Source organism: Arachis ipaensis, chromosome B5, assembly GCF_059453495.1.
Source record: "Arachis ipaensis isolate K30076 ecotype BB chromosome B5, ASM5945349v1, whole genome shotgun sequence".
Lineage (NCBI taxonomy): Eukaryota > Viridiplantae > Streptophyta > Magnoliopsida > Fabales > Fabaceae > Arachis > Arachis ipaensis.
In genome coordinates, this window is record NC_142440.1 from 68,410,340 (window position 1) to 68,482,428 (window position 72,089).

Consider the following 72,089-nt stretch of genomic DNA (forward strand, 5'->3'; position numbering starts at 1 on the left):
TTTAGAGTTGGCATTTTCACAAACACCTTGTATGCATAAAACTAAAGCATGGGAAATTGTAAAGGAAAATAGAAAAATATAACCAATTATCAGCAAACCCAAATGTAAACAAGCAACCAAACATAAATGAAGCATGAAACATAAAATTCATCAATCAAAACTTCAAGAAACACAAAATTGTAAATATGAACAACTAACTTGAACCAAAAACAAATGAAAGTAAATGTGCTATAATTAAAGAGGAAATTGAGAGTACTTACAATAAAGATTAGCAAAATCAAAGATCAAAGCTTCTATAAAATGCTACAATGGAGATGGAAATTAAATGAAACCCTAAGAGAGCAAAGCTACACTACTCCTACTCCTACTCCTAATACATTTTCTACCTAATCTACCCTAATGAAAGCTTGTTCCTTCATAAGTGTTGAATTCCCTGTTATAGCACTCCCATTCAGCAATTTAGCCCTCCAACAATGAGCCCAAGGCCTCCAAATTTGCATAGCACGTGTTTCATTAATGAAACCACGTGCAGGGACCTGTGCGGACGCACAGGTAGTCGCGCGCACGCACGCATGGAAATTTCCTCTTGTGCGTACGCACGCTGGCTTCTGCGCACGCACACTTGGCTGATGCGGTCTTGTGCGTACGCACGCTGGCTTGTGCACACGCAAACCTTGCTGTATGTGCTTTTCCTTGTTTTTCTTCATGTTTTCTCGCTTGATGAATCCATATTTGATGGTATATTTTGACTTGATTTGGATGGAATCTAGCACATGAACTCACACTTAAGCACCAAAATAGCATACTTTTGTGTTTGATCCCTAATTTGATCCTAAATGTGAAAACATGCAATTTTGTGCTTGAAATGAGAAATTTAATTTCACCTTTATTCCATTCGATGCCGTGATCTGGTTTGTGAGTGATTTCAGGTTTTGAAAGCAAGAATGGATGGGTAAAAGTGGAGGAAAGCATGTACAAGGGAGAAAACATGAAGAAAACAAGGAAAAGCACACACAGCGAAGTGTGCGTGTGCACAAAGCGAGAATTTCCATGTGTACATACGCACGAAAACCTGTGCATAGCCGCGTGTGCGGACGCACATGTCTGTGTGTCCGTATGGGTCCCAACACGTGATTTCATTAATGATGCACGTGCTTCGCGATTCCTGAGGCCTCTTGGCCCATTTTGGAAGGCTTAGATGCTGATTTTGATGTGCTATATAAAGGGGGGGGGGCATTAGGGTGTAGGGAGAGTTTTTTTTTGTAAGTAATTAGGAGTAGGAGTAGTGTAGAGTAGTTTTGCTCTCTTAGGGTTTTAATTTTCATTTCCATTGTAGCATTTTATAGCAAGCTTTGATCTTTCATTTTGCTTCCTTAATTGTAAGTACTCTCAATTTCCTCTTTAATTAGATTGTCTTTACTTTCATTTCCTTTTGGTTCAAGTTACTTTGTTCATATTGCAATTTTGTGTTTCTTTAAGTTTGATCAATGAATTTTACATTTCATGCTTTCTTTATGGTTGATTGCTTGTTTATGTTTGGTTTTGTTGACAGTTGGTTATAGCTTTCCATTTTACTTTGCAATTTCCCATGTTTTATTCTTATGCACACAAGGTGTTTGTGAAAATGCCAACTCTAGATTTTGAGTAGATTTTCTCACCTTGGCTTGTGGATTGAGTTCCTAGGATACTAGAGTCATAATGTCCGACATTTAATGGTAATTCTTGGGTAGTTAGTTGACTCTTGTTTCCATTGACGCTAGCCTTTTATCAACTAGTTTGGTAAGTTGGTTAGGACTTAGGGATTAAGGTCAATTATTCTTGCTTGACTTACTCCTCGATGGTTGGGGTTGACTAGGCGAGATTGACTCATCATAATTACCATAGTTGTGGTTACGGTGATGATAGGATTCCTTGGATACTCATTCCCAAGTCAAGGTTCTTTTATGCATTTATAGCATTTTCACTAGTTTTGATCTCAATTTCCTCTTTACTTGCATTAAGTTCCAATTTTGATCATTGCTTAGTTCTTTTATTTCATAAGTTCTTTTAATCTTTCATTTCTTACACAAAACCCCCTTTTCCTCACAACCGAAAGAGAAAACATTTCATTTGCATTCCTAGGGAGAACGACCCGAGGTTTAACTACTCTTGGTTTATATTTTGTATTGAATTTATTATTTGATTTGAGAATTCATTGTTGATTTGGACTATGCTACCAACGAATTGATTATTGTTTTGATCGATCCCGAACCATACAAGAATGCACATCATCAAATTTGAAGTCGTTGCCGGGGAATGCAAACGGTGTTATCTCTTTTGGTTGTTGTGTATATGTTAATAGTGTAAATAGCACTTTTTGGTTGTTTGTTTGCTTTTGTTAATAGATTTTTGTTCATATTTTCTTTATGACATTTTCACACCATCACCACAATGCACCCCCAATGGAACCCAAATACTTACTTTTATAGTCACAAATCTTACACACCATCACCTCACTACATACAAAACTCTTACCCTCATGAGTTTGATTGTCCACCTTCATCTTCACATATAGATCAAGAAACACAAGAAGTACTTTTCATGCTCATTCAGGAACAACAAGAGTTCTGGAAGAAGCAAGAGCAAGTCATGTCTACCTTAGCAAAAGCTTTGGATCATCTAGCTTGATTGCGTTCATGCCACAAGCGAGAAATTCTAGTGGATGAATATGTGGAACCAAGTTAAAAGTGTGGAGTGAGCAAAGAATTGCCAAATCAAGAAGAAGACGTCAAGTCACAACATGAAATGCAAGGGGAGATAAATGAAGAATTGGTAGGAATTGATCAAGAGGATTCCATCATTCAAGATTTTTTGTCTGGCTTGGGTAATTCCTTCTATGACCTTCATGAATCTCCATTATTAGATTTGGAAGGAGATGTTGATGTGGACTTCACACAACCTCCAATCATTGACTTGAATGATGATGAAGAAGATTCTAAGGAGGTTGAGGGAGATTTTAGTTGCCAAGAGGTAAAAGCAATTGAGCAAGAACAAATTGAGCGGGTGAGAACTTCTCTAACAAGCTTCTTAGGCCCACATCAATATGCCATCTTGGAAACAGATTGTCAACTTCAAACCTTCCTTGAAGTAGTGAATGGTGAAGCGAAGAATGTTAATTGGCAAGGAAACAGAATGTTCATCCAAGGAGACAAATCAACATTTGGAACTCAAATTTGGTGCAAGAGTCAATTTAGTGGATTCCGGGGAGTGCACAAGCTTGTAAATGGTGATAGAAGAACTCAAGTATGGGATCCGGGAATCAATTTCAAGAATCAATACTTAAGGATCCTAGTTGTTAGCTTGACATCTCTTAAGAGTTTGATGCAATCTAATTGGGACCTTGGAGGTCGAATCAATAGCAAACTTGGTTGGAGATTCAAAGAGGAGTGGAAGCATAAGCAGCCCTAACAAGGATCTCCTCACAAAGTCCAACTTAGGACTAGAAACCAAAGTGCTAGGTGGGAGACTGATAAACCCCATATTTAGGGTTTATCTTGTGTTAGATTTAGAGTGTTTTGCTAACCTTTTCTCACATTTAGCCAATGAATTAGCATGATTTTGTGATCTCTCCCCTATTTGTGCTTAAGTGTAAAAACATGCTTTCTAAGCCTTTAATTTGATAATTTTAATCCCTCCTTGATTCCATAAGATGCCTTGATGTATTTGCTAGTGATCTCAGGTTGAAAAAGGCTAGAAATGGATCCAAGGAGTGAGGAAGGAAGCATGCAAGTGGAGAGAAGCATGAAAAGCCAAAGAATTGATCTCGGCCAAGGACGCGCGCGCGCACCAGGCGCTTGCGCACACCTCGCGAAATAGGCCAGGGACGCGTACGCATGCTGTGCACGTACACGTCGTAGTCCGTACGTGATTCCTTTAGTGCAACTCGTGCCTGGCGATTTTGGAGGGTTTCTGGACCCATTTGGAGCTGGATTTTTGGCAGGAGAACACTCAAAAGGACCAAGGATTGAAGGAGAGGGGGATCGACTCATTCAGAGGCATTAGGATTAGTTTAGTTTAGTTTTAGAGAGAGAAGCTCTCACTTCTCTCTAGAATTAGGATTACGATTAGGTTTAATTCTTAGATCTAGGTTTCAATTCATGCTTTCTTCTACTTCTTCTTAATTCCTTGTTGTTACATTTATCATTCTTCCATTGTTGTTATTACTTTCTTCTACTTTGTTTGTAGATCTACTCTTGTTCATTTTATTTTATTTTAATGCAATTTGAGGTAATTCATAATAATTGTGTTTCCTTTGATTGTTGTTATTAATTCCTTACAATAAGTAGTTGTTAGATTTCATTGTTGTCATCAATTTACTTCGCTTTCCTTTTATGCCTTCCAAGTGTTTGATAAAATGCTTGGTTGGACTTTAGTGTAGATTTTGTTCCTCTTGGCTTTGGTAGAGTAATTAGTGACGCTTGAGCTATGTAATTCCCTTGTTGATCAATAATTAGAAGTTGCTAATTGATTTGGATACCACTAACGCTAGTCTTTTCCTTGGGAGTTGGCTAGGACTTGTGGAATCAAGTTGATTCACCCACTTGACTTTCCTCTACTATAGAGGTTAACTAAGTGGTAGCAATGAATAATTTGTGATCACAATTGAGGAGGATAACTAGGATAGGACTTCTAATTCTCACAACCTTGCCAAGATCTTTCATAGTTATTAGTTTATTTTCTTTGCCATTTATGTTTCTTGTCTAAAATCTCAAAACCCCAAACATCACTCATAACCAATAACAAGACACTTTATTGTAATTCCTAGGGAGAAGACCCGAGGCTCAATACTTCGGTTTATAGATTTTAGGGGTTTGTTACTTGTGACAAATAAATTTTTGTATGAAAGGACTATTGTTGGTCTAGAAACTATATTGCAACCGTTCCTAGCTCCAGTTTTACTTTAGCTACGAACTCATAACTACTAGCTCTCTTAAGACATAAACTCATTCATAAGGATTATTATTTAGAATGGTCTTCATTTGTGAATTCTAAACCGTCAAAAGTCCAATCATCAGAGACACCCCACCTTGGTAATATCCTTCTAACCTTCTCTATTTTAGCTTTTTGTTCATGAATAATTGGTTATTTTGCTTGGTTGGTGGTTTTATTTTGATGTTTGTTAGTAAGTTTTAGTAAAATAAGGTGTTTATGCAGTTTATGACGTTTTGGGACCTGAAAACCTGTTTTGGATATCCAATTTGGTGCCTTAGAGCCAAAATTCTTGTTGCAGGAGCAGAGACCTATGCGTCCGCACGGCCTTGTGTGTGCGCTCAGCTCCCCTGTTTGCTCATCTCTGTGCGTTGGTAGCACGAAATTGTGATCCATGTTCTTTGTACTTGTGTGAGATTAACAATATATAATTGTATTGAATCCTCATTATGGCTCTATGTGTGGACACAACTCGTACAACTAACCAGCAAGTGCACTGGGTCGTCCAAGTAATACCTTACGTGAGTAAGGGTCGAATCCCACGGAGATTGTTGGTATGAAGCAAGCTATGGTCACCTTGTAAATCTCAGTCAGGCAGATATAAAGTGATAAGGGTGTTTTCGAATAATAAATAAAAGAAGGGATATAAATACTTATGTAATTCATTGATAGAAATTTCAGATAAGCGAATGGAGATGCTTTTCGTTCCTCTAAACCTCTGCTTTCCTGCCATCTTCATCCAATCAGTCTCACTCCTTTCCATGGCTGGCTTTATGTGATACATCACCACTGTCAATGGCTACTTTCGGTCATCTCTCGGGAAAATGATCCAATGCCTTGTCACGGCACGGCTAATCGTCTGGAGGCATCACCCTTGTCAATGGCTTCATCTTATCCTCTTAGTGAATAATATGCTCACGCACCCTGTCACGGCACGGCTATTCATCTGTCGGTTCTCGATCATGCTGGAATAGGATTTACTATCCTTTTGCGTCTGTCACTAACGCCCTGCAATCGCGAGTTAGGAGCTCGTCACAGTCATTCATTCATCGAATCCTACTCGGAATACCACAGACAAGGTTTAGACCTTCCGGATTCTCTTGAATGCCGCCATCATTCTAGCTTACGCCACGAAGATTCTGGTTAGGAGATCTAAGAGATACTCATTCTAGCTTTAATTCATGTAGAACAGAAGTGTTTGTCAGGCACGCGTTCATAAGGGAGAAGGATGATGAGCGTCACACATAATCATCACCTTCATCACGTTCTTGGGTGCGAATGGATATCTTAGAAGCGAAATAAGAAGAATTGAATAGAAAACAGTAGTACTTTGCATTAATCTTTGAGGAACAGCAGAGCTCCACACCTTAATCTATGGAGTGCCGTTAAAAATACATAAGTGAAAGGTCCAGGCATGGCCGAGAGGCCAGCCCCTCTGATCTAAGAACCAGGCGTCCAAAGATGTTTTACACTGATCAAAGATGCCTAATACAATAGTAAAAGGTCCTATTTATAATAAACTAGCTACTAGGGTTTACATGAGTAAGTAATTGATGTACAAATCCACTTCCGGGGCCCACTTGGTGTGTGCTTGGGCTTGGGCTTGAGTGTTACACATGCAGAGGCCATTTGTGGAGTTGAACGCCAGTTTCTGTGCCAGTTTGGGCGTTCAACTCTGGTTTTGGATCCTTTTCTGGCGCTGGACGCTAGATTTGGGCAGAAGGCTGGCGTTGAACGCCAGTTTACGTCGTCAATTCTTGGCCAAAGTATGGACTATTATATATTTCTGGAAAGCCCTGGATGTCTAATTTCCAACGCAATTGGAAGCGCGCCATTTAGAGTTCTGTAGCTCCAGAAAATCCACTTTGAGTGAAGGGAGGTCAGAATCCAACAGCATCAGCAGTCCTTTTTCAACCTCTGAATCTGATTTCTGCTCAAGTCCCTCAATTTCAGCCAGAAAATACCTGAAATCACAGAAAAACACACAAACTCATAGTAAAGTCCAGAAATGTGAATTTAACACAAAATCTATTAAAAACATCCCTAAAAGTAACTAGATCCTACTAAAAATATACTAAAAACAATGTCAAAAAGCGTATAAATTATCCGCTCATCACAACACCAAACTTAAATTGTTGCTTGTCCCCAAGCAACTGAAAATCAAAATAGGATAAAAAGAATAGAATATACTATAAATTCCAAACTATCAATGAAACAGAGCTTCAATCATATGAGCGGGACTTATAGCTTTTTGCCTCTTGAATAGTTTTGGCATCTCACTTTATCCATTGAGGTTCAGAATGATTGGCATCTATAGGAACTCAGAGTTCAGATAGTGTTATTGATTCTCCTAGTTCAGTATGATGATTCTTGAACACAGCTATTTTATGAGTCTTGGCCGTGGCCCTAAGCACTTTGTTTTCCAGTATTACCACCGGATACATAAATGCCACAGACACATAATTGGGTGAACCTTTTCAGATTGTGACTCAGCTTTGCTAAAGTCCCCAATTAGAGGTGTCCAGGGTTCTTAAGCACACTCTTCTTTTGCTTTGGACCTTGACTTTAACCGCTCAGTCTCAAGTTTTCACTTGACACCTACACGCCACAAGCACATGGTTAGGGACAGCTTGGTTTAGCCACTTAGACTAGAATTTTATTCCTTTAGGCCCTCCTATCCACTGATGCTCAAAGCCTTGGGATCCTTTTTAATTGCCCTTGCCTTTTGGTTTTAAGGGTTATTGGCTTTTTCTGCTTGCTTTTTCTTTTTCTTTCTATTTATTTATTTTTTTTTTCGCCTATTTTTTTTTTCTGCAAGCTTTGTTCTTTGCTGCTTTTTCTTGCTTCAAGAATCATTTTTATGATTTTTCAGATTATCAAATAACATGTCTCCTAGTCATCATTCTTTCAAGAGCCAACATATTTAACATTCTTAAACAACAACTTCAAAAGACATATGCACTGTTCAAGCATACATTCAGCAAACAGGAAGCATTGTCACCACATCAATATAATTAAACTAAGTTCAAGGATAAATTTGAAACTCATGTACTTCTTGTTCTTTTGAATTAAAACATTTTTCTTTTAAGAGAGGTGATGGATTCATAGGACATTCATATCTTTAAGACAAAGTTACTAACTACTAATGATCATGTAATAAAGGCACAAACATTGATAAGCACATAATATAGAAAACGAAAAATAGAGAAAACAAGAACAAGGAATGAGTCCACCTTAATGATGTCCTTGAGCTCTTCTATGTCTCTTCCTTGTCTTTGCTGCTCCTCCTTCATTGCTTTTAGATCTTCTCTGATTTCATGAAGGATGATGGAGTGCTCTTGATGTTCCACCCTTTAGTTGCTTCCAATATTTGTGTGGAAGAAAATGTATCCCCTGAGGTATCTCAGGGATCTCTTGATTTGCAGTCAAATGTTCTACCACTGAGCTATAGACCCTTGATGGAAGCTTTTGTCTTCCCTTTCCTCTTTCTAGAGGCTTCTCTGGCCTTAGGTGCCATCAATGGTTATGGAAAAAAAACAAAAAAGCTATGCTTTTTACCACACCAAACTTAGAATGTTGCTCGCCCTCGAGCAAAAGAAGAAAGAATAGAAGAATAAGAAGAAGATATGGAGGAGATGGATGAGAGTGTGTATTCGGCCATATGGGTGGGATTGGGTGGGAGAGAGATGTTGAATTTTGAAGGTAGTGGGTGTATGGATGTGAGTGGTAAATGGAAAACAGAAGGGATGATCATGAATGAAAAGAGAGATGATGAGGTAGGTGGGGATCCTGTGGGGTCCACAGATCCTGGGATGATCCTGTGGGGTCCACAGATCCTGAGGTGTCAAGGCATTTACATCCCTGCACCAATTTAGGCATGTAAAATGCCCTTGCACACAACTCTGGGCGTTCAGCGCCAGGTTGGTGCCCATTTTGGGCGTTCAACGCCCCTTTGCTGCCATTTCTGGCGTTGAACACCAGAACCATGCTTGTTCTGGGCGTTCAGCGCCAGGATGCTCCCATTCTGGGCATTCAACGCCAGAACTATGCTCTGTTCTGGCGTTTGAACGCCAGACAGATGCTCCTCCAGGGTGTGATTTTTCTTCTGCTGTTTTTGATTCCGTTTTCAATTTTTATATTTATTTTGTGACTCCACATGATCATGAACCTAAGAAAACATGAAAAATAAGAATTAGATAAACATTGGGTTGCCTCCCAACAAGCGCTTCTTTAATGTCAATAGCTTGACAGTGGGCTCTCATGGAGCCTCACAGATGTGCAGAGCTTTGTTGAGACTCTCCAACACCAAACTTAGAGTTTGGATATGGGAGTTCAACACCAAACTTAGAGTTTGGTTGTGGCCTCCCAACACCAAACTTAGAGTTTGACTGTGGGGGCTCTGGTTGACTCTGCTTGGAGAGAAGCTTTTCCTGCTTCCTCCTCATGGTTGCAGAGGGAGATCCTTGAGTTTTGAATACAAGGGAGTTCTCATTCCATTGAAGGACTATTTCACCTCTGTCAACATCAATCACAGCTCTTGCTGTGGCCAGGAAAGGTCTTCCTAGGATGATGGATTCATCCTCTTCCTTTCCAGTATCCAGGACTATGAAATCAGTAGGTATGTAAAGGCCCTCAACCTTTACTAATACATCTTCTACTTGTCCATAAGCCTATTTTCTTGAGCTGTCTGCCATCTCTAGTGAGATTTTAGCAGCTTGCACCCCATAGATTCCCAGTTTCTCTATTACATAGAGGGGCATGAGGTTTATTCCTGAACCAAGGTCACACAGAGCCTTAAAGATCATGGTGCCTATGGTACAAGGGATTATGAACTTTCCAGGATCCTGTCTCTTCTGAGGCAATGTCAGTTGATCCAGATCACTTAGTTCATTGATGAACAAGGGAGGTTCAACTTCCCAAGCATCAATGCCAAACAATTTGGCATTCAGCTTCATGATTGCACCAAGAAACTTGGCAGTTTGCTCTTCAGTGACATCCTCATTCTCTTCAGAAGAGGAATACTCATCAGAGCTCATGAAGGGCATAAGGAGGTTCAATGGAATCTCTATGGTCTCTAGATGAGCCTCAGAGTCCTTTGGTTCCTCAGAGGGAAGCTCCTTATTGGTCACTGAACGTCCCAGGAGGTCTTCCTCCTTGGGATTCACGTCCTCTCCTCTCCTCACAGGTTCGGCCAGGGCACTTATGTCAATGGCCTTGCACTCTCCTTTTGGATTCTCTTCTGTATTGCTTTGGAGAGTACTAGGAGGGATTTCAGTGATCCTTTTACTCAGCTGGCCCACTTGTGCTTCCAGATTTCTAATGGAAGACCTTGTTTCATTCATGAAACTTATAGTGGCCTTAGATAGATCAGAGACTAGATTTGCTAAATTAGAAGCATTTTGTTCAGAGTTCTCTGTCTGTTGCTGAGTTGATGATGGAAAAGGCTTGCTATTGCTAAACCTGTTTCTTCCACCATTATTAAAGCCTTGTTGGGGCTTTTGATCCTTCCATGAGAAATTTGGATGATTTCTCCATGTTGAGTTATAGGTGTTTCCATAAGGTTCACCTAAGTAATTTACCTCTGCTATTGCAGGGTTCTCAGGATCATAGGCTTCTTCTTCAGAAGATGCCTCTTGAGTACTGTTGGATGCAGCTTGCATTCCATGCAGACTCTGAGAGATCATATTGACTTGCTGAGTCAATATTTTATTCTGAGCCAATATGGCATTCAGAGTATCAACCTCAAGAACTCCCTTCTTCATAGGCGTCCCATTATTCACAGGATTCCTTTCAGAAGTGTACATGAACTGGTTATTAGCAACCATGTCAATGAGTTCTTGAGCTTCTGCAGGCGTTTTCTTTAGGTGAATGGATCCACCTGCAGAAGTGTCCAGTGACATCTTTGATAACTCAGACAGACCATCATAGAATATATCCAGGATGGTCCATTCTGAAAGCATGTCAGAAGGACACTTTTTGGTCAACTGTTTGTATCTTTCCCAAGCTTCATAGAGAGATTCACCTTCTTTTTGTTTGAAGGTTTGTACATCCGCTCTAAGCTTGCTCAGCTTTTGAGGAGGAAAGTACTTGGCTAAGAAAGCCGTGACCAGCTTATCCCAAGAGTTCAGGCTGTCTTTAGGTTGAGAATCCAACCATAATCTAGCTCTGTCTCTTACAGCAAAAGGGAAAAGCATGAGCCTGTAGACTTCAGGATCTACTCCATTAGTCTTAACAGTATCACATATCTGCAAGAATTCAGTTAAGAACTGAAAAGGATCTTCAGATGGAAGTCCATGAAACTTGCAGTTCTGCTGCATTAGAGAAACTAATTGAGGTTTAAGCTCAAAATTGTTTGCTCCAATGGCAGGAATGGAGATGCTTCTTCCATGTAAATTGGAATTAGGTGCAGTAAAGTCACCAAGCATTCTCCTTGCATTGTTGTTGGGTTCGGCTGCCATCTCCTTTACTTGTTCGAAATTTTCAATCAAGTTGTCTCTGGATTGTTGTAATTTAGCTTCTCTTAATTTTCTCTTCAGAGTCCTTTCAGGTTCTGGATCAGCTTCAACAAGAATGCCTTTTTCTCTGTCCCTGCTCATAAGAAAGAGGAGAACAAAAGAAAAGAAGAGGAATCCTCTATGTCACAGTAAAGAGGATCCTTATTGTTAGTAGAAGAAAAGAAGAAGAAATTCGAACACAGATAGAGTAGGGGGTTCGAATTTGGTGATGATGTGAGGAAGTAATGTTAGTTAATGAATGAATAAATAGAATAGGATGAGAGAGAGGGGGGGGAATTTTCAAAAATTATTTTTGAAAAGGAGTTAGTGATTTTTGAAAATTGGTTTTTGAAAGTTGTTAGTAATATTTTTTTTTTCGAAATTTTTGAAATTAAAAATAAAAAACAAAAATAATTAGTTAATTAAAAAGAAATTTTTGAAAAAGGGGAAGATATTTTCGAAAATTAGAGAGAAAGAGTTAGTTAGGTGGTTTTGAAAAAGTTAAGAAACAAACAAAAAGTTAGTTAGTTAGTTGAAACAAATTTTGAAAAGATAGGAAGTTAGGAAGTTAGAAAAGATATTTTGAAAAGATATTTTTGAAAAAGAAGGAAGATATTTTCGAAAATTGAGAGAGAGAGAGTTAGTTAGGAGGTTTTGAAAAAGTTAAGAAACAAACAAAAAGTTAGTTAGTTAGTTGAAACAAATTTTGAAAAGATAAGAAGTTGGGAAGTTAGAGAAGATATTTTGAAATCAAATTTTGAAAAAGATAAGATAAGAAGATATATATATATATATATATATTTTTTGAAAAGATATGATAGAAATTAGTTTTTGAAAAAGATTTGATTTTTAAAATCACAATTAATGACTTGATTCATAAGAAATCACAAGATATGATTCTAGAACTTAAAGTTTGAATCTTTCTTAACAAGCAAGTAACAAACTTCAATTTTTTGAATCAAAACATTAATTGTTTATGTTATTTTCGAAAATTTAATACAAAAATAAGAAAAAGATTTTTGAAAAATATTTTTGGAATTTTCGAAAATAACTAAGAATTTTGAAAAAGATTTAATTTTTGAAAAAGATTTTGAAAAAGATAAGATTTTCAAATTGAAAATTTGATTTGACTCATAAGAAACAATTTGATTTTAAAAATTTTTGAAAAAGTCAATCCAAATTTTCGAATTTGAGGAGAGAAAAAGGGAAAGATATTTTTTTTATTTTTGAATTTTTATGATGCAAGAGAAAAACACTAAAAGGATGCAATGCATGAAATTTTTAGATCAAAACAATGAATGCATGCATGAATGCTATGAATGTCAAGATGAACACCAAGAACACTATGAAGAACATGATGAACATCAAAAACATATTTTTGAAAAATTTTTAATGCAAAGAAAACATGCAAGACACCAAACTTAGAATTCTTTAATGCTTACGCACTAAGAATTCAAGAATGCATATGATAAACATGAAAAGACACAAAACAAAAAATCATCAAGATCAAACAAGAAGACTTACCAAGAACAACTTGAAGATCATGAAGAACACTATGAATGCATGAATTTTCGAAATATGCAAGATGCATATGCAAGTGACACCAAACTTATAATGTGACTCAAGATTTAAACAAGAAACATGAAATATTTTTGATTTTTTATGATTTTATGATTTTTTTGGATTTTTAACTTATATTTTTCGAAAATTATTTAGAAAAAAGAAAAATAAGGATTCAAAATTTTTAATATGAATTCCAGGAATCTTATGCTCTAAAGCTCCAATCAAAGGGTCAGGCATGGCTTAATAGCCAGCCAAGCTTTAGTATGTAACTCAGACATGACACGCCTGACATTCCTTGCATTCAACAGCCAATTGGCTAAGAAAGACAAAGAAGCTCTTCTCTTGAGTATGAGGATTGAGACATGGCTTTACAGCCAGCCAGGCTCCAACATGCTTCATGAAACACTAGAATTCATTCTTTAAAAATTTTGAATAAATTTTTGAAAACATTTTTTTTTCGAAAACAGATGAGAAAATTTTAGAAATATTTTTGAAAAATTTTTGAAAATAAAATAAAAAGAAAATTACCTAATCTGAGCAACAAGATGAACCGTCAGTTGTCCAAACTCAAACAATCCCCGGCAACGGCGCCAAAAACTTGGTAGCACGAAATTGTGATCCATGTTCTTTGTACTTGTGTGAGATTAACAATATATAATTGTATTGAATCCTCATTATGGCTCTATGTGTGGACACAACTCGTACAACTAACCAGCAAGTGCACTGGGTCGTCCAAGTAATACCTTACGTGAGTAAGGGTCGAATCCCACGGAGATTGTTGGTATGAAGCAAGCTATGGTCACCTTGTAAATCTCAGTCAGGCAGATATAAAGTGATAAGGGTGTTTTCGAATAATAAATAAAAGAAGGGATAGAAATACTTATGTAATTCATTGATAGAAATTTCAGATAAGCGAATGGAGATGCTTTTCGTTCCTCTGAACCTCTGCTTTCCTGCCATCTTCATCCAATCAGTCTCACTCCTTTCCATGGCTGGCTTTATGTGATACATCACCACTGTCAATGGCTACTTTCGGTCATCTCTCGGGAAAATGATCCAATGCCCTGTCACGGCACGGCTAATCGTCTGGAGGCATCACCCTTGTCAATGGCTTCATCTTATCCTCTTAGTGAATAATATGCTCACGCACCCTGTCACGGCACGGCTATTCATCTGTCGGTTCTCGATCATGCTGGAATAGGATTTACTATCCTTTTGCGTCTGTCACTAACGCCCTGCAATCGCGAGTTAGGAGCTCGTCACAGTCATTCATTCATCGAATCCTACTCAGAATACCACAGACAAGGTTTAGACCTTCCGGATTCTCTTGAATGCCGCCATCATTCTAGCTTATGCCACGAAGATTCTGGTTAGGAGATCTAAGAGATACTCATTCTAGCTTTAATTCATGTAGAACAGAAGTGTTTGTCAGGCACGCGTTCATAAGGGAGAAGGATGATGAGCGTCACACATAATCATCACCTTCATCACGTTCTTGGGTGCGAATGGATATCTTAGAAGCGAAATAAGAAGAATTGAATAGAAAACAGTAGTACTTTGCATTAATCTTTGAGGAACAGCAGAGCTCCACACCTTAATCTATGGAGTGCCGTTAAAAATACATAAGTGAAAGGTCCAGGCATGGCCGAGAGGCCAGCCCCTCTGATCTAAGAACCAGGCGTCCAAAGATGTTTTACACTGATCAAAGATGCCTAATACAATAGTAAAAGGTCCTATTTATAATAAACTAGCTACTAGGGTTTACATGAGTAAGTAATTGATGTACAAATCCACTTCCGGGGCCCACTTGGTGTGTGCTTGGGCTTGGGCTTGAGTGTTACACGTGCAGAGGCCATTTGTGGAGTTGAACGCCAGTTTCTGTGCCAGTTTGGGCGTTCAACTCTGGTTTTGGATCCTTTTCTGGCGCTGGACGCCAGATTTGGGCAGAAGGCTGGCGTTGAACGCCAGTTTACGTCGTCAATTCTTGGCCAAAGTATGGACTATTATATATTTCTGGAAAGCCCTGGATGTCTAATTTCCAACGCAATTGGAAGCGCGCCATTTAGAGTTCTGTAGCTCCAGAAAATCCACTTTGAGTGCAGGGAGGTCAGAATCCAACAGCATCAGCAGTCCTTTTTCAACCTCTGAATCTGATTTCTGCTCAAGTCCCTCAATTTCAGCCAGAAAATACCTGAAATCACAGAAAAACACACAAACTCATTGTAAAGTCCAGAAATGTGAATTTAACACAAAATCTATTAAAAACATCCCTAAAATTAACTAGATCCTACTAAAAATATACTAAAAACAATGTCAAAAAGCGTATAAATTATCCGCTCATCATGCGTCCGCACAGAAATGTGCGCCCGCACGTCCCTAAAAACTCGCTCTATTTGCAGCACGCGCACGTCCTGTGCATGTGCACACCACCCTCCTTTCTTCTTTGTGCGACCGCACACCATACATGCGGCCGCACACGTTCCTTTTACTTTCAAGAAAAAAAAACCACTCGTCTGAGCGCACACCCCTTGTGCGCCCGCACAGCCTGAACAAATCCCTCTGGGCGCAGCGCGCGCACATGCTGTGCGAGTGAACCCAACCCCTTCCCCAATCTGTGCGCACGCACAATACTTGTGTGCCCGCACAGGGCGCATTACATCTCGTGCCCGCAGTGTCCGCACGGCCTCGTGCGCACGCATAACCCCTTCTTTCTCCTTGTGTGCGTCTGCACACGACCTTGTGCGTCCGCACAGGTCACTTTTCGAACGTTAATTCGAAAAGAAAGGGGACTCGCGCTTCAGTTTCCTCCCAACATTCCTACCCTCTCTTCTTCTTCTTTCTGAAACCACCCAACCCCTCCTCTTCACACCATCACCTTTCTTACTCCAACTCTCCGCGACCAACCACCGTCGGCGACCACCACGACGCTGTTACCCTTCTCTTTCTTTTCCTTTTTCCTTTTTCCTTTTTCTCTCTCCTCTCTTCTACATTTCCCCATCTTCTTCTTCTTCCCTTCATAGTCTCCACACTAGCCCTAGGCCGCATGTCCTTGTTCCGGCGAGCAACCACTAGCAGTGGCGGACCCCTATGCCGCTACGCCCCTCTCTACCTCGCCCTCACCTTCCCTCATTTTTTTCCTGCTTCATTCCAAGTCTCATTTCTTCTTCCTTTCTACTTCATTTTTACTGCTTCTTTTAATGCTGCTCTTTAATTCTGTTTTAGCAATTAGGTGGTATTAGGTTAGATGACTTCTGTTTTTGGAATTGAATCTGTGATGTTGGCTAATATTGTTGGATGTTACTTAGATTGAATGATGTTGCTATGTCTGAAATGTGATGTTACTGAACTGTGACTACTGCCATTGTTGAACTGTGAGGACTGCTTGTAACTTCTGCACATAACATGCTTGATATAATGCCTAATTGGAATTTTTTTATTCAATCTCTGTGTCTGATCAACATAAATTTTGAATTTTCTTCCAATTGACATTGTTAATTGCTGATTGTGCAAATCTTCTTCTATTCTAATTGCTACCTCAGATGGAATTGGTTATGCACTTTACATTTCTACTACAACACCCATTTCAACCTGAAATATATAGTTTTGTTCTTCTGTTGGTATTCATTGATCCTATGCATATTAGATTCTATTCGATGCATTACTAGCTGAGCACTTATTTCTTAACTCTTGCTGATAAATCAAATTGTAGTTGCAAACTGCAATTCTTTCCATTTGATGCATTTTGCAAGTGAATAACATGCTAGTTACTGCATTGTGTACTGACTGCCCACTACTTTTCATGCAAACACCAAACTAAAACTAAACTTGAAATTTTGAAATCTGTTTGGTGTCATTGGCAGCAGTACATTCATTGCCTTCTATGTGAATTGATCAAATTCTTATTCATGTATCTTCAATATTTGTGACCATACACACAGCAACTTGTTCCTTTATGTTTTTGAGCAATGCACCTTGTTTTTCAATTAAGCACTGCTTTGGATAAGAACCTGTATGTATGTGATCATTTCCTATCTTTTCAACATGAATATGTGTATACTTTGACTGTGATTTGATTTTCGCATTTTGTGCCAATTTTTCCAAACTCTTTCAACTCCCAAGGCATAACTGCAATAATCAATCTCTTCTAATTCAATTCACATACATAATGCACCTAAGACATATGAAACTTAGGTTGCTTGATCTTGGGAAATCATTTTCTTTTGAACATTTGATTGTTTATACATTTTTTCCTTGATTGAGCATTTGCTTACCTTTACTGGCTCTTATTTGAGTTGTTTGATTATATCCTTTTTCTTCTGTGCATTCTATCTGTTTCTCCTGAGTTGTGCTCTATTTTTAACTTTTTCAGGATGGCCCGAAAAGGGAAGGAGAAAGGCAATCCTTTGGCTCGCCCTCCTCCTGTGCCTCCCAGTGACCACCCTGACACATTTATAAATGCCAAAGCCCAAGAGCAGTACAAAAAACTAGAAAAGCGCGCCTTTCATTATGAGAGGAAGCTAAACTTGCCTCAGAAATATGTGGAACAGATTCTAAACAGATTAAATTTTTATCATTGGAAATTCGTAAAATTTGACCCGGTGGAAGTAAATAAACACCAGGTCAAGGAATTTTATGCAAATTTCCTAAAGAGGGATGCCCAAACCATTTTTCTGAGAGGTGTCACCTTGGACACCTCTGATACTGCGTTAGAGGCCCTCTTAGATATCCCGCATGTTCCTCCGGCATGCGACGCTTACACTCAAATAATGAAGGACATGTCACTGGGCAAGATTTCTTTAGATGTGGTCCTGGAGAAGACAGGCCAGCCTGAGGCTAGATGGGAGTATAGTAAAGGGGACAATGTAGTTCTGTTGAGCATTGCGTGCACCGATCTCAACCCGGAGGCAAGGATCTGGCAGCAGATCATTGCCGATTACATCCTCCCGAGCACGCATGCGACGCATATCAGAGTCTGTGTGGCAGTATTACTATGGGCTATTCTAGAGGGGAAGAGGATCTCTGTTCTTCCCCTTGTCAGAGAGTCAATGATGAAGGTGAACCAACAGCTGAAGTTCAACGTTCTATTTCCATCATTGATCACCAGATTTGCAGCTTTATCTGGTGTAGAGAGACGGCCAATAGACCAGACGTCTGTCTACATCAGTAAGCAACCGTATCTACCATACAGAGATTATGACGGGCCACCTCAGAAGAAGAGGAAGACATCTAAGCCTACTTCAGCAGCAGCAGAGCCTTCAGCACCTCCTACAGCTCCCGTGCCCACACCCCGACCTCAGACACCATATGAGTTGTGTCGGGATATCCTTCAGGCCGTGCACCGCTATGAGCGCCGCAACGCTCGCCGCTTCCAATGGATAGTGGCGAAACTCGAGGGTAGAGACCCTGGGCCACCTCCTCCAGATACACCAGAGCTAGAGGCCGAGGAGCCTGCATCTAAGGAGCTAGCAGCTGAAGCTGGCCAGGTAGTCGACAACCCTGACCAGAGACCGGCGGAGCCTACGGTTGAGGAGGTAGCAGCTGAGGAGCATAGAGCTGAGGAGCGGAGAGCTGATGAGCCTATGGTAGAGGAGCCGGTAGCTGAACTCGAGCCGATTGTGGAGATGGCAGTCAAGACAGCTGACCAGGCAGTGAAGCAGCCGAGAGTTCAGACCACCACACAACAGTCCAGCACCATCATTGTGTATCAGCGCCAGCATCATCACCCACTACCATCAGACGGTGGAGCTTCGCATGCTTGATTATCCCTCGATTGATTTCTTTAGCACTGAGGACAGTACATGACTTAAGTGTGGGGGATGATCTTCTATTTTTGGGTGTACACATTCTTTCCTGAACACTCTTATTTAGTTATTTTCAGTTTTATTATGCTTTTGTAGATATTGTGAGCACTTTACTTTCTGCTACTGTTTAGTACTTCTGGTATATATATTAGTTGCTGCTAGTTATATCTAGATTGCACTTTCATTTTAGTATATACGTACATATTGCATCTTATATTGCTTGGTATATAGTATAGATATGGATTGTGATTGGATGATGTGAATAGCTTATGCCTAGTTTTTCTTGATCCTAATTGTTCATGTTAATTTTTGCTTCTTGAAAATTAGGAATATAACTAAGAAAGATTTTGAAAAATTTTGCATCCATCACATAATACATACATATAGGAATAAATTTTGGTGAAAAACAGCAAATTTTCCAAGAATTTTGTTTCAAGGGCATTCTATTGAATTGATTGAGAAAACGGTTTTTAAAACTTGCTTGAATGATTTCTTTTTGGAACATAGAAGAGTAAAGAACAATTACCTTGTGAGCTTTTGGGCTATATTGAGTGGTTACCCATTTTAACCACTAATTTTGTTCATTGTGTGATACATCTCTTCTATGATTGTAATATTGGTTTTGCTAAATTCTTTATTTCTTATGATTGATATTATGAATTGCATTGAGCATGATTGAGGTCATCTTTGTTAAAAGCTTACTTATCCCATATAGCCTACCCTTTGCATTCACCATTGTTAACCCCTTTGAGCTCTATTTACCGCATTGTTCTTGATATTAGCACACCACAGCCTTAAGCAGAAAATTATGAATTACCTTGGATTGCATCCTTGATTAGCTTAGATTGAAGAAGTGTGTTTCATTTAAGTGTGGGGGAAATTTTGAAAAACATTGGTAGTGATTGAAAAATGTTATTTTTTGGGTATTTCATTAAAAATTTTGGAAAATGGGAACAATCATGTATGAGCTGCTTAATCATATACATTTTACTTTCAAAAAAAAAAAGGGGGATGAAAGTTATCCCTAAGTGAAGGAATATGAATAAGAAATGCATATGTGATATGAATGATAAAGTATACATGAGTATTTGTGAAAAAGAATTGATGGAAGGTTAGGATTGTATTTTATTTTGATTTGGTTGATATAGGTTGAGTTGGATACTTAAACTAATCAAGGATTCAATTACATTTAGTCCACTTGGCCATATCTATCCTACCTTACCCTAACCCCATTACAACCATAAGAAGTCCTCATGATAATTGCATTCATGCATCAATTATTTGTTGATTGTTAGATGAAAGGCAAATCCTTGAAAACATGATTAGAGGAGACTTGAGTGATTAATCCCTTAGACATCGAGTAATTAGAGTGTATACACACCTAGTGAGGGTTCAATTACTCAACTCTATGTTTCTATGCTTCTTATCATGTATTCTTGTAAGTTGCTTCATTTTGATGAGTTGAATCAATTCCTTATATTTTTGGATGCATTGGATTACTTCCTTGCTTTGCCCTAATCATCTATACTTACTTGGGAATTCGATTGTTTGTTTTCACCAATCTCATATAGATAATATAGATAGATACATAGGTATAGATAGTATTTACATACTTGCATGCATATAGGTAGTTGCATTTAATAAGTGGATTACCCCTTTGATCATTCTCCTTGTTGGTTTAGCATGAGTACATGCTATTATTTAAGTGTGGGGAAATTGATGAGTCCATATTTGATGGTATATTTTGACTCGATTTGGATGGATTATAGCACATGAACTCACACTTAAGCACCAAAATAGCATACTTTTATGTTTAATCCCTAATTTGATCCTAAATGTGAAAACATGCAATTTTGTGCTTGAAATGAGCAATTTAATTCCACCTTTATTCCATTCGATGCCGTGATATGGTTTGTGAGTGATTTCAGGTTTTGAAAGCATGAATGGATGGGCAAAAGTGGAGGAAAGCATGTACAAGGGAGAAAACATGAAGAAAACAAGGAAAAGCACACACAGCGAAGTGTGCGTGCGCACAGCCTTGCGTGCGCACGCACAAAGCGAGAATTTCCATGTGTGCATACGCACGAGCACCTGTGCGTACGCACAGGTCAATTTCTAGCCACGTGTGCGAACGCACATGTCTGTGCGTCCTCACGGGTCCCAACACGTGATTTCATTAATGATGCACGTGCTTCACAATTTCTGAGGCCTCTTGGCCCATTTTGGAGGGCTTGGATGCTGATTTTGAAGTGCTATATGAGGGGGGGCATTAGGGTGTAGGGAGATTTTTTTTTTGTAAGTAATTAGGAGTAGGAGTAGTGTAGAGTAGTTTTGCTCTCTTAGGGTTTTAATTTCCATTTCCATTGTAGCATTTTATAGCAAGGTTTGTTCTTTCATTTTGCTTCCTTAATTGTAAGTACTCTCAATTTTCTCTTTAATTACATTGTCTTTACTTTCATTTCCTTTTGGTTCAATTTACTTTGTTCATATTGCAATTTTGTGTTTCTTGAAGTTTTGATCAATGAATTTTACATTTCATGCTTTCTTTATGGTTGATTGCTTGTTTATGCTTGGTTTTGTTGACAGTTGGTTATAGCTTTCCATTTTAGTTTGCAATTTCCCATGTTTTACTCTTATGCACACAAGGTGTTTGTGAAAATGCTAACTCTAAATTTTGAGTAGATTTTCCCACCTTGGCTTGTGGATTGATTTCCTAGGATACTAGAGTCCTAATGTCCGACATTTAGTGGTCATTCTTGGGTAGTTAGTTGACTCTTGTTTCCATTGACGCTAGCCTTTTATCAACTAGTTTGGTAAGTTGGTTAGGACTTAGGGATTAAGGTCAATTATTCTTGCTTGACTTACTCCTCGATGGTTGGGGTTGACTAGGTGAGATTGACTCATCATAATTACCATAGTTGTGGTTATGGTGATGATAGGATTCCTTGGATACTCATTCCCAAGTCAAGGTTCTTTTATGCATTTATAGCATTTTCACTAGTTTTGATCTCAATTTCCTCTTTACTTGCATTAAGTTCCAATTTTGATCATTGCTTAGTTCTTTTATTTCCTAAGTTCTTTTAATCTTTTATTTCTTACACAAAACCCCCTTTTCCTCACAACCGAAAGAGAAAACATTTCATTTGCATTCCTAGGGAGAACGACCCGAGGTTTAACTACTCTCGGTTTATATTTTGTATTGAATTTATTATTTGATTTGAGAATTCATTCTTGGTTTGGACTATGCTACCAACAAATTGATTCTTGTTTTGATCGATCCCAAACCATACAAGAATGCTCATCATCAGTGCTTCCTTCTACTTTTGGGTATCCATTCTTGCCTCTAAGGCCTAAAATCACTCAACGAAGATGTCATGGCATCAAATGGAATAAGAGTGGAATTAAATTGCTCATTTAAAGCACAAAATTGTATGTTTTCACATTTAGGATCAAATTTGGGATAAAACACAAAAGTATGCTATTTTGGTGCTTAAGTGTGAGTTCATGTGCTAGAATCCATCCAAATTGAGTCAAAATATACCATCAAATATGGACTCATCAAGCTTTCTTTACATTCTGTTATTCCCCATTCCCATTTACAATTCAGTCATTTATGTTTTTGCACTTTACATTCTCACCATTTACTCTTCTGCACTTTACTGCTTTTCTTTTCTTTTGAGTCATTTACAATTCCGCTCGTTTAAAATTCTGCAATCACAACCTATATTGCTCAGCTTGACTAATTCACCCATTTATTAAAAATGCTCAAATATACCAATCTCTGTGGAGTCGACCCCACTCCTAGTGGGTTATTACTTGACGATATTTTTGGTGCGCTTGCCAAAGAACGGATTCATGATTTAATATGGGGAGTGAATTTCGGTCATCAAGATTTACGGCGCCATTGCCGGGGATTGGTTTGAATTTGACAATGATTAAATTAATGAGTAGCTAGATTAAGCACTTTTAATTACCTTGTTAATTCCTTTAATTTTAGTTCTTTAATTGTCTCATTTTTTTCATTTGATCATTTCAGCTGTTCATTATTTATACTTTCATTTCTTTACTGCTCTATTAACTGTTTGATTAATTGCACCAACCAAACTAACTACCAGTCTTAACAAGAGTGATTCCTTCACTTGTCCTCTATTTTCTATTTATTGAATGTATGACAGGTAGAAGAGGAGAAACTTCATCCTCTTTTGATAGTGAACCTGAGAGGACCTTCTTTAGATTAAGGAGGGAAGCAAGAGGCAAAGGAATAGTTGGAGAGGAAGTAGTAGAGGAAGATCTGGGAGTTACTATGGAGGAAGAGGTGCATAACCATGCTGGCAATCATGTTGGGCAAGAGAGGAGAGTTCTAGGCTCTTACATCAACCCAAATCCAGAAAACTGTGGCCGTAGCATTCTAAAGTCAACAATTCATGCTAAAAACTTTGAGTTGAAGCCTCAACTCATCACACTTGTCCAGAATAATTGCTCATTTGGAGGGAGTGCCCAAGAGGACCCCAACCAATATCTTACTACATTCTTGAGGATTTGTGACACTATAAAGTCAAATGGTGTGCACCCTGACACCTACAAACTACTTTTGTTTCCCTTTTCTCTCAGAGATAAGGTAGCAAAATGGTTGGAAGCATTTCCCAAGGAGAGCTTGACAACTTAGGATGATGTTGTGAACAAGTTTCTAGCAAGATTCTACTCTCCACAGAGAGTCAATAAACTGAGAGCTGAGGTGCAAACCTTCAGACAACAAGATGCATGGTGAAACCCTTTATGAGGCCTGGGAGAGATTTAAAGACTTGACAAGGAAATGCCCTCCGGATATATTCAACGAGTGGGTGCAACTACACATCTTCTATGAGGGACTATTATATGAGTCAAAATAGGAAATAGATCATTCTTCAGGGGGCTCACTTAATAAGAAGAAGACCATTGAAGAAGCCATAGATGTCATAGAGACTGTGGCCGAAAATGAGTACTTCTATGCCTCAAATAGAGCTCAAAAGAGGGGAGTGATGAAGCTCAATTCTATGGATGATTTGTTAGCCCAAAACAAAGTGATCACAGAATAACTAGCAGCCTTAACTAAGAAGATGGAGAAGAACCAAGTCTCAGCTGTCTAAGCTCAAGCCCCTCCATAAGAAGGATATACACCAGAAGTTGACTATGAATGGGAGCAAGCTAACTATATGAACAATCCCTCTAGACCACCATATGATCCCAATGCCAAGACATACAACCCAGGATGGAAGAACCACCCAAATTTTGGGTGGGAAAACCAACAAAACCACAGCCAAGATCGTAAGCCATACCAATCTAACCAATACAACAACCACAACCACAACCATCAATCAGGAAACAACAGACCTTATCACAACTCACAAAATACACCCTACCACAACTTACAAAATGCATCATACCACTCCACCCAACAAACACACAACAACCACCATCAAGATACATCATCCTTAACCATGCAACCATGTGAGATCAGCAACAATTTTGCAAAACTGAAGGCTGCCATAGCAACTGTCAGCACAACTGACAGGGACCATTTCTATAGTTTTGGAGAAACAAATGCATTCTGAGAAGAAGATAGATGCAAACCAAGAGGAGTTCAGATCCAACAGAAAGAACCAGGGGGCAGCTATTTTAAAACTGGAAGCACAACTAGGGAGCCTGTCTAAACAAATACCAATGCCTACACATACATTCCCTAGTGATACCATGGCCAACACAAGAGGAGAATGCAAGGCCATCATATTGAGAAGTGAAAAAGTTGTGGAGGAATCACTCCCAAGTCAAAGCAACCAAAGAGAAGAAGCTGCAAATAACCCTGAAACCAAGAATGAAGAAGAGACCCCTGCACCATTCCCACCAAAGCAACTCCTAAAGCCTTATGTGCCAAAGGTACCCTATCCACAAAGGCAGACGAAGGATGGGAAAGACAACCAGTTTTCTAGATTCTTGGAAATCTTTAAGAAGCTCCAAATCAACATACCCTTTGTTGAGGCATTTATGCCAAGTTCTTGAAGGAGCTCATGACAAGGAAAAGAAACTGGGGAGAGAAGGAGACCATAGTGCTAACAGAAGAATGTAGTGCCATCATACAAAAGAAGCTTCCCTAAAAGATGAAAGATCCTGGAAGCTTTCAAATCCCCTGCATCATAGGGGATATCAACATTGAGAAAGCATTGTGTGATCTGGGAGCTAGCATCAACCTCATGTCCTTAGCCATGATGAAAAGAATGAGGATTGAAGAGGCCAAACTAACAAGAATGGCACTTCAATTGGCTGATAGAATATTTAAGTTTCCTCATGGAGTAGTGAAAGATTTGTTGGTGAAAGTAGGAGAGTTCATCTTTCCAGCTGATTTCGTTGTGTTGGATATGGAGGAAGAGTCTAAAACATCTATCATCCTAGGAAGGCCATTCTTAGCTACTGCCGGAGCTATAATTGATGTTCAAAAAGGAGAGTTAGTCTTGAGATTGCATGAAGAGAAGATAGTTTTTCAATGTCTTTAAAGCCATGAGTTACCCCAAGGAGTCCACAGGTGAATGCATGATGGTGGACACAATGGAAAAGATAGTTCAAGGAGTTTTGGAAGAAGAACAATGTGAGGAAGCCATGGAGCTAGAGCAGCAAGTATCAGGTGGAGAAGTACCAGAAGAAACCATGGAAGATTCAATCATGTTGAACCACTGACGATCGGATTTTTGCTAGTAAAGAAATTCACAAAATAAGTTCTCATTGCAATTATAGTTTCTAAACCAATAGAGAATCCTTTCTTACAAAAGTTTGGTTGTCACAAGTAACAAAACCCAATAAAATTTATAGCCGAAGTATTTAAACCTCGGGTCGTCTCTCAAGGAATTGTAGGAAAGTATGATTTATTATTGGTTATGGAAAAAGGTATATTTTGGGATTTTTAATATATAAGATAAAAAGCAACAATAGTAAATGGCAATGGAAATAAACTAATAACTAGAAAAGCTCTTGGCAAGGTATGAGAACTGGAAATCCCATCCCAGTTATCCTTATCAGGTGTAATGAGAATTGTTTATTGCTCCCACTTAGTTACCCTTACTAAATAAAGGAAAGTCAAGTGGACCAATCAAGTTGATTCCTCAAGTCCTAGTCAACTCCTATGGAAAGACTAGCTTTAGAGGGATCCAAATCAATCAGCAAACTCCAATTTTCAATCAACAGCTGAGTTTGACAACTCAAGTGTCACCAATTACTCAACCAAAGCCAAAAGGGAAAAAATCTAAATTATTTATATCATAGAAGAAAGCAATCATAAATATGAAATACCTCAAATTATATTAAATAAAGAAATCAATTCTAACATGGGAAAATTCATAAATCAAATTGAGAAAGTAAATAAACTAAGTGATAAAGCAAATAAAAGTAGAAGAGAAAATAAATTAAGGAACATTGAACCTGGAATGAAGAAGATGAAATCCTAATCCTAAGAGAAATCCTAATCCTAAATCCTAAGAGAAAGGAGAGAGCCTCTCTCTCTCTAAAACTACATCTAAAACCTAAAATTATGAGAATGAATGTTGTCTTCATGAATGAATTGATTCCCCCACTTTATAGCTTCTAATCTGTGTTTTCTGGGCCAAATACTGGGTCAGAAACAGCACAGAAATCGCCCTCAGTGATTTCTGGTACGTACAGGTCGCGGCATTATCACGCGTTAGCGTCGACCACGCGTTCGCGCGGATTGAGTTTTTGCCAGGCCACGCATCCGCGTGATTCACGGGTGCGTGTCACCTTCCTTAGGGCAGATATAACAAATTATATATCAATGCGAAGCCCCAAGCGTTAGCTTTTCAATGCAACTAAAACTGCATCATTTGGACTTCTGAAGCTCAAGTTATGGTCGATTTAGTACTAGGAGGTCATGCTGGACAGCTTTAGCAGTTCCTTCAGTTTCTTGTATTCCTTCTACTTTTGCATGCTTCCTTTCCATCCTCCAAGCCATTCCTACCCTGTAATCCCTAAAATCACTTAACGCACATATCAAGGCATCGAATGGTAATAAGAGAGGATTAAACATAGCAAAATTAAGGGCCAAAGAAGCATGTTTTCAATCATAGCACAAAATCAGGAAGGAAAACATAAAACCATGCAAATAGTATGAATAAGCGTGAGAATAATGGATGAAAAACCACTCAATTTAGCACAATATAAACCATAAAATAGTGGTTTATCAACCTCCCCACACTTAAACATTAGCATGTCATCATGCTAAGCTCAAGAGAACTAAAAAAGTGAATAGGAATGGTAGAATGTATGAAATGCAACCTATCTGTATGAATGCAGCTAAATGCAAAATGCTTTTACCTACTTGGTGAAAAGTAAATAAATCTTTCAAGAACAAATTGAACTGGATTTCACTAATTCAAATCATAAAAATGAAGTACAAATAGACTTGCAAGAAGAAGATAGCTCATGAAAGCCGGGAACAAGGAATCGAGCATCGAACCCTCACTAGAAGTGTATGCACTCTAATCGCTCAGGTGTTTAAGGTTTGATCTCTCAATTCTCTACTAATCTTGCTTTCTAAGGCTTGCTCTTCTTCTACTAATCAACAAAAGTTTAATGCACAAATACACATATCAAGAGGTCTTTTAAGGGTTGTAATGGGGTTAGGGTCAAGGTAGGATTGTATTTGGTCAAGTGGACTAAAATCTGAATCCTTAATTAACCTAAACTTCTCACCTAACTTAGGACAATCCATGTAATCATAATATAAAGCCTAAATACCCATTAATTATGTTTTTCACATATTCATGCATCCAAATTTGAGTACAACTCATATGCATTGCTTTCACCATTGACTTTGGGGCATTTTGTCCCCTTTTTATTGTTTGCTCTTTTTCTTTTCTTTTTCTCTCTCTTTTTTTTCTTTTTCTATATATATATTTTTTAATTTTTACTTTTCTTAATAAATATTTTTTTTTCTTTTTTTTTTCAATGCATATGATTAAATTATTGAATGCATGAATATGTCCTAAACATTTCTTTCACATTTTCATAAAGATATATAACACCCAATTCTTAAACCAAATATTTCCAAACCCAAATTCCCCACACTTAAATCATGAACACTCTCACTAGTCTAAGCTAACCAAGGATTCAAATTAAGGACATTATTGTTTTCCGCTTAGAGTTAGTGATGAGCTAAAGTAAAGAATAAAGGGGTGAAATAGGCTCAAAATTGGTTTGCAAGGAATAATGAAAGGTAAGGCCATATGGGTGTGTAAGCTCAGTGAAACAAAGGCCTCAATCATATAAGTGCATGCGTACATCAAACCATGGAAATATAGAATTAAGCAAGACAAAGATCACAATATTAGAGAGAACAACACACACCAAAAATAAAATATTGGTTGATAAGATGCAACCAATCAATTAGGCTCAAAGTCTCACTGGTTTTGTGTGTTCGAGCTCTAAACTATGTTCCAATATAATATTTCTTCAAACAAGTTCAATAAAAATTTTGATTGAAATTAGTGAAATGCTATAAAAAGTTTCTTGAAAAAGAAAATATTACTTCAACCAAGTAGTGGTAAAATATGCACAAAATCAAGAAAACATACAAATGCAACAATGAACTAATAAAGAAAATAAGATATTGGTGTTGAGAAGAAGGTAACCAACCCACGGAGATCGGTATCGACCTCCCCACACTTAAAGATTGCACCGTCCTCGGTGCATGCTGAGATGTGCAAGTGGATGGGTTGTTCCAACTGATGCCTTTCTCTAAAGATTGTGCAGATGGAACTTGTCTGTCGCCCCATGTAAACGTCTTCCGGTTCTCTTCCCGGTGGCCATCCTAAAAGAAGAGAAAAAGGGAAGAAAAGTAACCCAAAAATAAAGATAGGAAAACAAATAAAGTATGGGTGGGTTAATGCCAGGTAATGAAGGTCTCAATTACATGGTAGCAACAATATGCAAGTGAAAAAAATAGTAGAGGCACATGGCATATCAATAGTGCAAAAATTGCAACAAAAAGGAAGAGTGTGGGTAATGAAAGACAGTATAAGTTCATATCAATGCAAGAGGAGTACAAGTATCATAAAAGATTATCATTGATTTAAATAATATTACCCAACAGTATAGAACGAGTCACTAAGCACCAAAATAATGCAAGAAAAGATACAATTATTGAATAAGAACATTTAACACCAATGGTAAAATAACAAACTTAGAAAAGAAAATAAAAATATGCACAAAATTAAAATGAAATGAATGAAAGTATGCAAATAAAGTAAGTAAAATAGAATGAAAGTGAAGAAGGATGAGAAGTTGAATAAACGAAGAAAAAGAACGTAAGAAAGGAGGAAGAAGGAAGGAGAAAGGATAGAAGAAAGAAGTAAGAATTTAAAAACAGGGTGCGACGCGTACACGTGGGATGCGCAAAGAGGGAAGCGACGCGTGAGTGTCGGTCACGCGTACGCGTGACCATGTTTGTGCTACTCGCGCGAGGGCATCGTGTCGCTCGCACAACCCTCTGATCGTTTTGGGATATGTGCTAAAATGTCACCTGACGCGTGCGCATTCCTGACGCGCACGCGTGGGAGTGCTTATTGTGAAAGTGATGCGCACGCGTCCACGACGCGTACGCGTGATGCGATTGTGCCTCGGGCACAGTATCAGCACCAAGCCAGCCCAACTTTCGGCCAATATACCTTTTACGTCAATTTTTTAGGGTCACCCATGCGCGTCATTGACGCGTACGCGTGAAGTAACAAAATCCCAAGTGACGCGTACGCGTGGAGTACACGTACGCGTGGTGATGCTTGTGCGATTGGCACACTTTCTGCACAGTTCCCACGCAACTTTCTGTTCAGTTTTTTTTATATGCAGTATGCAGTATGCAAAATGCAGATGCTGATGCAGACATTATGAATGAACACTTAAAAAAATAGAATAAAATAAAATTAAGAATAAAACAAAACAAAATAAAACTAAGAATAAAAATAAAATAAAATAAAACTAAGGATAAAAATAGAAGATAATACCATAGTGGGTTGTCTCCAACCTAGCACTTTTAGTTAAAGTCCTTAAGTTGGACATTTGGTTCGCTCCATGTTATGGTGGCTTGTGCTTGAATTCATCTGGGAATCTCCACCAATGTTTGCAATTCCAATAGCCTCCGGGGTCCCAAACTAGGCGCAGAAAGCCTTCAAGTAGGTTAAAGCAAGTGACAAGGCCCCAAGAGTGTTGATTGTTGGAGTGAATTCCGGGGTCCCAATCCTTGCTTTTGCACCCGTCTTCTTGTTGATCATTATTGTTCCAACCGGGTGGCAAGCAATCTGAATTCTCACTAAGGCATCCAAACAGCTTTCTAGACCCATTCATTCGAGCTCTGCACCAATCCTTGCACTTCAAATTGGAGCAGGCAACCATATTGAACCTTGCATGACGTTTTCTACCACTAACCATCTTCCTCTTACGCTTAATGCCACAAAGAGCTCTAAGTTGCCCATCCGTTTCAAGCAAAGCATATTCAAGTGGGCTAATTAAGCTTAGAGATGAGAGATTTACCCACTTGAATGAAGGGATGGATGGTGATGGCTTTGGGGGAGAGGTCTCCAACAACCTTGGCAAGGTGATCTCCAGCTCCATTCCCTTGGGCTCTTCTTTGACAACTTCCACCTCCTTGCAAGCTTTTTCAATATCAACATCTTCCTCTTGATAGCTTTCTTCCAATTCGATCTCTTCTTCATTGTTCACCAAGGGCATGGGAGGTTGTGCTTCTTCTTCTTTAATCTCCATGTCTAGTCCAATGGGAGATGATGCAAATGTAGATAAGAATTCATGAATGATTGAATCCATCTCTTGATCATCCCCTTCAAAGTCTTCAACCATGATATGCCTTGGAGGTTTTACACCCTCCTCAACAACAATGTCAAGCTCCTTAAAGGGAGGTTCTATAACTTGAGGTTTCCATGGAAGTTTTGCATCTCCTAAGTCTTCAACCACTTCCTCTTCTGTGATAATTTCGGCTTCCTCCACTTGTTCCAGTACAAAGTCATGCTCCTTACTGTCCAAGTTTCTAGTATCTCCTTCATGCTACGTTATTCATTAGATTGTCTACATGAAGCCATGGGGGTTCCTTGAGTGTCCGAACGTCGAGAAGGTAATCGATTGATCACTTGCTCCAGTTGGTGAAGGGTTGCATGAAATTTTTCCACTATTTCCTTGAGTCGATCCTTTGATTCTTGTTGCGCTCGGCTATCATAAGTAGGATCATAGTGCTCTTAGATTGATGGATATGGAGATGGTGTATATTGAGGTGGTGGTTCTTGGGAGTAATTGGGGTGGAATTGGGGTGGTTCTATATATGGTTCATATGGCTCATAAGGTGGTTGGTATGGTGGATGAGGGTTAGGGTCATATGGGGGTATTTGGTGGTAAGGGGCTTGTGAGTTCGGTTGTTCAAAGGTATGTTATGGAGGTGGTTCATAAGCATAGGGTGGGGCTTGTTGGTGACTACAAGGAGGTCCACCGTATCTATCATCCTGGTACGTACCTCGGAATGGCTCTTGACTATAGTAATTTGGTGGAGGTTAGTTGTCACGAAAGGGTCCACCATAACTATTGTCTTGGTATGCATCACAGAATGGTTGTTGGTTATAGCGCATTGGAGGGGGTTGTTGCCAAGAGGGTTGATCAAATCCTTGTGGCTCCTCCCATCTTTCATTCTTCCAACCTTGATGCCTATTTTCATTATAGTTTCTATTCCTTACAACAACATTGGAACCAAACTTAAAGCCAGAGGGGTAAGAATTCATAGTAGCTAAGGAAAATAAAAACAAAAACTAATAAAAAAAATTAATGAAAATAAACTCCTAAAACTAGAAACACTGACAACAATATAAGATAAAGATTTGAAAAAGGTTTAAATTTTGAAAAGGTTTGATTTTTAAAATTTTAAATTTAAATTTTGAAATTTGAATTTTGAATTTTGAAATTTAAATATTGAAATTTGAAATTTGATTTTGAAAAAAGATAAGATAAGATTTTGAAAAAGATATGATTTTTGAAAAAGATTTGAATTTTGAAATTTAAAACTAAGATAAGATAAGATAAAAAATTTAAAATAAAAATCTGAATTTTTTTTTTGTAATTTTTGAAAAAATAAATTAAAATAAAGAGAAAATATATTTTTGAATTTAATGAGGAAAGAGAAAAACAACAAAATGACACCAAACTTAAAATTTTTAGATCAAAACGAAGAAAACAACCAAGAACAACTTGAAGGTCAAGATGAATACGAAGAACAACTTGAAGATCAAGAAAGAACAAGGAACATTATTTTCGAAAATTTTAATAACTAAATAAAAACCAATAACCTCTTAATTTACGAAAAAGAAAAAAAAACAAATAAACAAGCAAAAAGCAATAATTTACAATAACCAATAATAAGGCACACGTTTGCAATTCCCTGGCAACGGCGCCATTTTGACGATCGGATTTCTGCCAGTAAAGAAATTCACAAAATAAGTTCTCGTTGCAAGTATAGTTTCTAAACCAATAGAGAATCCTTTCGTACAAAATTTTGGTTGTCACAAGTAACAAAACCCAATAAAATTTATAACCGAAGTATTTAAACCTCGGGTCGTCTCTCAAGGAATTGCAAGGAAGTATGATTTATTATTGGTTATGGAAAAAGGTATATTTTGGGATTTTTAATGTATAAGATAAAAAGCAACAATAGTAAATGGCAATGGAAGTAAACTAATAACTAGAAAAGCTCTTGGCAAGGTATGAGAACTGGAAATCCCATCCCAGTTATCCTTATCAGGTGTAATGAGAATTGTTTATTGCTCCCACTTAGTTACCCTTACTAAATAAAGGAAAGTCAAGTGGACCAATCAAGTTGATTCCTCAAGTCCTAGTCAACTCCTATGGAAAGACTAGCTTTAGAGGGATCCAAATCAATCAGCAAACTCCAATTTTCAATCAACAACTGAGTTTGACAACTCAAGTGTCACCAATTACTCAACCAAAGCCAAAAGGGAAAAAATCTAAATTATTTATATCATAGAAGAAAGCAATCATAAATCTGAAATATCTCAAATTATATTAAATAAAGAAATCAATTCTAACATGGGAAAATTCATAAATCAAATTGAGAAAGTAAATAAACTAAGTGATAAAGTAAATAAAAGTAGAAGAGAAAATAAATTAAGGAACATTGAACCTGGAATGAAGAAGATGAAATCCTAATCCTAAAAGAAATCCTAATCTTAAATCCTAAGAGAGAGGAGAGAGCCTCTCTCTCTTTAAAACTACATCTAAAACCTAAAATTATGAGAATGAATGTTGTCTTCATGAATGAATTGATTCCCCCACTTTATAGCCTCTAATCTGTGTTTTCTGGGCCGAAAACTGGGTTAGAAACAGCCCAGAAATCGCCCCCAGCGATTTCTGGTACGTATAGGTCACAACGATTTCTGTGTTTTGCCAGGCCATGCGTCCGCGTGATCCACGCGTGCGCGTCACCTATTCTCGGGGAAGCTATGACAAATTATATATCGTTACGAAGTCCCAGATGTTATCTTTCTAACGCAACTAGAACCGCATCATTTGGACCTCTGTAGCTCAAGTTATGGTCGATTTAGTACCAGGAGGTCAGGCTAGACAGCTTTAGTAGTTCCTTCAGTTTCTTGTATTCCTTCTACTTTTGCATGCTTCCTTTCCATCCTCCAAGCCATTCCTGCCCTGTAATCCCTAAAATCACTTAACGCACATATCAAGGCATTGAATGGTAATAAGAGAGGATTAAACATAGCAAAATTAAGGGCCAAAGAAGCATGTTTTCAATCACAGCACAAAATCAGGAAGGAAAACGTAAAACCATACAAATAGTATGAATAAGCGTGAGAATAATGGATGAAAAACCACTTAATTTAGCACAATATAAACCATAAAATAGTGGTTTATCAACCACACAAGCAACAAGAAAGTGGAAGCACCAAAACTAGAGTTGAAAACCTTGCCTCAGAGCTTGAAGTATGCTTACTTGGGCGACAACAACACATACCCAATAAGTATCAATTCAAGCTTGAGTGAGGGAAAATAAGAGGAACTTATCCATGTGCTGAAGCAACACAAGGATGCTATAGGATGGACACTTGTGGATCTAAAAGGGATTAGTCCTTTAATGTGCATGTACAAAATTCCCCTGGAGGAAGATGCCAAGCCCTCAAGGTAGCAACAAAGAAGGCTGAATCCAACAATGAATGAAGTAGTCCAGAAAGAAATGTTGTAGTTGTGGTAAACAGGGGTGATTTACCCAATCTCAGATAGCCCTTGGGTAAGCCCAGTGAAAGTAGTCCCCAAGAAAGGAGGGATCACTATTGTGCCAAATGAGAAGAATGAATTGATACCAACAAGAACAGTGACTAACTGGCGCATGTGCATAGATTATAGGAAGCTTAATAAAGCTATCAGGAAGGATCACTTCCCCCTACCTTTCATGGACCAGATGCTAGAAAGACTTGCGGAACATGAAAATTATTGCTTCTTGGACGGTTATTCTTGCTACAACCAAATAGTTGCAGACCCCGAGGACCAAGAAAAGACTTCATTTACTTGTCCCTATGGTGTCTTTGCTTATAGGAGAATGCCATTTGGATTGTTCAATGCACCTGCAACATTCCAAAGGTGCATGCTCTCCATATTTTTAGACATGATTGAAGGATTTATTGAGGTGTTTATGGATGACTTCTCTGTATTTGGTGATTCATATTCTAAATGCTTGCACCACTTAGCCTTGGTACTAAAGAGATGCCAAGAAACCAACCTCATTTTGAATTAGGAGAAGTGCCACTTTATGGTTACAGAGGGGGTGGTTCTTGGTCATAAGATCTCAAAAAGAGGCATAGAGGTAGACAAGGGCAAGGTGGAGGTGATTGAAAAATGCCCCACCTTGCAATGTCAAAGAAATTAGAAGATTTCTAGGACATGCTGGTTTTTATAGAAGATTCATTAGAGATTTTCAAAGATTGCCAAACCTCTAAGTAACTTTTTTGTCTCTAATGTACATTTTATCTTTGATAGAGAATGCATGCTAGCCTTTGATGAGCTTAAAAACAGACTTTCCTCTGCACCTATCATAGCACCACCTTACTGGGATTTACCTTTTGAGTTGATGTGTGATGCATCAGACTTTGCTGTTACTGCTGTTTTAGGACAGAGGAGAGATAAGCTGGTGCATGTTATTTACTATGCTAGCAAAGTCCTTAATGAGAATCAAAGGAATTACACTACTACAGAGAAGGAACTTCTTGCCATAGTCTTTGTATTTGATAAGTTTAGATCATATCTTATTGGTTCTAAAGTCATTGTGTTTACTGACCATGCAGCTCTCAAATATTTGCTTACCAAACAAGAGTCCAAGCGTAAATTGATAAGGTGGATCTTGCTGCTTCAAGAATTCAACATTGAAATCAAAGATATAAGTGGAGCAGAGAACAAGGTGGCTGACCACCTATCAAGAATCCCACAAGAAGAAGATGAAGCACACCAACTTGCAATGAATGAGAGCTTCCGTGATAAGCAGTTGATGATAGTCCAAGAAGCCCCCTGGTTTGCAGATATAACCAATTTTAAGGCTATTGGGGAATTACCAACCAACATCAACAAACACATGAGGAGAAAGCTACTCAAATATGCTAAACACTACATTTGGGATGAGCCCTATTTGTTCAAAAAGTGTGTCGATGGAATCTTGAGAAGGTGCATTTCCTATGAGGAAGGAGAAGAAGTCCTCTGGCAATGTCATGGATCTGCATATGGAGGCCATTTTAGTGGAGAAAGAACTGCATCCAAGGTGCTGCAGTGTGGTTTCTTTTGGCCAACAATATTCAAGGATGCAAAGGACTTGGTAACAAGATGCAATGAGTGTCAAAGAGCTGGAAATCTACCCAAGAAAAATGAAATGCCACAGAGGTTCATCATGGAGTTAGAGTTGTTTGATGTATGAGGGATTGATTTCATGGGACCATTCCCATCCTCATACTCAAACAACTATATATTGGTAGCTGTGGATTATGTGTCAAAATGGGTGGAGGCAATAGCTACATCAACCAATGATAACAAGGTGGTAATTAACTTCTTGAGGAAGAATATATTCAGTAAATATGGGGTTCCAAGAGCTCTTATAAGTGATGGAGGGACTCATTTTTGCAATAAGCAACTTGAGGCAATCCTCCTTAAATATGGTGTGAAGCACAAAGTGGCAACCCCATACCATCCACAAACCAATGGTCAAGCTGAAATCTCAAACAGAGAGCTCAAGAGAATCCTTGAGAAGACTATTGGAAACTCAAGAAAAGATTGGTCCAAGAAACTAGATGATGCATTGTGGGCCTATAGGACGGCTTTCAAGACACCCATTGGCATGTCTCCATATCAATTGGTGTTTGGAAAAGTTTGTCACCTACCAGTGGAACTTGAACATAGAGCAATTTGGGCTCTAAAGATGTTAAACTTTGATAGTCAAGCTACTAGGGAAAGAAGGCTACTACAACTCAACGAGCTGGAAGAATTCAGAAATCAAGCCTATGAGAATGCTAAGATTTACAAGGAAAACACAAAGAAATGGCATGATCAAAAGCTAGCAAGAAGAGAGTTTGTAGAAGGCCAAAGAGTGCTACTATACAATTCAAGGTTCAAGTTCTTCCTAGGGAAGCTTAAGTCAAGATGGTCTGGACCCTTTACAATCCTCAAGGTGTCTCCCTATGGTCATGTAGAGCTTATAGAGGACAAGACACAAAGGACTTTCACTGTAATGGCCACAGGTTCAAGCACTACTTGGGAGACTCATTGGATGAGCAGAGAGTGAGCTATAACCTCAATTGAGTAGGTAGAAATGTCAAGCTAGTGACGTTAAAGAAGCGCTAGTTAGGAGGCACCCCAACACTCATATCCTTTCATGCTTTTCTGTTTTCTAAGAGTTGTTATGATTATGAAGTTAGGTAGTTTTTATTTCAGTCTATTAGTTGATAGTTCTTTAGTTTATTTTCTTTTATTTACTGGAAGTGCAAGGTTGTATAATTACTTAATTGAGGTTGGAGGAATGGGCTGAGAAACTAGCTAAACAGCTAAGTTTGGTGCGGCCACTAACCCACTTAATTTAGGCTTACAACTTATTGATTGAATTAACTTTGGAAATAAGCCCAAACATGGTCTAATGTTTGAAAGCATTTAGTGAATTGGTGGGAGCATAAATATGTACTTCACTACATACGTATGGATTGGAAAGTGGAAAGATGAATAGATTTACTCCAATCATAATGTATGTAATAAAGTCCAATGATGAAACCAATTTACCATATGCAATGGATTTAATTTGGTGTCCCAAGGGACACTCATCAATCGTGTTTTTAATTGTATTTAAAATGGGGAATGTGAAGCAACTTCTTTCTCATTACTGATGGGAGATTTTCGGATTGAATTTTCAGGAAAAGGTGGAGCCCACATAATTGATGGCTCATTAAGACAAGGAGTTAAAGAGTACTTGCACTTTGAAAATCAACATCTGAAGAAAGCAAAAAGGCAAGGATTGGTGCGTCTTCCCACGCTAGGCGCCACTCCCAAGTGGGAAAACATTCAATTGTTTGTACTTCCCACCCACCTTTCCAGACCACCTTCCTCATCCTTATAAAAGCCACTAACATTCCCACTTTCCCCACACTTCAAAACAACCTCACTTCCAAAACAAACCTCTGCACTCCCCCCCCCCTTTAGTATTCTCTTCTACTTGATTAGGGACAATTAAGTCCTAAGTTTGGTGTTGTGGAGCAAACCCTTGCTTTGCTCTTTTTCTTTACTTCTTTCTTCACTCAACCTTTCAAACCTCTTTTCTCACCCCAATGGCACCACTAAGAGCCTCCTCATCAAAGAAAAGAAAGACCAAAGAAGCTACCTCCGAATCCTCAAGCTTCAATGAGTACAAGTTTCTCTCATCATTCAACCAAAACCAATTCTATGGTTGGGTGAGTGAGAGGCAGATCATTCCAGAAGTGGGCTTCCAACTAGGAAGGAATAAGCACCCAGAGATCAACAGGGAGATCAATAACAGAGGATGGGCACTCTTATGCAACCCACCAAGGAAGGTGGTGGAGAACTTGGTTAGGGGGTTCTACGCCAATGCCATGCCACAACCTGGGCAACCCTATGGCTACCTAAGCTATGTGTGGGGGAAGGCTATTGACTATAGCCCCTCCAACATAGATAGGATGCTGATGGTAAAGCAAACAAACTCCACCCGGAGCTATGAAGAAAGGGTGAAGCAACAAGACCCAAGATTTGAGGAGATCCTCAATGAAATATGTGTCATCAATGTACAGTGGATAAATGACATAGATGGAAGGCATAATCAATTAAGGAGAAGGAATTTGAGCCCCCAAGCTAGAGGGTGGCTGGATTTTGTAAGAAGGTCTCTCAACCCAACATCCAACACTTCAGAGGTGACATTGGAAAGGGCTGTGCTCATATACAGCATAATGAAGGGAGAAAGGATCAATGTTGGGGAGATGATAGCCAACAACATCAATAGGGTGCTGAAAAGTACCAAGGATAGCACAAGGTTGGCCTTCCCAAGTATCATCCAAAGGCTGTATAATGAGGCTGGGGTGGAGAAGATCATAGATGAAGTTTTGGTGGAACAAGAGAAGCCTATAACTGCTAAGAAGATGGCAAAAGTGGTGGCCGTCAACCCACTTCAGAGAGCAAGGGAGCACAGAGCTCGTGCTCATGAGCCACAAGGGCAACCACAACAAGAAGAAGAGGCTGAAGATCAACCACAATACCTAACACTTCCACCACCACCATATCCACAATTTCCTGAAGGTTTCAACTGGGAGCAAATGCAAGGAGACATTCACCAAATGAAGGGAGACATTCACCAAATGAAGGGAGATGTTCATACACTGGGTCGAGCTATCCGACCTGGGATGATTGGCGACAAAGCGACCGACTGGTGCACGAAATTACGATCACACTTTTGCAACTCCGCACAACTAACCAGCAAGTGCACTGGGTCGTCCAAGTAATACCTTACGTGAGTAAGGGTCGATCCCACAGAGATTGTAGGCTTGAAGCAAGCTATGGTTATCTTGTAACTCTTAGTCAGGATATCAATAATTCTCATATTTAATTGTAAAAAGTAAAAGAACATGAAATAAATACTTGTTACGCAGTAATGAAGAACAGGTTGAGGCTTTGGAGATGCTTTATCTTCTGAATCTCTGCTTTCCTACTATCTTCTTCTTCATGCACGCAAGGCTCCTTCCATGGCAAGCTTTACGTTGGGCATCACCGTTGTCAATGGCTACTTCCTATCCTCTCAGTGAAAATGTTCCAAATGCGCTGTCACCGCACAGCTAATCATCTGTCGGTTCTCGATCATGTCAGAATAGGATCCATTGATCCTTTTGCATCTGTCACTACGCCCAACACTCGCGAGTTTGAAGCTCGTCACAGTCATACCTTCCCAGATCCTACTCAGAATACCACAGACAAGGTTTAGACGTTCCGGATCTCAGGAATGGCCGCCAATAATTCTAGCTTATACCACGAAGACTCTTATCTGAATCATGAGGCTAAGAGATATGCATTCAATCTAAGGTAGAACGGAGGTGGTTGTCAGGCACGCGTTCATAGGTGAGAATGATGATGAGTGTCACGGATCATCACATTCATCAGGTTGAAGTGCGAACGAATATCTTAGAATAGAAGCAAGCGTGATAGAATGGAAAACAGTAGTAATTGCATTAATTCATGAAGAACAGCAGAGCTCCTCACCCCCAACAATGGGGTTTAGAGACTCATGCCATAGAGAATAGAATATGAAACATGTAAAGTGTCATGAGGTACAAGATGAATCACTAAAAGTAGTTTTTATAGTAAACTGGTGACCTAGGGTTACAGAAAATGAGTAAGCTAGGGTGTTTAGTGTAAAAATCCACTTCCGGGGCCCACTTGGTGTGTGCTTGGGCTGATCATTGAGTCTTTCATGTGTAGAGACTTTTCTTGGAGTTAAACGCCAGCTTTTGTGCCAGTTTGGGCGTTTAACTCCAGCTTTTGTGCCAGTTCTGGAGTTAAACGCCAGAATTCTTGAGCTGACTTGGAACGCCTGTTTGGGCCATCAAATCTCGGGCAGAGTATGGACTATTATATGTTGCTGGAAAGCCCAGGATGTCTACTTTTCGACGCAATTAAGAGCGCGTCAATTGAGTTTTTGTAGCTCCAAAAAATCTACTTCGTGTGCAGGGAGGTCAGAATCCAACAGCATCTGCAGTCCTTTTTCAGCCTCTGAATCAGATTTTTGCTCAGGTCCCTCAATTTCAGCCAGAAAATACCTGAAATCACAGAAAAATACACAAACTCATAGTAAAGTCCAGAAAAGTGATTTTTATTTAAAAACTAATAAAAACATAATAAAAACTAACTAAAATATACTAAAAACAATGCCAAAAAGCGTATAAATTATCCGCTCATCACAACACCAAACTTAAATTGTTGCTTGTCCCCAAGCAACTAAAAATCAAATAGGATAAAAAGAAGAGAATATACAATGAATTCCAAAAACATCTATGAAGATCAGTATTAATTAGATGAGTGGGGCTTTTAGCTTTTTGCCTCTGAATAGTTTTGGCATCTCACTTTATCCTTTGAAGTTCAGAGGGATTGACTTCTATAGGAACTCAGAATCCAGATATTGTTATTGATTCTCCTAGTTAAGTATGTTGATTCTTGAACACAGCTACTTTATGAGTCTTGGCCGTGACCCTAAGCATTTTGTTTTCCAGTATTACCACTGGATACATAAATGCCACAAACATATAACTGGGTGAACCTTTTTGGATTGTGACTCAGCTTTGCTAGAGTCCCCAATTAGAGGTGTCCAGAGCTCTTAAGCACACTCTTTTTGCTTTGGACCATGACTTTAACCGCTCAGTCTCAAGTTTTCACTTGACACCTTCACGCCACAAGCACATGGTTAGGGACAGCTTGGTTTAGCCGCTTAGGCCAGGATTTTATTCCTGTGGTCCCTCCTATCCACTGATGCTCAAAGCCTTGGATCCTTTTTATTACCCTTGCCTTTTGGTTTAAAGGCCTATTGGCTTCTTCTGCTTGCTCTCTTTTTTTTTCTTTTCTTTTTTTTCGCTTTTTTTTTCCTGCAAGCTTTCTATTCACTGCTTTTTCTTGCTTCAAGAATCAATTTTATGATTTTTCAGATCATCAAATAACATTTCTCCTTTTTCCTCATTCTTTCAAGAGCCAACAATTTTAACATTCATAAACAACAAATTCAAAAATATGCACTGTTCAAGCATTCATTTAGAAAACAAGAGTATTACCACCACATCAAAATAATTAAACTGTTTTAAAATTCGAAATTCATGTACTTCTTTTTCTTTTTCAATTAAGAACATTTTTTTTCATTTAAGAAAGGTGATGGATTCATGGGACATTCATAGCTTTAAGACATAAACTTTAAATTTTATTGATTATGGACTAAAAATAAGACTCAAAAATAAATATAAGAGTAGACCCATAATAATAGAAGACAGAAAATTCAAAGCAGAAAAATGAATGACTCTTAAAATAGAATCTTAATAATAAAGGTTATCACAGAGTTAGGACTCAACAACCTTGATTTTGAGAAGTGGATGCTCCCTCAATCTGTGGGGTGCTTGGTCCTTCATGGGAGAGCTTCTGGCGCTTCAGCTCCTGTAGCTCACGCCCCTGCTTCTCCTGTTCCTTCAGCAGCTTGCAAAGCATGCAGTTTTGATTCTGCTGTTCTTCCTTAAGTTGTTCCATAACTTCTTGCAGCTTGGTAACAGATGCTTCTAGGCGAGTCCAGTAGTCAATTTCAGAAATTTTTGGGAGGAACTCCTGCACCCTCCTTTTGATGGAGTTGTCTTGCACTTGTCCTTCTATTGACTTCTTGGTGATTGGGTGTTCGATTGGGATGAATTCATCTACTCCCATCCTCACCCCAGCATCTTTACATAGCAGAGAAATTAAGCTTGGGTAGGCCAATTTTGCTTCAGTGGAGTTCTTGTTTGCAATTGTGTAAATCTCACAAGAAATTAGATGATGAATCTCCACTTCTTTCTCCAGCATAATACAATGAATCATCACTGCTCTTTTGACAGTGACCTCAGAGCGGTTGCTAGTGGGCAATATAGAATGCCCAATAAAGTCCAACCAGCTTCTTGCAACTGGTTTGAGATCTCCCCTCTTGAGTTGGTTTGGGACACCTTTTGAATTGGTTATCCACTTAGTTCCAGGGAGGCATATGTCCTTTAGAACTTGATCCAACCCCTTATCTACTCTCACCATTCTCCTATTAAAAGATTCTGGATCATCTTGTAGTTGAGGCAGTTTGAAGACCTCTCTTATTTTGTCCAGATGGAAGTAAATAAGCCTCCCTCTGACCATAGTTCGGTAGGTGTGAAAGGCAGTTCCAGTTATTCTCTGCTTATCTGTTAGCCACAGATTTGAGTAGAATTCCTGAACCATATTTCTTCCAACCTTTGTCTCAGGATTGGCTAGAATTTCCCATCCTCTATTTCGAATTTGCTCTTGGATCTCCGGATATTCATCTTCTTTCAAATTGAATTTAACTTCCGGGATCACTGACCTCAGACCCATTATTTTGTGGTAATGGTCTGCATGCTCTTTGGTTAAGAACCTCTCTTGATTTCAAAGACTCTTTGGAGTATTCTCTTTCTTGCCTCTTGAATTGGTTTGTTTTCCCTTAGGTGCCATGATCTTGATGAGTCTTAGCTCAGTGATCATGGAAAAATACACCAAACTTAGAGGTTTGCTTGCCCTCAAGCAAAAGAAAGGAAATGGGAGAGAGAGGAGAAGAGCCAAATTTGAATGGTGGAGAGGAGGGGATGGCCGAATTTATATTTATAGGAGGAGGGGAGGGATTTCGAAAAATTTGAAAGAGATATGACATAGAGATATGATTGATGGAAGAAAATAAAATCATGATATGAAAAAGATGAGATTTGTAATTGAAAAAGATATAAAGATGTTAAATCTGAAAATTTGGTTATGCATCTAAGAAATAAGAGATGATATGATGAGTTGAAAAAGATTTGGAAAGAAATTAAGAGGATAATTGAGTTTTTGAAAAGATTTGGGAAGGATTTGAAAGAAAATTGAAAAGAGATTTAGAAAATTGTTGAATTTTGGAAAATTGAGGGTGAATGATGAAAGTTTGAAACATGTTTATGCAGAAAATTATGAGTCAAAACATGAAAATTTGAAAAAATTTGAAGTTGGAAACAAAATCTCCTCCCCTTGCCTTTCTGGCATTAAACGCCCAGAATGGTATCCATTCTGGCATTTAACGCCCAATTGTTGGCCATTATGGGCGTTTAACGCCCAGCCAGGTACCCTGGCTGGCGTTAAATGCCAGAAACCCCTTTATCACTGGGCATTTTTCTGAACGCCCAGGATGCTGCAATTCTGGCGTTAAAGGCCCAGAATGGTACCCATTCTGGCGTTTAACGCCCAAAATGCCCTTTACTGGCATTTTCTTGCCAGCAAGCTCCTTTTCTCTGCTTTTTGCACCGAATCCTTCTGTAACTCTGTGAGTTCCTTCAAATTTGATGATTAACCTTTGAAGAAAAATGTATATCAAACTTCTACAAGTATTAATTAAAACAAATAACTTGCTAATGGCTGGGTTGCCTCCCAGCAAGTGCTTCTTTATTGTCTTTAGCTGGACCTTTACTGAGCTTCATTCAAGCCTCAGTTTTGAGCATTCTTGCTCAAAATTGCTTTCAAGATAATGTTTGATTCTCTGTCCATTAACAATGAACTTTTTGTCAGAATCAATATCTTGAAGCTCAACATATCCATATAGTGACAGTCCTGTAATCACATATGGTCCCCTCCACCGGGATTTTAATTTCCCGGGGTATAATCTGAGCCTATATTTGAACAGCAGAACTTTTTGTCCTAGCTCAAAGACTCTGGATGACAATTTCTTGTCATGCCACTTTTTTGCTTTTTCCTTATAAAATTTTGCATTTTTAAAAGCATTGAGTCTGAACTCCTCTAGCTCATTTAGCTGGAGCAATCTTTTCTCACCAGCTAACTTAGCATCCAGGTTTAGGAATCTGGTTGCCCAGTAGGCTTTATGTTCCAGTTCCACGGGCAGATGACAGGCCTTGCCATACACAAGTTGGTATGGATAGGTTCCTATAGGAGTCTTGAATGCTGTTCTGTATGCCCACAAAGTATCATCCAAGCTCTTTGCCCAATCCTTTCTACGGGCAATTACAGTCCATTCCAGGATTCTTTTTAACTCTCTATTAGAGACTTCAGCCTGCCCATTTGTCTGTGGATGATACGGAGTTACTACTTTGTGGCTAATTCCATATCGAACCATAGCAGAGTAAAGCTGTTTATTGCAGAAATGGGTGCCCCATCACTGATTAGTACTCTGGGAACACCAAATCTGCTGAAAATATGTTTCTGGAGGAACTTCAGCACAGTCTTGGTATCATTAGTGGGTGTGGCAATTGCCTCCACTCATTTAGATACGTAGTCTACTGCCACCAGAATGTAAGTGTTTGAGTATGATGGTGGGAAAGGACCCATGAAGTCAATACCCCATACATCAAACAACTCAATCTCTAAGATCCCTTATTGAGGCATGGCATAACCATGAGGCAAGTTACCAGCTCTTTGAATATCATCGGGTCCGAGGACATTCCACCAACGAATGCTTCGACTTAAAAATATCATAGAAAAATTATTCAGAGAAGGAAAACTAAACTGGTATCTGGCCACCCGAGATGATGAGCAAAGAAAAAGACGAAGGGATGAAGATGTCGGACGAGCTGAGCGATCACCTCGTACGCCAGAAAGACATGTCCATATGATACACGGAGGATTTGCAGGAAGAGGAATCTCCAAATCATCTTGCAAAGGATATCTCAAAGAAGTATATCTTGTCGAAGGGAAGGAGGAAGCACCCGACATCCCTGCAATCACATTCACCAAAGAAGACGCATCCGGTGTCAACTCAGGACACGACGATCCCATGGTCATCACCATCATACTGGCAAACGCCAATCTCCACCGGACATTAATAGACTAAGGGAGCTCCACCGACATCTTATTCAAAACTGCCTTCGACAAGCTCAGCTTAGAAGAAAAGGAGCTTAGAGCATACCCAAACAGCCTGTTCGGACTGGGCGATACTCCAATACAACCACTGGGATATGTATCACTACATATAACCTTCGGAAAAGGGAACCAATCCAGAACACTCAAGATAAACTACATCGTGGTCGACGTGAGTTCAGCCTACAATGCCTTAATAGGTCAGACAACACTAAATCAACTCGGCGCAATAGTCTCAACTCCACATCTATGCATGAAATTCCCAACTACAGAAGGGATAGCTACGATAAAAGCAGATCAAAGGATGGCACACCGCTATTATAACGAAAGTCTAAACCACAGAGGCAGAGGAGAAGAGTTCCATACAATTGAGCTTGGTGGAGTTCAGAGACGAGAAGAACTCCATCCACAGCCCGAAGGTGAAGTAGAGAAAGTTCAGATCGGAGATACCTCGGACAAAACAACTAATATTGGCACGATCCTGAAAGGAAACACAAAAGAATTACTAGTACAGTTCTTACGAGATAATGTTGATCTCTTCACATGGAAAGCCACAGACATTCCAGGCATATACCCCAAGCTAATGTGTCACAAGTTGGCGGTTTATCCAAGATCTCGGCCGGTACAACAGAGACGAAGAAAACTTGGGCCAGAACAATCCCAAGCTGTGGAAGAACAGGTGCAAGCACTACTGGAGGCAGGATTCATAAGAGAAGTCAAGTACCCACTATGGCTAGCTAGCGTCGTCTTGGTGAAAAAATCAAATGGGAAGTGGTGAATGTGCACCGACTACACCGACCTCAACAAAGCCTGCCCAAAAGATCCTTACCCACTCCCAAGTATCGATGCTCTGGTAGATGCTTCCTCCGGATATAGATACCTCTCGTTTATGGATGCATATTCCGAATACAACCAAATTTCCATGTATCTACCAAATCAAGAAAAGACCTCGTTTTTTATGCCAAAAGAAAATTACTGCTACGTTGTGATGCCTTTCGGTCTCAAGAATGCAGGAGCTACTTATCAAAGGCTAATGAATAAAGTCTTTTCAGATCATATCGAAAACATCATGGAAGTCTACGTGGACGACATGTTAATAAAGACACAAAGCGAAGACACATTATTGTCCGACCTGGCCCAAGTGTTCGACACTATAAGGAAGCATGACATGCGACTCAATCTCACAAAATGCACCTTTGCAGTAGAAGCGGGCAAATTCTTAGGTTTCATGCTCACACAAAGAAGAATTGAAGCAAATCCAGACAAATGCCAGGCTATACTCAACATGAAGAGCCCAACTTGTGTCAGAGAGGTACAACAACTCAACGGGAGATTGGCAGCCTTATCCAGATTCTTAGTAGGATCAGCGATAAGATCTCTCCCCTTCTATGCCACTTTAAGGAAAGGAAAGAAGTTCGAATGGACAACGGAATGCGAGCAAGCCTTCCAGGATTTTAAAAATTTTCTGGGATGACCACCTATCCTAACTCGACCACGAGAGGAAGAACCACTCGTATTATACCTTGTAGTAGGAAGTCAGGCAGTAGCCTCAGCACTGGTTCGAGAAGACGACAAAGGGCAACAACCTGTATATTTCATCAGTAAAGCGCTGTAGGGATCCGAGCTGAACTACTAAAAAATAGAAAAGTTCGCCTACACTCTCATACTGACATCTCGACGACTTCGCCCGTACTTCCAGGCCCACACTATTAAGGTTCGGACCGACCAGCCCATAAAGGGGATACTGCAGAAAACAGATCTAGCAAGCAGAATTTTACAATGGGCAGTCGAGTTATCCGAGTTCGACCTCCAATATGAAGCTCGGACAGCCATCAAATCATAATACTTGGCCGACTTCATTGCAGAATTCACAGATACCCTAGAAACCCCACAGAATGGAATCTCTACGTGGACGGGTCTTCAAATAAAACTGGAAGCGGCATAGGTGTGATAATAGAAAGCAACCAAGGAACCCAAGTTGAGCTTTCCCTCAAATTTGGGTTCCCAGCCTCAAACAACCAGGCGGAATATGAAGCGTCACTAGCTGGTTTGAAGCTGGCTAAGGAGGTTGGAGCTCAAAAACTCAACATCTTCAGCGATTCACAAGTAGTCACCTCACAAATAACAGGGAGCTACCAAGCCAAAGATCCCACCATGAAAAAGTATTTGGATAAAACTAAGGAACAGCTCGGTCAATGCGGGGAATATAAGATCTGCCACATACCCCACGAACAAAATGCCCAAGCTGATGCACTCTCAAAACTAGCCAACACCAAACCAGGGGGCAACAATAGAAGCCTCATCCAGGAAATGCTACAGAATCCATCAATCTCGGAAGAGGAAAAAGTCCTAGCCATAACAAGTCAGGATCAAGGACGGATGACCCCCATAATTAATTACCTCAAAACAGAAACACTCCCCACAAATGAGAAGGAGGCAAAGAGGTTAAAACGGGAGGCTCAGTACTACACCATCATAAACAACACCCTATATAAAAGAGGGATTTCAATACCACTACTAAAATGTGTGCTGACGTCCAACACAAGGGCAGTTTTAGAGGAAGTACACAGTGGCATTTGTGGCAATCATCTCGGGGCACAAGCTCTCACCAAAAAGGTACTTCGGGCGGGATTTTATTGGCCAACTCTACAAAAAGAAGCTACAGAGTTTGTAAGGACATGCCCACCATGCCAGAAACATGCCAATTTTTCACATCGCCCCACCAGAAGAGCTCATTAGCGCAACCTCACCTTGGCCATTTGCAAAATGGGGACTTGATCTCCTCGGACCTTTCCCCCAGGGATCAGAACAAGTTAAATTCCTCATAGTAGGGGTAGACTATTTCACAAAGTGGATCGAGGCAGAGCCCCTAGCCAACGCCACTACCCAAAGAAGCCGAAAATTCCTATATAGGAACATTGTCACAAGGTTCAGCGTTCCATATTCCATCACCACAGACAATGGCACCCAATTCACAGATGCAGGCTTCAGAAAGTTAGTAGCCGATTTGAACATAAAAAACCAGTTCACCTCCGTCGAACATCCTCAAGCCAATGGACAGGCCGAAGCTGCCAACAAAGTCATATTGGCTGGGTTGAAACGGAGACTGCAAAATGCAAAGGGAGCTTGGGCCGAAGAACTTCCACAAGTCCTATGGGCATATCGAACAACGCCACATTCCACCACAAACGAGTCACCATTTCGACTAGCATATGGAGTGGAGGAAATGATCCCAGTAGAGATCGAGGAAGGGTCACCTAGAGTAGTCCACTACAATGAAGAAGCCAACTCTCAACTTCAAAGAGAAGAGCTCGACCTACTTCCGGAAATCCAAGAAAGTGCCCGGATCAGGGAAGAAGCGCTAAAGCGACGAATGGCTTCAAGATATAATCAAAGGGTAGTGCCAAGAGGTTTCGCTGAGAATGATCTCATCCTAATCCGAAATGATATTGGGACAACTCGACCTGGAGAAGGAAAGCTGGCAGCAAACTGGAAAGGACCCTACCAAGTCATAGAAGTACTTGGAAAACACTACAAGAAAAAGGCGCATTTGTAACAAAAAATATTGTACAAAACGTCGAAATTTTGAAACAAAAGTTTTTTGTAACAAAAAAAGGGTCCATTGCAGTAAGTCCCGTTACAAAAAGTTTTTGTAACGAAAAATGGAATTGTTACAATTCAATACCATATTTTGTAACAATTTTTTCTGATACAAAAAATCAGAAGCTATTACAAAAGTGGTAACAAATTTTGATCTTGAAGGTATTTTTCGTGACAGTTAATTTTTTTCCTATCAAAAAATTTTGTTACAAAATGTAACGTGATTTTGTAACATTTTTTTCTTTAGTTACGAAAGCAAATTAATTATTTTGTAACAACTTTTTTTATTACGAATTACATGCATAATTTACTAAATTATTTTTTAAATTAACTAATATATTAACGATTTTAATAAGCAAGTTTACATGTATATAATATGCAAAAATATACATAAGTCAAACAAGATCCTTTTAGCTAAAATTGTCTTGAAACAAAATAACATTAGCTAGTGAGTACATTGATTAGTTCAACCAAAACATAAAAGTTCTAACATAAAAGTTCAACCAAAACATAAAAGTTCTAACATAGATTAGTGTCTCTATGCATCAAAACATTCTTGAGCCCTCAAGGTAGCATATGGTCACTATTTCAGCACTCTTGTAAATAAGAAAAACCGAAACAAAAAAGTTAGAAACAAGATATAACACTAATTATAATTTTTTCACTAAGTTTTATCCAAAATGTTTAGAAAAATTTCGGCAGAACCTCCCCTAAAACTTGGATATTTCCACCGTCCACGGTTCTAACAAACACAACCAATTCACAACTTATGTCTCAGCCATACCCAACCAAATTTATCAAACCAAATAATAGGACATTTATCATTTTTCAACCATGACACAAGTAAAATGTGATAAATAGATCCATATACAAATTAAAGTATACTAATATAAAATGGGAATCATCTACGAGTTCAAAACTCAGAAGTTAAAATTAACTAATTCCTTAAGAATATATTCTCAGAGTTCAAAACTAGCCAATCAAAAATGCAAATTATCAAGAATTAATAATTCAATATATAAACTTGGGCTAACTAATCACAATTCAATCACAACTTAGTCAACAAATTTATTAAATTTACATAAGTATCAATTGTCAAACAATCAAATTTAGGACTCGTATAACAGAGGGCGGCATAGTTGATGATCCATCAGTGTCAGCAAACTAAGATAAAGAAATAAGATGATGTGCAATAATGTTCAATTATTGAAGGAATACAATTAAAACACAACAAAGGCTCAGATAAGGCTTTTTTAAACCTGCTGAAGAAACTCTAAAAGATCAACATCATTTAAGTTGACACCTAAAATAAAAGGTAACTACAAGCACTTACATAACACCACGCATCAGTAATATACTAATATGTAAAACATGGAAGGCATTTAGCACTTTCTTGCAAATTGAATTTAAATGAAGTTTATAATAATAAATGCATGGCTCGATGCACTTCATTCTAAATAATTATTCAGTATTTTACCCAAACCAATGATATAGTTAAACCTTATATTCTAAATAATTTTTTAAAATAAAGTATGAGATTCACAAGTTCCCATGTACAAGCCATAATAAGCAATTAAGCATGACTTGAAATATAAGCAGGAAACAAAAAATTCAGCAGCTAAGAAACAGAGGCGAAGTATATCATGAAGCTCTCTAATCAGAAAAGTAAGCAATGTTTGCCGAAATCAATATCCTACTTAGTCCATCAGTCGGAAGGGCAAAAGAAAATGTAAAATGTGAAATAGTAATGTGATACACTCATACACTCAAACTTCCATTATTGAAATGAAGGTACCTTTGAAAGCCTTTGTATACGCGACGCTGCAGCTTTGCGAACCACAACAGCATCAGATACTACTTCCAGTACATCCTCGACTAGCAAAGAGTAAGTACTCACCTAAAAGTATGGCAATCAAGAATTATAATTTGTAGACTAAACCCCTTAGGAGTCACAAATGATCAAAATGAAGGAATTATGACTTGGATTTGTTAACATAGGATGTAGACTTTCATTTCCAATTGGATTGGCAAAAATTGCATGCTATTTTGAGTTCTGAACTTGGTTTTATTAACCTTACAAAGAGGAACTAACTTACCAAACTTGAAGGCATAATTGATAGTCCAAATGAATCAAGCTCAAGTTCTTCAACAGCACCTGAATTGAGGCTGAACGTGTATCTACGCACCTAAGAGTTTAGACTTCCCTTATCAAAGTTTAGACTTCAACAACACCTGAATTTAGGTTTTATCCATTGAAGATGAAAGCAGAATCTGCATCAAGAGATATTATAGATCAGACTAACATTCAAACAGAACACATAAGAGAGACAAATATAGGATGTCTAGTAGTGTCATATCTAAAAAAAAATATTGTACAGGAGCTATCCTAAATGCATTTGCAGTTTATAAGATTATAATTATTCTTAGTCACATTAGAGGTGAACAAGTGTATTAGTACCTTAGAATAATACTCAATTGCATTTTTGAAGTCCTTGTCTCCAAATGCAATATCCCCAAACTTTTTTGTGTTCAATATATCTTGCACTTGTTGTGTCCACTCTTGAAAGAAAGCTGCAACAACATTCTCGGTTATTTGACAAGAGAAACCACAAAGAAGTTAGCAGAACAAGATATACAATTATAGTCTTGTGAGAAATTACTAAGGGTTTGTGCTAATCAACATCTCAGTACAAATAGAAGAAGAAAAAACAACAACCAACATAGAAAGTAGATCCAGCCTTGTACACAAATTTATAGTCATTGAGAAAAGCAAACAAAATATATAACAAATTAATGGATTAAGAAAAATGTGAAACGTTAAAACAAGAACAAAAAAAAAACTAAGACATGAAAATTGAACATTTTTGTACCCCTCTCTCCCTCCGCGAGCTCGCACCGGTGACGGCCTCCTCGCGGCTCCATGATGGCGATGATGGAAAGCCTGCAGCAGACGCGATGGCAGCTCTCTCCCCCTCGGCGATCTCTGGCTTGACCCACGGCTTTTCTCTCCACGCATCTTCTCCCGACGAAATCGACGGCAATGGCGAGGCATGTGACGGCGGCTTCTGATGGTGACTGCGGCGTACATGAACGACGCTGGTGGCAGCTGGCTTGACGGTGACAACTTCTCTCCTCTGTTCGTGCCTCCAGTGGCGGCGGCAAGGAAGGGTTCGACGTTAGAGACCCGACGAAGCTGGCAACGATGGCTTCCCCCATGCCCGCGAGCACAACGACAGTAATTCGTGGTGAGGGCGAAGGCAAAACGGCGAGGCGACGAGGAAAGCTCCCTGTGTTCGACCTCTATCTCTCCTCTTCGTCGACAACGCAACAACCTTGGCAGCGCGGCGGTGGTGTGCGACGGCAGCGGCGAGCTGCTCCCTCCCCTCTTCTCTCTCAACCCGCACTCTCTTTTCTTTTTCCTTTCTTCCTGTTCTTCTTTCTGTTCTTTGTGTGTGTAGGTGAGTTGTGTGTGTAACGTGGGTGAGGGTGAGTGTGAGAGATGAGTGTAGTGCTAGGGTTTAGGGTGGTGTGGGGTAGTTTAGGTATTTTTATTAAAAGTAGGGTTAGTAGTGTAATTTTATGAAATAATTCAAAAAAATAAAATAATAATTAAAAATTAAATTAAATATAAAATTTCTATCTTAAAAATACTTTTCAAATTCAATTTGTAATTTATTTTCACTCAAATGCTAATTTAAAAAAAATATTAGATATAAATAAATTAATTTTTCTTTATTTATAAAATTAGGTTAAAAATCTGAATATTTAAAATTAAGACATATAAAATATTCACTATTTTTCAATTATAAGAAATCTAAATAATAAATAAAAATTTACTCAACTTTTATATAAAAATCTCTAAAAATATAATCTTAAATAAATATAATACATTATAAATAATTTATTAATAACTTTTTAAAATTCGGAGTTTTACACAATCATAATACAAATTTCTTAAATTAAATTGTATAATACTTCTATTATTGAATTTTAATTTCAAATAACCAATTATAAAATTCGCACAAGAATATTAATTAATTTAACTCCAAATATTAATAAAACTAATTTAATTACTCTTAATAGATTAGTTTATAAAATAAGAAGTTTAAATTAATAATAAGTTATAACTTTTTCATGATAAAAGTTACTTAAATTAAGCTATATAATTCTTTCTTATTTTTCAATTGCTAAAATTACGCAAAATATTCAATTATAATAAAATTACTTAAGAATCTTAATTGATTTATAATGAAATTATCTCCGAATCTATTTAATTATTTCTAATAAAATAATTTCTAAAATTATAAAGTTTAAACTTAATAAAATAAAATCATAATTTATTTATATTTAGATTTTCAAAAATGCAGGATGTTACAAAATAAAATTATTTTGAAAAAAATATATACACAATTTTTTTTACTCTTAAAGTGTAGAACATTTTGAAAAAAAAAATTGTTATAAAATATATTTATATTTTGTGACAAATAATTAACTTGTTACAAACAATATTGAATTTTGTGACAAATTAATTTTTTGTTAGAAAACAATTGGAGTTTTTGAAACAAAAAGTTGTTTTGTTACAAAATAATTGGAGCTTTTGAAACAAAAAACAAAGTTTGTTACAAAATATTTTGAATTTTTGTAACCCTTTTTTTTTGTTACAAAATATTACAATATTTTGTAACAAAACACCATCTCGTTACAAAAACTAACATAATTTGTAACAAAATAAAACAAGTTGTTACAAAATATTATCATGTTTTGCAACAATTTGTAATGTTGCTGCAAAACATTATTCTTTTGTGACAATCACATATTATTATTACAAAATACTATTTTTTGTAACAATTTTAAATTTGATACAAATTTTTTGTTACAAATGTTCCATTTTCTTGTAGTGAAAGGCTATTACAGACTCTCCGAACTCGATGGACGAGAGCTTCCCAGATCATGGCACGCCTGCAACCTAAGAAGGTACTATAGCTAGAGAAGGTAACAGATCTCGGATGCACTCTTTTTCCTAAAAAGGTTTTTTAATGAGGCACCAAGTGGAGATCCAGAAATTATCCGACTTAAAGGGATGAAAAAATCCTGCATGTATATATTTGCACTTGTTTTTGAATAAAATATATTTTTAGATATTCTACAAATTCTCATGACACATTAATCTGAAGCATTCATCGTCCGATTATAAAGCAACAGATCGGCAGAAAGTGAAAAACAGATTCACTGCACGATCACGAGGGAAGACCAATAAAGATGAAAACGCAATTCATCTAAAGGTTGACCAATCAAAGATAGAAATCACCTTCTACAAATCAGCAAAGATGAACATAGAATAATGCAAGAAGTTATCGAAAGTGATCCGAAAAAAGAACCTGACGAGGTCTTACGGATCGCTAAATAATAACTTAAAAGACTGGCCGACGTTGAGAAGTCGGACCAAGTCAACCCAAGTTATCAGCAAATCCCTGGAAAGAGGTCTGGCCAACCCTATAAAAGAGGAATTGCTATAACTTAGAAGAGATCGACCTGACGAAGTCGGTCTCCTACAAAAAACAAGTTATAAAAGTAATCCCTGAAAGAGACCTGACAAAGGTCCAAGAAAGAGGATTACAAAATAACTTAGAAGAGATCGACCTGACGAAGTCGGTCTCCTACAACAAACAAGTTATAAAAGTAATCCCTGAAAGAGACCTGACAAAGGTCCAAGAAAGAGGATTACGAAATAACTTAGAAGAGATCGACCTGTCGAAGTCGGTCTCCTACAACAAACAAGTTATAAAAGTAATCCCTGAAAGAGACCTGACAAAGGTCCAAGAAAGAGGATTACGAAATAACTTAGAAGAGATCGACCTGACGAAGTCGGTCTCCTACAACAAACAAGTTATAAAAGTAATCCCTGAAAGAGACCTGACAAAGGTCCAAGAAAGAGGATTACAAAATAACTTAGAAGAGATCGACCTGACGAAGTCGGTCTCCTACAACAAACAAGTTATAAAAGTAATCCCTGAAAGAGACCTGACAAAGGTCCAAGAGAGAGGATTACGAAATAACTTAGAAAAGATCGTCCTGACGAAGTCGGTCTCCTACAACAAACAAGTTATAAAAGTAGTCCCTGAAAGAGACCTGACAAGTTCCAAAAAAGAGGACTACAAAAATAACTAGAAGGAGGACCAACATAAAGAAATCGGTTATGGATTAATACAAGTAAGAGCCAGAAAACTGAAATACAAGTTGGATCCACACATCCACAACCTCAAAGGATCTAAGCCACAAGTAATAAGTACAAAGCAATCTAAAGAGGCTAAACAGCAAGGCTCCAGTATTCTTAGAGAAAAGTGCCAAGACAAATGCAAACAAGCATAATATAAAAATTATAAAGCTTCAAGGTCAGGCCCAAAAGCTTGAAAGCTACTTGTTGTTTTTCAAAATCAAAAGTTGCTAAACAAGCAACCAAAAGGAGTATCAACAGTCAGCATAATATTCAAGACTACAAAAATAAAGAGTTTAAAAAGCCCACAAGTCGGGCTATCTACACAAATATCCAAGAAAATTTAGCTAAGATTAGAAGACTTCTCGGCAGCATCAGTCTGAGGTGAAGGAGGGCGAGTCTGAATAGGCACAGCATCCACAGTACCATCATCCCGATTCAAGATCTGACAGCTCGGATCAGAAACGGATTGACCGTCCTCAACTAGGGGAAATGTGGAAATTGACACTTTGACAGAAGGCACAGGGGGAGGCTCGACATCGTCATCATCCTAGTCATCAGGGACAATCTTACCATCCCTCACAACATTATCCAGGCTAAAAAGAGTAAGATCAGCCTCAGGAGCAATAATTCGAACCTACTCCTTCAGGCTCTCGTAAGCAGCATTCACACTGCCAACAAGATGACCCTGGAACTTAGAGTAATCAGCTCGGGCGTTCTCCAACTCCTCCCTCAAACGCATCCCCTCCCGATAGGCTGTGACATAGCTGTCTTTATGCCTCAATGCTGTGTTCTCGGCCAACTGCACAGAAGCCGCCAGAGCAAGGGAACTCGCCTTCTCATTCTTCAGATCCTTCTTCAGTTTGGCCACCTTCGCCTCAAGCTCCTCCTTCAAGCCCTTCATCCTATCAAACTCTTATTTGGCCTCCTCCATAAAGGCTTTGGTGGCATGGAGAGGAAGATTTTGAGCAGTCCGATACAGGACATCCCCCATATGGGCCATCTTGATGCTGCTCCGAGTTATAAAATCTAAATGACGAAGGAGCGAAACATCATCCATGGGGAGGGCACCATAAGGACTGATCTGTTGGTCAACAAACTCCACCGCATCAAAGTCAGGAGCGTCAAGGTTGAAAGGCTCAATTGTTTTTTGTTTTTTGCTGGGAGGAGCACCAGAAGTGGCGGCAGAAGTTTGTAGAGGGTCAGCCAGACGAACTCGAGGAGTAGGGATCACCTTCCTCGGCCCAGGAGAACTCGGCACGGGCATCTTCACCGAAACTTGAGAAGACCCCTTTCCCGCCACCTTGGCCAAAATATTTTGAGCAGCTGCAGCCTTATTTGCCTTCTTGAAGGCCTTCATGGAATCGTTGTTTTTCGACATCTCTGAAAATTACAGAATCAACCATAGTGATAAGTTATTATCTAGAAGAAGCAAAACTAAGAAACAAGTACAGAAATAAGTCAGACAGTACCCAAAGCAGTTCGAACCAAAGATGGATCACTAAAAAATCTTTTTGTATCCAGATGGGGTGGTTCCCCCCACAAATCCTCAAGAACAACTACAAAAGCGCACTCAACCTCATCAAGCATCTCCCATGTATAGCGAGACACTCTTACATTCTTTTGCCACTCTAGAGGGAAAGCAGGCTCATTATTCTCATCAAGAAAAAAGGGGCGGACCCTCTCAACAGCACGGACTCGGAAGAAATAATTCTTAAAATCTTTAAAAGACTCATCATACATGGTAAAAACTTTATGCCCCTGGGCCGACCTGAAAGAAACCCATGAAGCTTTCTTTTTGGAGGAACCTCCAGGCTTGGCAGAAATAAAAAGATAAAGGAAAAGAGTCTGAGAAGGTGTTATGCCTAACTCTTGGCAAAGCAGCTGAAATCTCTTGATAAAACCCTAGGAATTTGGATGAAGCTGGTATGGGGCAATATTACACGACCACAACAAGTCGGTCTCAAAAGCAGTAAATGGAAAAGTAATGTTCAACTGACTGAAGAAATACTCATAGGCATATAAAAAAGGACACTCCCCCTCGACAGAGGTAGGAGAACAAACCCTTTCGTCAGAGTCGGGCGCCACAAGCTCATAATCTCTCTCTCGGACACCACCACCACAAACCCTATGACGTTTTCTCAGCTCTACACAAAACTCAGCATCCACAATAGAGACACATATTAAGACAAGGGAGTCCAGCCAGTCGGACATACTCTCGGGAACTTTAGAAGACATCTCTACAATGTTATTGCGAGAAGACATAAGGCCAACCAATCCTACAACAAGAAAAGAAGATTGGATTACTAAAAAAAATCTCGGGCAAAGGACGAAACAACTCGACCAATATGATACAGAAGAACAAACACAAAAGGAAAACCCCAAGACTCAAACCAAAGTCCTGGGGCATCCTTTGGAGGCAGTAACAAAGCAAGGTTTCAGGAAAAATCTACAGCTTACGTCTCGGCATCCCCCAAACAAGAAAAGAAGATTTCAAACAGCAAGCATTTTCGTAGGAGAAAGACAAAACACAAAAAAGTACAAAAAGTCATCAAAGCCACTATCTTTTTACAGTCTATCAGCAAAAAGCTTCGACAACATCAAACACGCCAAGCAGAAATCATCAAAGACACAGCCTTTTCTCCAGAATCAAACAAATTATCATCAAAAGCACAAACGAAAACAGTGATAACATGCAAAAGCCCTAAGAGCGTCAAGCAATAGGAAAGACGAAAAGATTCATACAAAAGGGCGAAGAAACTTCAGAGCACGCATTACGACAATAACCAGGCACATCAAAAGCAGAAAGATCCAAACTTTCTCAAAGCAAAATCGAAACTTTCTCACCATCAGGCGGAAAAAAATGACGAAGAAAGAAAGGAAGAAAAAACCAACCTGAAATAAAGAAAGAAGCATCAAAAACGGAATCGCTCGAAAAATCGCCGAATGATACCGTAAAGCAAAGACAAAGCACAGGCAAAAAGTGAGAAAGTAAAGGAAGAAGTTACGAAGAAGAACGAAGAAGAGAAACCGTTTTTCTGAATGCAGAAATTCAAAATAAAGCCAAAGGAAATGGGGCAATTAATGCCAATTAATGAAGGAATTTAACCCTCGCACGTTCCCTAGAAGCGCTAATACACAAGCGCGCGCTTTTAGAGAAAAACGTTCCACATTCAAAAAGGTTCTACAAAGGAAGGAATCGACTAAATGCTTGAGTTTGACTTCACTAGAGAAGGACCGAAGTCAAGAACTCGACCCCAAAAAAGAAGACCGAGCTCAAGCAGGGGCACTGTTCATATATTGGGTCGAGCTATCCGACCTGGGATGATTGGCGACAAAGCGACCGACCTCTTCTGGCCAGGCTACCCGACCTCTTCTAAAAGAGGTCGGCCAAATCGACAAGAAAGCCCAATAAAGGGCCCAAATAGAGGAACACGACCCAAATCCAAAGGCAACCCAAGCCTATAGAGATAAAGGCGATTCCCTTGAAGATAAGCTGACTTCAATTAAAATAAGATAAGATAAGATAAGATAACTGACATATCTTATCAGAAAGGTCAGCCCACACTACTGTAAATACACTGGAGCACCCAGGTATAACTCATACTCTGATTCTACAATAAACCTACTTAATACCCGTGCTAACTTAAGCATCGAAGTCTCTTGCAGGTACTCCCCACCCTCTGGGGACCAAGGATCAGTAGTGCAGCCAGCCAACAAGTCGGACACAACAGCTCCGGCCACCACTCACCAGCCGGACACGTCGACACCGACCAGTACAGAAGATCTCATCCGAGATCGACCTCCAGTTTCAGGTAACCCCCGGAACAGGAGATATACACCATTTGAGAGAAGATGTCAACCAACTCAAGGAGCAACAACAACAATGGGGCCAAGTATAAGAGAGCATACAACAACTCCAAGGAAACATGGAGTACATGAAGGAGCAACAAGGCGAATTCAACTAGGGAGAAATACAAAGCTGCCTCAACAAAATCATGGAGCAAGGCAAATGGCAGCAGAGGAACCTTGATGAGTTTAGACATCTTTATGATGCTAGAACTACTTTAAGGAGGTAGTATGACATCAACACACAAGCAAAACTGAATCATTTGTGCAATGCTGTGGTCGCCTTGAACCTCGGATACCCTACATTCATGCAAGGAATGGAGGAGCTAAGTGCTAGGCAAGACAAGATATTGGCCAAGCACAAAGAAGATGAGAGGGCCTACATGAGAAGGCTGGGTTTTTGGAAGCCCAAGGATGCCAAAGCACAAGAAGGACCTTCCAAGAATGATGGTGATGACTCCACCTCCAAGAAGAAAGACAAAGGAAAAGGGCCAATGAATTGAAGCTACTCCAAGAATCAAAGGTTGTTGAGTTCCATGGTTGATAATTTTTAGCTTTAAAGTTTGAATTTCTGTTAGTAGTTTGATAATAGTTGCAATGTTAGGATAGTTGTATTTAATTTCCTTATGCTTTGAAGTAATCTGTTTATGAGTCCTTTATGCTTAATTTTGGAGAAAGAAAATGCAATTGTTGTTTAAGTCTCATGATCATCAAATAAAAGAATAGTTTGTTTCCATAAGAGTCTATGATGAGTTGTGCAAAAACAAGAGTAAAAGAGACTAAGACCAAGTGAGACTATTCAAAACTAAGAGAGAAAGACTTAAGTATGGAACTTGAATGAATTTGAAAGAAAATAAGCCATGATGAGCAACTAGACTTAAGGGGTATGACAAGTAGAGGCCAAGGATGTCCCTTGAATATCCATAGAACCAAGAAGTAGTAAGCAAGAAGACCCAAGGCTCTGAGTATCAACTACTAGGATGGAAGGAAACACCAAACAGCTCAAAAGAGTTAGAGATCCTAGTAGATGCTTGTGGTGAAGATGTGTCAAGAAGAGAGACATGGGAAAGTAAATTCTTAGGGTGTTTCAACACCTAGTACCCTAAAACCAACTGGTTTGGGAGTGCTAATTGAAAGCCTAATTAAAGGGTCATCTTGAGACAAAACATTTAGAGTCATAGTCAATAAAAAAAGAGAAGTAAAAAGGAAAGAACAATCAAAGAAAAAGAAACAATTCTTGCTACTTCAAGGTGACAATCAATAGAAAGGGGTCCTAAGGCAAATACTTGGAAGAATTCTCAAGAGTCTAGGAGTTCATTATGACATTAAATCAATAAGATTCATGCATGAGTTAACACTTAGCCTATCCTTGGTAATGAATGCATATCTCTAAGGTCAAGTCTCAACCGAATTAAGAATAATTCACATTGATTTGCTTGGGACAAGCAAAGCTTAAGTTTGGTATTGTGATGACTTACATCATCTACCCCTTTTTTCTATCTAAAAGGACCATAAAATGAACACAATTTCATTGAATCAATGCAATTTCATGAATCAAATGATAAATATTATGGTATATTACTTTGAAATGGGTTGTGTTGAATTTCAGGTGAAAAGAGCAACAAAAAGGGAAGGAAACAACAAATAAAGCTGGGCGTGTGAAGCTGGGCGTGCCACTTAGAACAAATGCCATGAATTTGTATGGGCGTGGCACGCCAGCACCAGGGCATGGCACGTCAAGTATACCTTCCAGAGAGCATGATTGGAGCTTTAACAAGGGCGTGGCACGCCAGAGTTCAGGAGTGGCACGCTAGTAATAGTATCCAGAGAAGAATGTTTGGGTTTTAATAAGGGCGTGGCACACTATTATCATTTTCCAGAGACCAATGTTGAAAGCCACAAAAGGGGCATGGCACGCCAGGTTAAGCGTGGCACGCCAGGTTGATCGTGGCACGCCAAATCCATCACACACCATAGGCGTGCCACTTGAACTTGTGGGCGTGGCACGCCAATTCATTCATCCAGAAGAAGACACACACTGGGCATGCCACTTGATATCGAAGGCGTGGCACGCCAGCACTAAGCCTTCACTTGGGCATGCCACTTGAGGACCCAGGCGTGGCACGCCAGGCTTGGAAGAGTCACACCAACATGGGCGTGCCACTTGAACACCAAGGTTTGACATACTAGTACAAGTTTCCAGAGGAAGAGATGAATGACCAAACACCTGGGTGTGCCACTTGAGGTCGAAGGCGTGGCACGCCAACTTTCACCACTCATTTGGGCGTTTCACTTGAGGTCGAAGGTGTGGCACGCCATCTACTGGAACAAGGAACAATGCATGGGCGTGGCACGCCAGCACTCAAGCGTGGCACGCTAGTTATGATTTCCAGAAACATTGAGAAGGCTTCCTGTCAGCGTGGCACGCCACCTGTTGGGCGTGGCACACCAGTAATGTTTTCCAGAATGGGCCTAGGCGTACCACGACAGTTCATTTTTCCAGAGAAGAAGAGCAAGAAGAAAGGCCTGGGCGTGCCACTTGGGCTCGAAGGTGTGGCTGATGAGAGGAACTTTTGTGTGGTCTAGAAATTTGCGGATAAATTCTCGTTGCAAGTATAGTTTCTAAACCTTCAAAAGTCCTTTCATACAAATATTTTGGTTGTCATAAGTAACAAACCCCTTTTAAAATTGATAACCGAGTATTTAAACCTCGGGTCGTCTTCTCAAGGAATTGCAGGGAGGTATGTTCTTATTATTGGTTATGAGTTTGTAAATTAGGGGTTTTAGAAATTAGGGAGCAGTATGTTGCATAAGAAGAATAAAATAAATAAATAACTATAAAATAAACTCTTAGCAAGGTATGAGAAATTGGAGGTCCTATCCTAGTTACCCTTATCAGGTGTGAAGAGAATTGGGTTTTAATCCCACTTGGTCAGCCTTTACTAAGCAAAGGAAGGTTGAGTAGACTGATTGGCTTGATTCTCAAGTCCTAGTCAACTCCTATGGAGAGACTAGCCTTAGAGCAATCCTAGCTCAAGCAGAATCTGCCAATTTCAATCACTTGCTGAGTTTGATAACTCAAGTATTACCAATCACTTGACCAAAGCCAAAAGGGAGAAAAAAATATCTAAATTAAATTGAAAGCAATCTTAAACAGAGCAAAGTAATCTTAAATCTGAAATATCTCAAATAACATTAATTAAGAAAATTATATGTAACATGGAAGAGTTCATAAATTAAATTGGGAAAATAAATAAAAATAAAGAACCTGGGATTGAGAGCCACTCCTAAAACTAAGAGAAATCCTAAATCCTAATCCTAAGAGAGAGGAGACAACCTCTCTCTCTAAAAACTATATCTACTCCTAAAATTGTGAATATGAAAGCCTGATTATGAAAGGATGCATTCCTCCACTTTATAGCCTCTAATCTATGTTTTTGGGCCGAGAACTGGGTCAGAAACAACCCAGAATTCGCTGGTTGCGAATTCAACATGCTGAATTTCTGTCACTGCGACGCGGCCGCATGGAGCACACGGTTGCGTCCCCTAGCGTCAGGAAAACTATGGCATATTATATATGAAATCGAAGCCCCGGATGTTAGCTTTCGAGCGCAACTAGAACCGTGTCGTTTGGACCTCTGTAGCTAAAGTTATAGCCGTTTGAGTGCGAAGAGGTCAGGCTGGACAGCTTAGCAATTTCTCCAACTTCTTGTATTCCTTCCACTTTTGTATGCTTCCTTTCCATCCTCTGAGCCATTCTTGCCCTGTAATCTCTGAAATCACTTAACACACATATCAAGGCATCTAATGGTAACAAGAGAGGATTTAAACATAGGGAACTTAAGGCCAAAGAAGCGTGTTTTCAATCAAAGCACATAATTAGGAAGGCAAATGTAAAACCATGCAAATAGTATGAATAAGTGGGTAAAGAGTTGATAAAATCCACTCAATTAAGCACAAGATAAACCATCAAATAGTGGTTTATCAACCTCCCCACACTTAAACAATAGCATGTCCTCATGCTAAGCTCAAGAGAAACTATAAAGATGAAGAGGAATGGCAGGATGTATGAAATATAACCTATCTATATGAATGCAACTACATGCAAAAATGTTTCTACCTACTTAGTTTAAAAGTAAATAAATTCTCCAAGACAAACATAAATCAGATTTCACTAATTAAAATCATACAGTAAAAACAAGTAAACTTGTAAGAAGATAGCTCATGAAAGCAGGGAACATAGAATTAAGCACTGAACCCTCACTGGTAGTGTATATCACTCTAATCTCTCAAGTGTATAGGGTTAATCACTCTACTCTTCTCTAATCATGCTTTCTAAACCTTGTTCTTAATCTAACCAATCAACAAATATTTAGCATATCAATGCAAACATCATGAGGTCTTTTCAGGGTTGTAATGGGGCTAAGGTAAAGGTAAGGGTATATATATATAAAGCTAAGTGAGCTAACAAAGTGAATCCTTGATTAGTCTAAGATCTCACCTAACATATACATACTTTATAAAATTTACAATGCTTTACCTAGTTACACAAATTTTTTCCACTTTTGTATTACATGCTCATGTATCAAACTTATTTTTGAATTTTGTCCCATGTGCATTGATTCTTTTTATTTTGCATTTGGGGTAATATTATTTTTTTCTTCTCTTTTTTTTTCTTTTTTTTTCTTTTTTTATATCCCCTTATTTAATTACTTATATATATATTTTTTCAATGCACATGGTAATTTAATTATTTTGATTTCACATGAGCATGTTTCCCAAGGATTCAACTTAGGATTTTTATTTTGTTTTTCTGCTTAAGGCTAGTAATGTGGTTTTAAAATAGAAGGGGGTTAAAAGGCTCAAAGTGGCTAACAAGGGTGACATAAAAGGTAGGCTTATTTGGGATAAGTGAGCTAATAACAAATAATGACCTCAATCATATACAAGCATGTAAATATACTAAATATTGGACATATAGACTGGAACAAAGTAAAGATTGCAATTATAGAGAAGAAAACACACAAGGATAAAATATTTATGGTTAAATAATGTAACCATATAAATAAGCTCAAAATCTCACAGGTTGTGTGTTCGTTGGCTCAAAAATCATGTTCCAAATACAACTTCAAACAAATTTAACAAAAAATTTTCAAATTAAATTAGTGAAATTTTTCAAAAAAAAATAGGGTCTTAAAAGAAATTTATTACTTTAACCAAGTAGTAACTAAATGCATAAAATCAAACAAATATGCAAATGCAACAATGAACTAACAAATAAAATAAAATATTGGTGTTGAATTAGGAAATAACTAACCCATGGAGATCGGTATCGACCTCCCCACACTTAAAGATTGCACCGTCCTCGGTGCATGCTAAGATATACAAGTGGACGGGTTGCTTCAACTGGGGCTCTCTTTGTTCCTTTCCTTGCCGGTGATTTGGGAGTAGCTTTCTCTTTACCCTTCTTGGTGGCCATCTTGAAAAGGGAAAAAGAAAGTGACTTTTAAAGCTAAGGGTTAGAGCAAGGAAGAGAGCGGGAAAGGTGGTAATCAATGCACAATAAAGAAGAATGACGTTAACACACGCTCATGAGTACATGTGAAAAGTCATCAATGAAAAATAGCTAGTGCATATGATAACAAGTGAATGCAAGGTGTTTATTGGCATGATGGCAAAGGCATGAGTAGCATAGATCAAGCATTCAATGTCCAAGTTAGATTACCAAGTCTTTCAAACTAACAACATGTTCCAAATAAATTTCTAACACCAATGAAAATAATGCAATGAATGAAAGTATGCAAATAAATTGAAATAAAATAAAAAGAAAAATAAGAAGAATGAGAAAGGAAAGAAGGGAAGAAGAAGTAAATAAGAAAGGAGGGAGGAAAAATTAGGATTGGGGAAGAAAAGATAAGATTTTTGGCTGATATGGATAAGTTGTGCGACGCGGACGCGTGGGGCACGCAGTCGCGTGACTTGCGCTTTAAGTTAATCGACGCGGTCGCGTCGGTCACGCGGTCGCGTGACACGTTTTATGCTATTGGCGCGAGGGCAGCCTCGCGCTCGCACAACTCTCTGTTCAAAATATTATTTTGCCAAATTTTGGGTGACACGATCGCGTGGATGGCCATTTTTGGAAAACGACGCGGCCGCGTGGGGCACGCGTTCGCGTCGGAAGGCTTGGGCTTCCAGCACGAGTCCAGCCCAATTCCAGCTCAACTTTCGGCCATACACCTTTGTTACGTCGATTTTCATGGCACGCGGCCGCGTGGGAGGCCAAATTTCCCACATGACGCGGTCGCGTGGTGTCAAATTATGCTAAAGGCGCACCTCCAGCCACCCTTTCGCGTGACTCTCTGTTCAATTCTTTTCTCCCCAACGCACTAGTGACGCGGACGCGTCAGCGATGCTGCCGCGTCACGTGCGTGTTTTTTTTTTTTTTGTAAGATGCAGAATGCAATGCTTAATGTGAATGCTATGCATGATTCCAGGTTCAATAAAATAAAATAAAATAAAATTCAAAAACAAACAAAACCAGATAAAATTAAAAATAAAAAAAGAACGATCATACCATGGTGGGTTGTCTCCCACCTAGCACTTTTAGTTAAAGTCCTTAAGTTGGACATTTGGTGAGCTCCCTGTTATGGTGGTTTATGCTTGTACTGATCCAGGAATCCCCACCAATGTTTGTACTTCCAATATCCTCCGGGGTCCCAAACTAGGCGCAGAAAGCCTTCAAGTAAGTTAAAGCAAGTGACAAGACCCCAAGAGTGTTGATTTCTGGGATGAATTCCGGTGTCCCAAATCTTGCTTTTGCACCCGTCCTCTTGTTGATCATTATGATTCCATCCGGGTAGCAAGCAACATGAATTCTCACTAGAGCGGCCAAACAACTTCCTAAACCCATTCAGTTGAGCTTTACACCAACCTTTGCGTTTAAACTTAAAGCTTTCAACCATGATGAACCTTACAGGACAATTCTTACCACTGGCCATCTTCCTCTTACTCTGAATGTTACAAAGAGCTCTAAGTTGACCATCCGTCTCCAGTAGCCCATATTCAAGTGAAATTAAAAAGCTAAGGGATATGAATTTTACCCACTTGAATGTTGTGAAGGATGATGACAACTTAGGGGGAGGTATTTTTAATGAAATTGCAAGCTCCACTCCCTTGTGCTCTTCTCTGATAATTACCACCTCTTTTCAAGCTTCTTCAATTTCAACCTCTTCCTCTTAGTAGCTTTCTTCCAATTCAATCTCTTCTTCATTACTTACCAAGGGCATGGGAGGCTGTGCTTCTTCTTCTTTAATCTCCATCTCTTGATCGACCTCTTCCAAGTTCTTAATCATGATATGCCTTGGAGGTTGTACACCCTCCTCAATATCAATTTCAATCGCCTTGGAAGGAGATTCTATAACCTGACTTTCCCATGGAGGTTCAGCATCTCCTAAATCTGTAACCGCTTCTTCTTCTTCGATAATTACAGCTTCCTCCACTTGTTCCAGTACAAAGTCATACTCCGTACTGTCCACTGGAGTTTCTAATATCTCCTTCCTGCTACGTTCTTCATTAGATTGCCCACATGAAGCCATGGGAGCACTTTGAGTGTCCGAGCGTCGGGAACCTAATTGACTTATCGCTTGATTTAGTTGATATAGAGTTGCATGAAATCGATCCGCTACTTCGTTGAGATGATCCCTTGATTCTTCCTTCACTAATTCTTCAACCACTCCTTCGACTCCAAGGGTTTTTACTACCTTCACCTTTAGGGCCTCCTCTAGCTTCTTATGAAGTATGGATTCGCGAAGATGATCCCTTCTCTCTTGTTCCATGTCAATAGCATCATTGAGATCATGTTACTCTTGGATTGATGGATGTGGGTGCTTTTCCATGGATGGTGGTGATGGGATGGAGAGATTATTCTATGGTTGACAAGGAAGTGCACTAGAGCTTGAGGGTTGATTGTTGAAGGTATTTGGTGGTCCGATTTGGGCGAAGAGAGCTTGTATAGTAGAGTTTAGATCGGCAAGTGCTTTCTCCATGAAGGTTTGGGGTGGATAGGAGGGTTCATTTGGTTCATAGGGTAGTCGGTATGGTGGATACGGGTTAGGGTCATATGGAGGTGAATGGTTGTAGGTGGCTTGTGAGTATGGTGGTTCAAAGCTGTGTTGAAGAGAGGGTTTATAGGCATATGGTGGTGGTTGTTGATAGTCCATTGGAGGTGGTTGTTGCCATGAGGGTTGATCAAATCCTTGTGGCTCCTCCCATCTTTGATTGTTCCAACCTTGATGCCTGTTCTCATTGTAATTTCCTCTTCCTGCAATATAATGGTAACCAGACTCATAGCCAAAGGGGTGAGAGTTCATAGTAGTAAATAAAAATTAAAAACGAAAATAAAAATAAATTTAAATTAAAAGGTTATTTAAATTTTGAATTTGAAAATTAAATTTTGAAATTTTGAATTTTAAATTTTTGAATTTTGAATTTTTAAAATTTGAAATTTGAAAATTTTTAAATTTGAATTTTGAAAATTTTTAAATTTGAATTTTGAAAATTTTTAAATTTGAATTTTGAAATTTGAATTTTGAAATAAGATAAGATAAAATAAAAATTTTAAAATAAAAACCAATAACCTCTTAACTTAAGAAAAAGCAAAAATAAAAACAAAAATAAAAATAAATAAACAAGCAAAAAGCAAATATTTACAATAACCAATAATAAGGCACACGTTTGCAATTCCTCGGCAACGGCGCCATTTTGATGAGAGGAACTTTTGTGTGGTCTAGAAATTTGCGGATAAATCCTCGTTGCAAGTATAGTTTCTAAACCTTCAAAAGTTCTTTCATACAAATATTTTGGTTGTCACAAGTAACAAACCCCTTTTAAAATTGATAACCGAGTATTTAAACCTCGGGTCGTCTTCTCAAGGAATTGCAGGGAGGTATGTTCTTATTATTGGTTATGAGTTTGTATATTAGGGGTTTTAGAAATTAGGGAGCAGTATGTTGCATAAGAAGAATAAAATAAATAAATAACTATAAAATAAACTCTTGGCAAGGTATGAGAAATTGGAGGTCCTATCCTAGTTACCCTTATCAAGTGTGAAGAGAATTGGGTTTTAATCCCACTTGGTCAGCTTTTACTAAGCAAAGGAAGGTTGAGTGGACTGATTGGCTTGATTCTCAAGTCCTAGTCAACTCCTGTGGAGAGACTAGCCTTAGAGCAATCCTAGCTCAAGCAGAATCTACCAATTTCAATCACTTGCTGAGTTTGATAACTCAAGTATTACCAATCACTTGACCAAAGCCAAAAGGGAGAAAAAAATATCTAAATTAAATTGAAGGCAATCTTAAACAGAGCAAAGCAATCTTAAATCTGAAATATCTCAAATAACATTAATTAAGAAAATTATATGTAACATGGAAGAGTTCATAAATTAAATTGGGAAAATAAATAAAAATAAAGAACCTGGGATTGAGAGCCACTCCTAAAACTAAGAGAAATCCTAAATCCTAATCCTAAGAGAGAGGAGAGAACATCTCTCTCTAAAAATTACATCTACTCCTAAAATTGTGAATATGAAAGCCAGATTATGAATGGATGCATTCCTCCACTTTATAGCCTCTAATCTGTGTTTTCTGGGTCAAGAACTGGGTCAGAAACAACCCAGAATTCGCTGGTTGCGAATTCAACATGTTGAATTTCCGTCACTGCGACGCGGCCGCATGGAGCACGCGGTCGCATCCTCTAGCGTGAGGGAAACTATGACATATTATATATCAAATCGAAGCCCCGGACGTTAGCTTTCCAATGCAACTGAAACCGTGTCGTTTGGACCTCTATAGCTAAAGTTATAGCCGTTTGAGTGTGAAGAGGTCAGGCTAGACAGCTTAGCAATTTCTCCAACTTCTTGTATTCCTTCCACTTTTGCATACTTCCTTTCCATCCTCTGAGCCATTCTTGCCCTGTAATCTCTGAAATCACTTAACACACATATCAAGGCATCTAATGGTAACAAGAGAGGATTTAATCATAGGGAACTTAAGGCCAAAGAAGCATGTTTTCAATCAAAGCACATAATTAGGAACGCAAATGTAAACCCATGCAAATAGTATGAATAAGTGGGTAAAGAGTTGATAAAATCCACTCAATTAAGCACAAGATAAGCCATAAAATAGTGGTTCATCAGTGGCACGCCAGGCTAAACAAGGTTTAAAAAGACCCTGGGCGTGCCACTTGGGCTCGAAGGCGTAGCACGCCAGGGGAGTTGGTTCAAGGGGTGTGCCACTTGAGGAGCTGGGCGTGGCGCGCCAAGCCAACTTTAGTGGCTAGGCGTGACACGCCACTCAAGTGCCAGCCACACGCCAAGCCTGGAGAAGTCACGTTTATGGAGTTTTTCTTTCCCTCCAGCTGTAATTTTCTTTTCCCTTTTGTATTTTCTTAATTCTAGTGCTAGGAGTAGTATAAATAACCCCTGAAAGTACTGAGAAGGGGTTGTTGAGTAGTTGGTTCGTTGGCAAGTAGTGTAGTTTACTTTTTACTTCATCTCTTGTACTTTTCTCTAAGCTATGAGTAGCTAAATTCCCTCTCATTGGGAGAGGGAGCTCTGTTGTACTTGATGGATTAATGATTGTGAATTTCTTCTTCTCTTCATCTTCTCTTTGATTTGCTAGAAAGAATTTCGTTTTAATGCTAGTGCTCAATCATCTTGGGAAAGAGGTTGAATGCAAAATGGGTTTCATGGGAACCTGATGACAAGTCATCTTATGCAAGTTTCACAAGCATTTTTCATTTGTTTCATTAGATTTTATGCACTTTCTTGCACAATAAGTAAGTGATTGGAGTAAAATTCCATGTTGCTTTGACTCAATTAAACATTGTTGATTTTTGTATAAAATCATGAGATTTATGCACAATTTAGTTGATTATTATAGATTATGCAAAACCTTATGATTTTGGTGAGACTTTGATGGCATGTTTAATTGATAACAGGTGAAGGAGTGAGAAGAAGAAACAAAGAGAAAGGCAACGTGCGGGAGAACGCTTCGTTCACTCAATGAACGCTACGTTCACCTACGACGCACATGCACACTAGCCGCCTCTGCACGGTGAAGAAATTTCAGAGATCCACGCACACGCATGCATGGCGCGCACGCGTAGATTGAGGATTAGCGTTCACCAACAATGAACGGACGTTCATTTCAAGTGAACGCCTGTGATACCTACAGAGTGGGAACCTGAAAAAGGGAACCGACGCGCACGCGCACATGCCGCACCCGCACTGATTGAATAAAACTGGCAATGGACACAGACGCACACAGAACGCTGGAACGCAGAATGGAGATGTGGCTATGCACGCGCAAGTACACAAGGCGTGCACGCGTACATAGCGTTCATAGCGTGAACGGAGCGTTCAGTTAATGAACACTGCTCAAGGGTGCGCTCGCGCACAGTACGCGCCCGCGCCGATGATGAAAAGCACAAGGGATGCGCAGGCACAAAGGACGCGCACGCGTCGGTGAAAGAACGCAGCGTTCAACTTGAGAACGCTACATTCACCTGAAGCTGCAACAAATGGCCATTTTGATCCCCTCCATGCAAGACCAAAAAGCCCACTCCAAGTGCTGAAGGCCTGAAATAGAAAGTGTATATATAGATAGGAATTTAATTTCAGAAGAGCTCTCTTTTAGTTTTCATTGTTAGCATTTTTAGAATTAAGTTCAGATCTAGTTTTCTATTTTGCTTCTCTTTTCTACACTTGTTACTTTCTGTTTTGGGATTTGGAATTCAGATTCAAGAATTCCGTTGAAATTCTTCATCTGAAAATGATCTTCTAATTTTCTTTTGATAGTTCTAAGAATTGAAAGTTAGATCTGAATTTCCTTTTCCGTTTTTATTTTCATTTCTTCTGCATATTCTTTTCTGGTTGGTCCAGGGAGTAATTGGGATCTAGATCTACTTTCTGATCTCATTGCTCTTCTTCGATCTTCAATTTCTCTTTTAGAATTTCATAATTGAGCTAAGTTTTCTTGCTGTTTGTTTGTTCAAGCAATTTTCCATTTCTATTTGACTACTGAGCTGAATCTTTTCATCTCATAGCCCTCTGATTTCTTTAGTTTACATTTTCTAGTTCAATTTGAATCCTAACACCCAAATCCGTTTACTCTTAATGCAATTTACATTTTCCAGCAATTTAGATTCAGCAATTTGAGTTTCTTGCACTTTAAGCTTCAGTCATTTACATTTCTTGCAATTTAAGTTTCAACTCTTTTACTTTCTTGTACTTTAAGTTTCTGCAATTTACCTCTTCTGCACTTTACTTTTCTGCCCCATTTACTTTCTGCACTTTCATTTTCTTGAAATTTTACTTATGTTAATCAAAATCACTCAATTCATCAAATATTCGCTTAACTAAATTCATCACATAACTAAAATTGCTCAATCCATCAATCCCTGTGGGATCGACCTCACTCTTGTGAGTTATTACTACTTGATGCGACCTGGTACACTTGCCGGTGAGTTTGTGTGGAATTGTTTTTCCCTCATCATGTTTTTTGTGCCGTTGTCGAGGATTGATTTAGATTGACAATGATTAAGTAGGCTGATAATCTAGATTAGGCATTTTTTTTTACTAAGCACATTAACTATTCAAGTTTTTGTTTAAGCTAACCTTAACATCACTCTAGCAGTAGAGTGAATTGTTTGTGGTTTCTGGTTTTGTGTGTATAACAGAAGCAAGGAGAGAGGTCTCCACCTCTTGTAACCAGGATGAGAGAACTCTCAGGAGACTGAGAAGAGAAGCAAGAGGAAAGGGGATCATTGGTGAAGAGGAATCAGAGGAGGAGAACCAAGAGATGAAAGGGAATGTCCCTAATCCACCAGAGGGAGTGGCTAACAATGGCCACCCTCAAAGGAGGGTTCTAACTTCCTACACCTTCCCTAATCCAAGGCACTGTGGGAGTAGCATACTTACTCCAAATGTCAATGCAAACAACTTTAAATTGAAGCCTCAACTCATCACCTTGGTGCAAAACAACTATTCTTATGGAGGAGGTCCCTTGGAAGATCCAAACTAGCACCTATCCACCTTCCTGAGGATATGTGACACAGTGAAGACCAATGGTGTGCATCCAGACATTTACAAGTTGTTGCTATTTCCATTTTCCCTGAGAGACAAAGCTGCCCAATGGTTGGAGGCATTTCCAAGAGAAAGCATCAACAATTGGGAGGATCTAGTGAACAAGTTCCTATCCAAGTTCTATCCTCCCCAAAGGATCATCAGACCGAAGACAGAGGTCCAAACATTCACTCAGATGGATAGAGAGACATTGTATGATGCCTTGGAGAGATACAAAGCTTTAATCAGGAAGTGCCCACCAGAAATGTTCAGTGAATGGAATAGAC

General features: G+C 38.9%; 1 protein-coding gene across 1 annotated transcript; it reads left to right on the forward strand.

Moving 5' to 3' along the window:
• The first annotated feature begins 24,406 nt into the window (after positions 1-24,406).
• Positions 24,407-25,353, forward strand: LOC107640634 (uncharacterized). The gene is made up of 2 exons (XM_016344144.1): positions 24,407-24,854; positions 25,001-25,353. The coding sequence occupies exons 1-2, from the start codon at positions 24,407-24,409 to the stop codon at positions 25,351-25,353; spliced, it is 801 nt and encodes a 266-aa protein (XP_016199630.1).
• Positions 25,354-72,089: the final 46,736 nt, after the last annotated feature.

Coding starts and splice junctions, on each gene's coding strand:
- LOC107640634 (XM_016344144.1), top strand. CDS start 24,407: ATGCATTCTGAGAAGAAGATAGATGCAAACCAAGAGGAGTTCAGATCC. Junction 24,855..25,000: donor TGTTGAGGCATTTATGCCAA/GTTCTTGAAGGA, acceptor CCTGCATCATAG/GGGATATCAACATTGAGAAA.